Here is a 72,089-nt window from a genome sequence, read left to right as displayed (position 1 = left end):
TGTACCTGAAGATATATTTGATTTAAATTACTTTAGAATAATGGGTCAGAAAGAGCACTTAAATGCCTTCCTTGCTCAGCTGTCTCAGCTAGTTAATTGCAGCCAAGATTCCTGCAAGGAGGACAGATGCCTCACTTAAAAAGCAGGAAGACACTTCTGCAAGGGGTGCGGTGTGAATTACAGGCTGCAACAATAATCAGATCCAGTAAAAACTTATTCCATGTTCAAAGATATTTGGATCAAAGTGCTACTTTTCCCAGTGTTTCTGTCCAATCAATCATTGCTCTTGTGATGAAAAAAACCTATATGCCATCACGAAATTCTATGACATCTTTTTCCTCTGACATTCAGACCTCTTTTCCTAGAACTTACACTACACAGTGATCTTTCTTTGAAGACAAGAATGCTTCGCTTTGAACATATCCTAGTAGGTTTTCTTTTTGGTTTGAATTATGTTGGTTCTGTCTGTTTTGGGGTTTTTTTGGTTTTTTCCAGTGTAAAATCTGTACGAATGCAAGTGGGATGGGAACTACTGAGCAATGTACTGACTCTTCTCATATTCCTTCCAGTCAAACGTCAGTGTCACAACATTGTGTGTGTGCACACCATTTCCGCTGGATTCCATGTGTATCTTTTTATACCCTCAGTTATTGTGCTCTTCTGATGATCGTGGTTTATCCAGAGCTTAAGCAAATGTAGGACTAAGTAAGCAGTCAGTTTCAATTTTGCAGTCAGAGACCTGAGTATAAAGTTATTATTAGCTTATTCACACTTATTTTTAATAGATACTCATATTCACATTTTTAAATGAAAAAGAACAGATGAATAGTCATCTTCAGCTCCAGACTAAGTCTCTGGAGCTTCTTATATAATTTATATTCAAGGGTACTTTGTACTCCTTGAAGAACCAAGAAGCTTCCAAGTGCAGTTAAAGAGTCAGTGAAACACTGATTTTCTGCTGGATGTGTCCCTCAACTCTTAGCGCATCAAAAGCTTAGGAGCCTTTTACCCCATCTCTACTTTCTGCTTTTTTCTTGCCATGTATTCCTAGTTCTTCATTCTCCTAATGTTTCCACATTAATGTTCTCTACTTCTTTACCCAATCCTCCTGAAAATAAGCAACGTCTTGTTCCCTGTCTTTTTTTCTTTCAGAGTTATTCTAATTATGGTAAATCTGGACATTATTCAGACACTGAAAATTATATGATATTATACTGATGAATAGTTTTCAATATGGGCAAAAGAAAGATAAATCCTGGAAGACTTTTACCTTTGACAAATGCTATTTCAGGTAAGGAAGATGTTACATGAACCAACTATAGCATACTCCCAAGATAGCTTACTTGAGAAAATGTCACAACTGGGCAAAAAATGGAATCCCTGTCCTTTGGGAAACTTAACTGTTTGTTTTCCAACTAGCATATACCTCCTGGTTGGCAGCCAGAGACAAGACCACCCATTTAATATATTTGTAGAGTTGATGGGTCAAGATCATGAGAACAGGATATTACTTGATGCTACCAAGGAAGACAAGTATTTGGAGAATCACAATGCATTGATCCTAACTCCCCAAACCCTTTCCTTGGGATGCAACACTTGGGGTAGTGACAAAGCACTACTTCATTTTGCACAGAATGTAAAACTCTTTTAGTCCAGGTGGCAAGAGAGAAAAGCACAAAACATGATGCTCCTGCAGCAATTAGTAGTGGTCTCTAAGGTGCAAAGGAAGTCCAAGATTGCTTCTGTACCCAACAGCTGCAGTAAAAATAGGAACCCTAACCCTTTACCATGCTCTGCCCCATATTGTTTCTACTTTATCTTGTAAGTCAGAACTCATGCTCCCTTCCCCACTCTTTTGGGAACACCAAAAATTCAGTCTTTTCTCTGGGATCTCTACATGAATAACACAGAGCTAATTCAAGAACTTGTCCACATATCTGATGCTACTTTCCATGCACAGAAATATCAGAAGTGCAACCGAAGACAGAGAAGAAAAACTTTATGGCGTTGAAGGATGTTAATTGTCTATATAAGTATCGAAGAATCAGGTTTATTACTGGACACGTGAATGACTATATAGCTTATGAAGATTTAATTTTACATTTGTGTGAAGAGACTTGGTTGGACATTTATGTTTTCAGATCACACAACACTAAGGGACTAAAGCTAATCTCAAATGAATAAGTTCTGGTATGACAAATCTTTACTATCTTGTTGCTGTCATTACAAAAACCAATTGCAAGAGAACTGTTCACTCATCACCTGAGATTCCCTGTTTTCTGTTCAAAAAGTGTGCCAGGAGTTACTTCTATGGATGTAATATTCTATGCATGTAATATGGATCTAAATTTCTGCAAAATATAACTGATTAAAAAAGCATACCTAATTGAAAGAAATTTTTTAAACCCAGTGTCTATTTGATCATGCAATCCATTCTCTCCTGTGTCTATTTCGTTTCAAAGACAACATTGAAAAAAAGCCATAACTTTTTCAGTTTGTATAAGTTTGACTATTTTTTTCCATGTGAGTCACAAACTGATTCATCATAGAAACTTAAAGAAGGCTTTAGAAGCTTTTAAGAGGTGTGGTATTCCTAGAAACCAGTGTTCCAAAGATACTGAAACTGAGGAATCCTAGAACAAAACTTTCCATGAAACATTACAGACAGAACCATAGCCACATTGTAGAGCCAAGTCATTTCTTAAAGACAGGGATGTAGAGCAGTATGTAGGGATACTTAGGAGAAATGGAGTTAGAATCATGGAGTAGAAGGATGAAACCATCATTAAAATTAACATCTTAACAATTTGATTCAGCAGAACTGAAATGCAGAAAATATATTTTCCCTAACATAGGATAACAGTTTGTCTACAGGCTAGACTTTTTTTTTTAATGTACCTCCTGCCACTTAAGATGTCAACCACTTTGAAAGGTTGATAAAAATGTCAGGGGAGAGAGACAAATGACACATGGCTTGGCAAGTCAGCATGCTATTCTAAAAGCTAAAATGGGCAGGACAGATTAGTCGAGAAAGAAAGGGTGAGCACACCACAAAAAGTGTTAAAAAGGAATAAATTTGATTGTCCAAGAAATTGCAAAGTCAAAAATTGTAACTTTGGAGGAAAAGAAGAATTAAATTTTTAAAGCATGGCTTATTATCGAATTTCTGTCATTTGCTTTTTCAAAGCACTTACTCATGTTCTGGAGTTGCTCTCAAAAAAAAAATTAAATAGAGAAATTTATTTTAAAAAATTTAAAGCTGAGATTCACTCATTCTGTTTATTCCAGAAAATGGAGTTGATGGAAAGCAGAGCTGGCAGAAGGGATGGGCAAAAGTCCAGTAAAAGAAGGTAGAGATGCAAGGAAAAAATTCTATTGTTAATGCTAACGAATTTCATCTCTGCCTTTCTGGAGCTGGGTTGTCTGTGTTTTACAAGATTTGTTGGTTGTTTTTTTGGTTGATTGGTCAGTTGCAGTATTTTCAGGATGTTTTCATTTTTCTTGGGTGAGGGCTTACCTAGGCGCACGGGTAAAGAATTTTTTTCCTGTTCCTGCATTAAAGACTGTTTCAAATGGAGCAGATAAAAGATAGAAAGGACATTGTAAAAACAGTAATTGAAAGAAGACCAGAGTTTTACATAGGGCTACAAAACTAAGAGATTTCTGAGACAGCAGGCTGTAGAAAGGACACGCAAATTTTGCTTCAGCTACAGACGAATAGCAGATATGAAGTTTAACAAGGACAAGTGCTGGATTCTGCACATGGCATGGGCAGCCCTGGATGAACATACACACTGGGGAGTGAGACGCTGGAAAGCAGTGCTACAGAAAGGGACCTGGGAGTCCTGGCTGATGGCAAGTTGAGCATGAGCCAGCAGTGCCCTGGCAGCCAGGAGGGCAAAGTGTGTCCTGGGGGACATCAGGCACAGCATCACCAGGGAAGGGAGGGGATTGTCCCACTCTGCTCTGCACTGGGGCAGCCTCATCTCAAATCCTGTGTGAAGTTTTGGGTGCCACAATATAAAAAAGATATTAAACTGTTAGAGAGAACCCAAAGCAGGGCTATGAGGATGTTGAAGGGCCTTGAGATGAAGCCGAATGAGGAGCAGCTGAGGACGCTTAGTCTATTCTGCCTGGAGAAGAGGAGACTTAGGACAGACCTCATTGCAGTCTGCAACTTCCTCATAAGGGAAAGAGGTGGGGCAGACACTGATCTCTTCTCTGGTGATCAGTGACAGGATCCAAGGAAATGGCCTGAGGCTGAGACAGGGGATGGTTGGATTGGGTATTAGAAAAAGGTTTTTCACCCAGAGAGTGTTTGGGCACAGGAACCAGCTCTCTAGGGAAGTGGTCACAGCAGCAGCCTGACAGAGTTCAGAACACGTGGACAACAGTCACATGTGCATGGTGTGGCTCTTGGGAATAGTGCTGTGCAGGGCCAAAAGTAGGAATTTGATGATCTTTGTGGATCTCTTCCAACTTCTGTGATTCTGAGGGCTGTTTTGGGTCAATTGGTAGTAGAAGAAAGGGTCTATCTTTTAGGAGCTCATCAGAACTTTATTTTTCAGACTTTCAAGAGCTGGTTACCTTAAATCTGTTGTTCTGTCCTTTCTTCTGGCATTACATCTTCCTTGTAATATGAGCTAAGATATTTATGGTCTAAAAGTAAAATAAAATGGAATTACATAAATGTGATTTTATGTGTAACAATATTGAAATCTTCAAATCAGTCAGTTCAATGGCTAGCGTATATTTCTGAGGAAGACCTAAAGGAATGCATTTTACTTCCTACTTTGCATGCTACTTTCTGATCACTGGAGACCAATTGAATACTGAATTACTTTGGATCAAATAAAACATTTTATCTTTGACCTCTATACAAGCTAAAAAAAGACTTTACACAGTATCATGGAAGGATCTAGCTGGGAGATAAAGAACAAGTTTGCTCTTTTTTCCTAACTTTCACAGTATGGCACAAGAGCACAAAGAAGCAAATATTTTCATGGAGAGCCCACTAGAGTCCTTGGCAAGACTTCACCTCCAGAAAGTAGAAGCAGATGTGTTCACTCCATGATGCTATATAATTGCTCTGAAAGATACTATGAACAGAAAGCCTCCATATAAAATGTATTGTGGATAACCACCACCACAAAGTAGAAAAAGTAGTTTGCCTAGGGATAAAGAATAAAATTCATGGAGACACCCAAGTGATTTAGAAGCCCATGTTGGTCCCAAGTTCCAAAACTGAAATATGTTTTTAAGCTCAAATCATCAGGGGAATATTTGACTTAATACAAGATGCAATAAACTCAGTGGTGCCAAATCTAGATTGTTACCAGTACCTGAGCTAGTAAATTTAAAATTGGCTCATCTGTGATTGCAAGACTACCCCAAGGGATATTGATTCAAATGCCTAATTAATTTATGACCATGGGACTTGGGATTCTTAACTGGCTTAAACCCTTTGGAAACATATTGGATATGACTCAGCCTTACAAGGCCCAAAGAGTCTTTAACTACCATTGCCATCAGAGGAAAATGAACTATAAGAAGAAAACCAGCAAAACACAAATGTGAGAGTCAACAGAATTAGGAGAAAGAGGTTTTTGTTGTTTTGTTGTTTTGTTTTAATGTAGCAACTTCTGAACAATGTTTAATTTTCAATAAAAAACAAATTCATCATAAATTTATCTACAGGTGGACATGATCTTAAAGGTCTTTTTTAAGCTAAATGTTTCTATGATTTTTATGTCTCTATCTATAATCCCACAGTGATTATACATGGTGTTTATATATATTTCTACATATATTATATATGTCTGCATACATTATATATGTCTACATACATTATTGATACTGCTAAGTACAACATGACAAACCAAGTGGTTAACTAGGCATAAATCCAATGCACCTGTGCTAGGAAACATGCATATAATGATTAATGGACTGAATAAATACCACATATAGAGTAAGCTCCCTTCAGAATAGTCCCAATTACCCTAGAAAATTAATTGTAGATTCATCACATTTTACTGCATACTTTGTCAAGTAAAAGAGAAGGTTTCAAAACATGTATGTACTATCAAAATGTATCTGTTCTTTTACAGTAACCGGATATTGTTCAGTGTTGTCAATAACAGGGTCAGATCAGAGAAATGCAGTTGCTAATGAGAAAAAAAACCAAACCAGTATGTTCTGGTTGTCATGTTCTGAATACAGAAGTTTTTCAGAGATAAGAATACCTATAGTTTGCTCCAATATTAACCTGTAGTAATCATATACAAAGATTATGTTAAAAATGTTTCCATTTTTTCAATGGTGAATATTATATCCTGAAGTTACCTTATCAATGTATTGAAAGCATCACTTCAGGTTAATGATAAGAGTTTTCTGTGATAACAAGGCAAAGAACCATTCAAGAAAGTTAGCATCTTTTGGAATTTCTTGACAAGCTTTAGCAGATCACAAGTTTTGAGTGATACTTGGACCTATTTTTCTAATTTGTTTTACCACTTGTCCAACAAGTTTTTGTTTTCAGCTGTTCCATCCTATATACTCTCCCTCTGAAATCCTTTCACAATTTTTAGTGCAAAATATTTTCTTTTACTACTTGAATACTTGTAGAGTAACACTTTTCTAGAATTTGAATTAATTTCCTGATCCTTAAAGTTGCACTGGCTATATCAGTGAGGGACATAATAGTGCACTATTTGGAATGGTGACTTCACCACAGTAATGACTTCTGGTTTGCTTTTACCAAGGTAGGCACATATCTTTTCATTCTTGCATTTCAGTTAGATATCATTGAGACTAAAATATAGCTGCCTGGGCTCATTTAAGGTGAAGAGTCCCTTTAGTATTCACATTATTACTTTTGTCACTTTCTTATTTCTAATCCGTCTTGTAAGGATCTCATATATTAATTTCTCTTTCAGTTAAAATGGCACAAGTCTGATAGTGTCCTCATTACCCAAACTGTTATTTCTCCCTCTGGCCTCACAAACGGTACTAAATTATGTTTCTTTTGGGGGGGTCCAGCAATGACATTCTAAGTAATGCTTTAAACAATGGGTCTCAAACTGGATTTAATTTACATTTAGTAAGGCATGTATGGTATGGTAAATTAAATATTACTGACTGTTGAACATGAGTTTGAGAATTAATAGTTAAGGAATGAATAGTATGTTTATTATATTGAGGGTTGCAGAACATCAATTATATTTCTTTCCAGTAATGAAGTGCTATTTGTTTGACATAAGTTAATTATTTAGTCAGGTTTAAAAGAATAATTATCTAATCTCTGTAAACAGGCTCTGTTAATTACAACAAATAGATTGAAAGCTGCACACAAAACAATTGAATGGATTTTTTTTTAAACTACCTCTTTCTTCCCTAAATGTTTTACTACCAGAAATGTTGAGTTTCATGACTTCTGCAAGGAACTCCAAATTAAGTCATGGCATAATATATCTTTATCCATGAGTTTGTACTCAATCCACTATCAACAAGGGACAAATTAGATACCATATTTTCAAGATGCAGTTCTTTGCAAGGTGTAGGTTTTCACATTGGTTTTGTTTATTATTATTATATTCTTTTTGTATGTTTAGGTTTTTTTTGTTTGGTTGGTTTTTTTTTTTTTTTTTTGTTTTGGTTGCTTTTTGGTTTTTTTTTTTTATCTTTGGACTGAAATAAATCTGAATTAAACTAATAAACTAAAAGTTTTCCTTGTGTATGGTTTTTTAAAAAAAAATAAGTATACACTTCAGAGAAAGTTTGATTCCAAAGTTCTGGTAATTTAGTAATTTCAAAAGATGCACTGAAATACCTCATATTGGTTTGGTAATTTTGTTTGCAGATTTTTTTTTTTTTTAACAGTCTGACATTACAGTCCAAATTTTTATAGATAGATAATTTTGGTAGAAATTTACAATTTCCTGGATGGCCTTTATATCATCTCATTTTTTTACATGACAAGTCTTGCAAAAATATGTTAAAGTATTTCACATAGATATTTAATGAGTGTTTCAAATAGTGTTAGCTACTGGCAGAACAATGGACCTGATTGTTCATCATCTTGCTCCTTCTGCACTCATTGGCCTTGGCAAAGTGAGGGTGAGGAAATGTAAGCCATGGCAAAGTATTTTGTTAATCTTTGCCTTTTAATCTGTTCATGGGTGTAAGCAAATGCTTAAAGAGGAAGCAAAAGTGACCCCAGTCACTAAAGAATAGATGTCTTTTCTTCTATTCCCCCATTCATGGTTGGAAGGTTGATCACATGCACTGAATGTAATTTTAATTCTTGTAGTTCTGTCAGAAAAAAGATTTTTGTACTGTTTATATTATTGAACTGAGACAAGTGTATGGTATTAAATTGACCTCTCTGTTATTCTTTTGTTCTGATTGAGTTGCCAATACACTTTTTCTTCTATAAGCTACTATAATAAGGCTATAAACAATGCAGGAGTCAAGCGACCACCCAATCAAAGTATAAAATATTGAAAAGGTCAAAAGAGTGCAGCTCACTACTATGATTCATTGAATATAAATTAGACATTAAACTCCTGATATCTCATTCCCTTGACTGAGTAGTAATGAGAATGGAAAATGGCAGAAAATTAATCCTTTCTCATTAAAAAGCTTGTAATGAGAATGTGGAACTTAGTAGTAACATAACCTATTCTCATTACAGTCTTCAGGAAAGGGTCTTTGTGGTCTTCTTCAGATTGTCATAGCTGTGATCTTTTTCTCCTTAATAATATAGAGCAGTGGCTGTGGTTATATTGTATACTACTCCTTTGCATTGGCTTTCTGCACTGCACAACTGCCCTAAAGGGACATTACCTTTTTCATTCATTGACACTGGAATTTCTGTACCTACAACTTATATAAATGCAAACATACATCTGGGTCAGAGGTATTTTCAGTGCTGCCTAAACCAATTAAATGCCCACATCCTATTGAACTTCAGTGTAGCTTGCAGACTGAGGTTCCTCAGTGCATTTTGCAAAGTCTAGCTTGATAGAAAATTAATTACCCAGGAATGATTACCCAAATAAATATGGGTACACATTGTCATTGATTACAAATTATCAATGGGATAAATACCAGAAATGTGCTTACATACCTACACACAAACAAATTTCTGACAGAAAAGGAACCATGAATATCTATTTTCCATATTAAATTACTCTGTGCCCACAAACATATAATTTGTCACATGGAATTGTACTGTTTTCTGGACTTTGAAGTGCTTCCAGACTTCTCCCTAATGGTATTTAGACTGCGAGACCAGGAAAAGTAAAACCAAAGAAATTCAACTGGACAAAACTTTGTTTTCTGTGAAAAGGTAGGTATAAAATAACTTACTTTAATAGAAGTATATAAGTTAATGTTCATTTTTGTTCTCAGTAACTGAACACAAGGAAAAATGAGTACATTTGTTTTATATACTGAAAAATTCATGCCAGTGCATGCATTTTGTTTACAAAATAGGAGGAGGAAAAAAAATATATCACTTATTGTTCAATTAAGTTATCACAATGACCTGTTTCCTACTCCATAGAAGTAATGGGATGCATTTGTTCTCGCAAGGAGAGCAATCTCTGCACACAGGCTCTGAATAGGAGTGCATCCTGGCAGATGGCCTCACATCTCACATCTCCTGTCCTGGGACCCATGTAACAAGAGTGGTTATTTAGCCAGCAAGGCTTCTTTATTGTGAATTTTTCATGACCGCATTGGGAGTGAAACCAAGCACAGTGCTCCTCTGCAACCCATCAACTACCTAATGCCATGGGAAGGGGTTGTTATAAAATGTGGAAGGTTGCAAAGAACTAGAGAGGAAAGGTCTTCTGTGAGAGAAGAAATTCCCAACTCACTCATCTGCATACAGATACCCTTGCAAATTCACACACACTTTTCTAGGTCTATATAAACTCACATGCCAGCCAGAGGCAGCCAAACTGAAGGTCTTTCCATGCAAGCTTTGTACAGTGGGAAATGATGGCATGCAACTCTGTGGCTGCTCCCAATACCCTTGACAGCTGCAGGCTGCAGAACTACCCACAGGCAACCCAGGAAAAGCATCTGCAACAGCACAGCAACCTGGCCTGTCTAAATTGTGCTGGCAGCAGCTCTGGTTCTTGAAACACTCTGCAGCCTGCAAAGTAGAAAAAGGCTAATCTCTTCCACCTGATCTGTCTGTACAAGCATGTGAAATGACTTAGACTATCAACCTACCTATATTTTCTTGAAGTGGTTGGCGAGTATGTACAATTATACATATGCTCATGTAGACACACACCTTCTTAGGTATCCTCTCCAGGATTTCCAAATGGATTTGCTTTTCTTTGAAAGTGGTCATAAAACTGCCAATGTTTTATTTGACATTTTTTGCAATGTTATTGCTAACTCCTAAAAACAATATGGTCTTCCTGATTTTTAATGCCATTAATTTATTGAAATTTTCTATCAATTTCTTTAGCAATTCTTTCTATTAATTTCTTTTTAGGATAGGCCAGTTAATTTCATGTCATTATCTATGAAAAAAACCCCAAAACTTTGACATTTAAGTGTTACCTAGGATGACAGAATTGCACTGCAGATCCAAAAGGGACCAGGTGATTTCTGCTCACGCCAAGGGACCCTGGAAGGAATACTGTCACAATGAGGTCAAATTCTCCCCAGTGTCCTTGTGCAGCCTATGGGGACACACAGCTTAGGGCAGATCAATGTCACTAGCAAACAATCAACCTGGTAGAATCAGCATATTTGCCAATACCTAAGACCAATGCCACAGATACATTAGTATCTATAAAGTTCCTGAGACTTGCTGAAAAGACCTGCTTATTAAAGACACGCAAATTTTTATCTCTATACCAAAAAGTCACTAGCACAAAGATACCTGCTCAATATTTACCACTTTCTAATCCTGCAAAAACTTTACAGGTTTTGGTAAATATCTATGGAATATTTTCTCAATTTTTTTTTTTTTTTTGGTTTCCTGAGAATTAAACTGCAGATTTCACATTATCCTCTGGGTCCTCATGGGCCCAGGTGATTTCTCACCTTGTTTCTAAATACTCTCTTTCCAATACACATTTTGAGACAATTCTTATTTTATTCTGGTTTTCCTTATATAGAGTCTCTGAGAATTCATCTATAGAACCAAAATTTTCCACATAATTTAATATCAAAAGGTGCCTGCCAGAATGGACTGTTTTCTAGATATGCTTATCTGTGTAGTTAAGGCCTTGGTAGATGACATGTGAGAATAGCTCTTTCTATTATTTAATTTCTACTCCAGTAATCAACATTCACAAGTAATAGCCCTCCTCTGTCTTTGTAGTATCATACTAAAAAGGCATCATGAGGCATCTAATTTTCTGTTTTCTTCTGAATGACCCAATTCTTGGGATTTGAAGTTATCAAAATTTTGAGTGAACAATGGGGGCCATTAAAGGTTTTCCTACTCTGTGAAAGTTTAGCATTACAGTTGTGCTCTTCACCCATTAACCCACCTGTGCAAAATTGATTAAACATCCTTCCCTGGACTCATGTGGCCAACAGCTTCAAAAATTCTATTGTTTTTTGAAATACACAGATCCATAATTCAATGCCCTTTGCAACCATAGTTCCTGACCCAACTCTGTGAATTATTGATAGTGGTCAATAGAATTGCATTACTTTTGAGTAACAGCAAAGCTTTAGAGCCTCCCTCCTGAATTGCAAATGGACTGTTTTCAGTTTTAGTTTAGGAGAATTATTTTTAAGTACATTTACAATTCCAAAATTAATAGTTGAATATCAGATTAGAATCTATGAAATGGGAACAACTTCTGCAAACTTCAATGTTTTCAGAGATAGAACATACTTAAGACATACTGTGGATGTAAGCAATGCCCAAATGGCTGATACCATTGGGAGTGACTCAAAGAATACAGTGATGAAAAAATTCTTCCAGCTACTTGAGCTAGTGCTCCTTGGGAAGAGAAAAAAGAAAAGTTGGTAGACTGGATACTCTGTCACAAATTTCTTGATCACTTGTACTTACCCTGACTTTGACCATTGCACATTTCCATCCTTCCCCAGCAAGGCACACTTACCTCAGCAGACTGGACTGACTCAAATAGGATTTAAGCAGGAATTATGCTTGTGCTTATTAGTGGATAGAGAGTTAAAAACACCTTGTAAGCACTGGTAATTTTAAGAAAGAAAGTATTTTTTTTTTTAAATTTAAACACAAGAATGAGCAGAACATACCCAAAATGCAGAGTCCAAACTGCAGTACAATCTCTTTTGAATCTGTAGTAGAGCAAGGATGATGTCTGGATCTTCATCACCACCACCAAAGAAAACCTTTAAAAGACTTGATAAACAAAAATTTACCATGTGATTAAGTTACTCCATGTGCTTCTTCTGAAAAAAAAATCTTAAGCAAATGAACATTACTAAGTTGATCTTCAAGTCAAACCTTTAAAAAAATGCTGAAATTCTATTTTTGGGACTGGTGTAAACATATATTTATATCACTGTACGGTGAAATTTGGTTTCATGGAACTTTAAACTATTATCTCTTACAAATTAGTCTATGATGCAAAAACACAAAAGCTCGTATTGTTCTAAAAACCAATTACTACTTCAGGAAACTGACTTTGAGAAAACTACTTTCTCTCTTCTGTAAAAAAAAGTCAAGATTTAAGTGAACCTGGCATACAAAGGTGAGCAATTTGAAGAGAAGAAGAGGCAGTAGTAGAGGAAAAGGCAATTATGACTATCCCACTCCCCTACTTCTGATCATCCCTGGTTGCTGACTAGAAACTATCCTTAAAAAAGAGAATGGAAAGTTACTCTCCAGTCTCAAAACTGGGACCTTTAGTTGTGTAAATTGTTGTATAATACAGTTATATTTTACTAAATTATTTTTCCCTGTGACCATTAAATTGTTTTTGATTAAGTAAAACTTAGAATAAAGCATGTAATAAATGAAGATCCTTAGGCATTTGGCTAAAAACAACATTGGTTTCTCTCAGGCTACTAATTCTTACTGTGAAAAAGGTCAGTACAATGATATTAGTAAAACAGAGATATTTCTCAGCCTCCTATTTTGTCTGCGATGTATAAAATCAAGTAAATTGTACACTATTCTTTGGCCAGCAAAAGAGCATGACCTGTGAAGGAAAGCTGGGTTGGAAAGAAGGATTAAAATAATTGAAATTAATGAAAACAAAACCAACCAAACAAGCATAAATAAACTTCTGGACAATCTTGTTTTTATTCTCAGAGTCAGATAATTCTGTCCAGGAATTAACGAGTTGATATGAAGAAAAAGTCTGAGCACTTCATGGATGAGTTTGGATTCTGCATGTTGACAAAGTATCTCCTTTCTAGTCTCTAGGACCTGAGGTGTTGTCTTGTTTATTCACGGCCTACTTGTGGATCAAATGAAAAAGGTCACTTGCATTAGTCAAAAGGTCTGTAATGCTCTCAAGAGTCAGAAATTATCTGAAATTATATGCTAGTTCTTTATAAAACTACTCCTTAATAGGCAGCAACACACAGCAGGAGCAGAATATCATTTAGCTATTCCTACTTTACATGCTATGCACAGTTACAGTGCCCTACCCTGCCAAATGATTTGGAAATTCTTACTGTAATTCTTTGAATTACAATAAACTACATACCTTCATGAGTGTGTGGTACAAAGTCACTTGCCCTGAATATTTTAAAATGTACTACATAATTTTAACTCAGCTTTCAAGTAATACAGCTGTTCCAGCTGCACAAAGATCATTCTTTCAGAAACAGCTAATTTGAGCTATACTGACACTCAGGTATCCTTCACAGACACCTTACTAATAGCCCACTGACTTTTCTCTAAGCTCTAGCTCACAAGACATCAGAATAAACCAGATGCAGACCAGTGCTGTAGCTGGCCTGGTGACAGAGACTTCATATCTTTGGATTTTCAACCCCTTTAAAATTTTTCAAACAGCCTCAGCAAATACTACATTTGCAAGTTTCTCCCCGGCTGTAAGCAAGATGTGGGTGATAACTTTCTTTTTCCCATTTACTCTCCTTAAACTGAGAACAATTGTTGTGCATTGCCTGGTATGGGACAAGATGTGGGGTTATGGTCCCATCTGCTCCTCCACATGCACAAGAGCTGCCTGAAGGCCTGGGCAGTAGCCCAGAAGAGAATGCTAACACACTCCCTGTCACATTTCTGGTTGATGCTTGGTCTTTGTGTCTTTTATTTCCATTGACTGATGGAAAGGTACTTTACTAACCCTGCTTTGCTGGAAGGGCTGCATTATACACGTCAACCCAAGTATTAATCTTTTCTCTATATAAATAGAAACAATACATCTATATTGCCCCCACCCCGTAAGCATTTTCTGAGCAGAATTTGGAAATCTAGATTAAAGGAAAAAAGATGTCATATTAAAGAGCAAGCCTACAGCTAACAATCTTATCCTATGGCATGGGACTTTTTGAGACACAAAGTTCAGTGAAAATAGAGCACAGTGCTACAATACTTGCAGTTTCTTTAGAGGGTTACAGTACATGATGTGAATAGGTCGTCCAAAGAGAGATTTTCCACAGGAATTCTTTATTATTTCTATTATTATTGTTATTACTGTGAATCTGCAATGATTATTTTGCAGCTGTATATTTCCCACTCTGACTCCCAGGTACAGAAATGACAAAACACTTCAACAGATGATAGGCTGTCCTTAGAGTATTTCCTGCTCAGTAAGAAGTGGCAAGTACAAGACAACTCAGAAGAAAGCCTATCTTTTAGCAATTTATAGCTGTATTATGGACAGCCTGAGTCTTTTGAGCAGGATCTTTGGGCCACTCTCTTTTTGTCCACTCTATCGCCATGCTTGTTGTTCACTTTTGACTTTTTTTTTTTTCTCTTTACCTACTTTTTCCTTTAAACAAGGGTAGCTGCCGGCTGCTTTGCTAGTTTCACTAGTATTAGATCAGATCTGTGAACTCTCCTGTTATGTTAGAAACCATAAGACAAAACCTAAGTCACTTACAGCCCATGAGAATTTTTCCTTTGACTTCAACAGGACATGATAATATACAGATGCTTTGTGCAAAGATCCAGGAAAGCAAGAATTTATATTCCTCCACATTTAATTCTTTGGCAGTTGACTTTTTTGGTCTTTGAATATTTAACACCTTTAAAATAATAAAATCATATAACTCTACAGTGTAGACTTTCTCACATACGTTTATTAATCTGCTCTGCTGAAGGGGGTAAAGATCATTAGCTATATTTACCAACATTAAAACTAAATGAAAGAGACATTTATTTATGATCGTCATAGCGACTGCTAAAAGGAAAAAAAGCTAAGCTCAGGGCTTCTCATTTCAGGACCAGGATTTTATCCTAAGGAGCCAGAGTAGCAGCCTGAGAGAAATGTATTTACTCAGGGCTCTTTCCTTGTGTTAATTTAGTTAGTGAAAAAATAATTGCTGCTCTGAAATGAGAGCCAAACTACTACTTCTGTGTCCAATTCTCATAGAGTATATATCATATTGCAAGAATCAAAGACAAAACATATCTAAATTTCACTCAAATATCAACTTAACAATGGAACTCAACAGGTAATAACTAGTAATAATTTATCAAATGTATTTAATGAAGAAACCCCTTTAATGTTTAAGTTTCTGCATGGATCAGAAGTGGGTCCATGGCTCAATTAAACTGAGGTGCCTAAACATCACATGCTGTGATTAATCCTGTATCTAGAGGTAACTCATAATTTTGAAAACTGGGCCTTGCTACTGTAATGGACCCCCAAAAGTTGAATATCTGTAGATTCATCAACATCAGAAGTTCTGCAGGTGCTAGAACTGACTATGCACTAGCTAACCAGTACTGAAAGTTAATAAATATTTAAACGTGGTTCTGTAAATGCACTAAAACAGGAAGTACATCTTGCATCTTTCTGAGAGCAATGGGCAGCCTGTCTCTGCTTAGAGCTGCCTTGTACCATGTCAGCTTTCCACTTATCTGTCCTCTACTTTATGCTCTGTTTTAAAAATATATCAGTTGAAGATGCTCAAAGTTATGGTTTTCCAGTCCAGTACTGCAGAGCAAAAGGGGATATCACGGTTTAAATGCACACAGAAATTTGAGAGAATTTTGTTCCTTGTGGAGTTTTTGTGCCACTCCAGAAGGGCTTCAGGGGAAGGAAAAAAGGTAAGTATATTACTTCTGGTTTATTTTTTATATCCAGTAAATGATACCAGAACGTTTTTTCATTGGTTTCTATGAATTTTGTAGTAGAGAGAGCATAAGATAAGCATTGACAGAAGCTCAGAAGAGTATGTGACAGCACGGTTACAATGTTAAACACCGTAATTTACAGTATTGATCGACTGTTGCCATGACTCACCAGGGCTGTGCTGGACGCACAGTGTGCTGCTGCCAATATCACACTGTCTTAAGTTCCTGTGGGCACCCAGCTGTAATGTAATACTGTTCTGAGACATTAGGAAAAGAAAGGCAAGCACACATATATTAGGAATACGGATATGGATTTTACAGAAAGGGTGAGCTACTAGGTCAGATTTTGCCATTGGCTATTCACCTGTAACAACCACAGTGAGTGAAGAAACTGCACAGTTGAGGCTGTTGAATCTCATGTGAATCACGGTTTGGCATGCTTATCTGTACATAGCATTTTATATTGCTGCTACACTTTCAGCCTGCACATTTCCACCTATAAAAAATATGCCTGAGTACAAAAAGTTGATTTCTTAAATCCTCATCTGAACTGGTAAATGTGGATCCTGTTTTACATAACTGGGAAGGAAAAGCAGTCCTCACTCAACAAGACATTAGGATGCTTACTAAAAAAAAAAAAAAAAAAAAAAAAAAGCTGTGACAAACAACAACCTAGGAAGAAATACGGATATGTTCTTAGATGTAGTCATACAATCCCTCTACAAGGCTGAAGTTCCTCCTGGCTTGCCCTGTTGGATGATGACTTCATGTCCTCAAAATCATAAAATCATAAGACACAGCATGCCCACACAGTGGGCAGACTCTGCTATGCGGCATAAAAAAGAGTAAGGACAGACTAGGCATAACTCACAGTGCAGGCTTCTTTGCAATGCTACAGATTCCCTCTGGCTTTGGAGAAACCAAAATGAAGGAGCATGGCAGATGTGTATAAGTTCCCTACATTTCAGACACTGATGGAGGAAAACTGAAGGAGCACCTATGAGAGACTGGAATACTAAAATTCCTGTGCTTTAGTTAATAAACATATATTTACATTTGTTAGGTCTCCAAATTCTGTTTGAGTAAGATTAGTAAAAAAGATTGCAATCAAAAATTTTAATGGTTGATTGAACTTCAATTTCACATAGTGAAAGTCAAGATAAGTTGTAACATGAAACTGGTTTATTGACTCTGTAATGGACAAAGATCATATTGTCCATGCTGTAAGAATCATTAGGAAAACATTTCTGATGCTGTGGTTCTCCAAAGCAATAAAGAATTGCCTCCAGACTTTCAAGAGAACAAATTGTCTCACAACAACTAGTCATGATTCCTGCCTTCCTATTTTAAGAGACAACTCAGGGTGGGGTGGAAAAATGATACAGCTGTAAAACAAGTCCCTTGTGCAGATTTTTGCAGCTCTTCTTCAATAACAATCTTCAAACACCCTAATTCTATTAAAAAGTACATACTACTACTATAAATGTTATGTCCTTATGTTATGTGCATTTTTGCAGCTCAAGGGAAATAACCAAGGCTTATCCATGGTACATTCAGTGCAACCACAGTATATATCACGATGTCTTCTCTGAGCCTTCAACAGAACAATTCTTACTGCAGAAGGTGCTTGGCTGATTTTGATTAACCAGTAAGATGAAGCTGTTTTGGACTCAAGTATAAGAAATAAGGACAGGTATGTATCCTAGGCTCATGAAAAAATGAGAAGGAAACACTGAAAATATTAAGTAACTTCTTCAGTTTTGAAATCTCAAGATTATTTTTGCTTTACTTTAATGGGAAAGAGTTCTGCTTGTGTGTCTGACTGCAAAATCAGGTTTTTTAGTCCTACCACCAATGAAGGAATTGAGCATGACAGTAAATATTCAGAAGTGTAGAGGCAAAATGTCAAAACTGAGCACACTTTCTGAGTAGAACTTTTGTGCATTTCTAATGACAAGCAGTCATGATTTTTGTACACAAAGGTGGCAGGTTGGAGTATATGGTCTACATTGTAAAGACATCATAGTCACAGGGTTTTTAAAAATAATAATTAAACTCTTAAAGTAAATGGAATAAATTAGATGACAGAATGGAAAGTGTCAGCACCAGGTTATTTTGGAAGGGAACCAAACACTTGTTGGTATAAAATAAAATTTTAAAAAAAATCCCCAATTTGGAAATGTATTTATCTTTTGTTTGAACTTTGTGATGAAACCATCCCAAATGTTTTTGCTGGCCACTTAATGCCACTCTGAACCTAGACTTTTAGAAGTAAACAGAATTCTGATATCTGCCTCTTGAATAATCTCCTACACAGTCCTTTATGTCTGAGGGCGAATATTCTCAGGCTTTGTCTTATTCTCACAATGTGTAGAGCTTTGTGGAACAGCTTTTCAAGTAACATTTCAAAGAACAGAGCTCTAATGATTTCATTAACATAATGTCTGTTCACAGATTTAACTGTAACTGAGCCAAGGCATTGCCATTGCAGTGAGATTTAACAAAATTCATTAAACCTGTATGTGTTCATTTCCCTTAAATTTTAATGTAAGAAATGTGCAGGACAATAATTTACTTGCAAATATTACAGTTTTCATATGTAAACATTTTCAGAAGAATTGAATAAATTTATTTTTTTAGACAAACTGTCTTTACAGAGAATTGGTCAGCATTGCACATTCTTCATAATAACATATTAAAATCTAATGAAAATGGTGAAGATGATTGGTAAAATTACCTTTACTTTCTATATCAAGTCTGTAGAGTGAATAGCCAAGAATTATGCTGTCTTCTGTTTTATTAAAAAGTACAGTTTAGTAATTTATTTATTTTATGAATATTAACAGGGATGATTAAATTAAAAAAATTACTGAAGAAAAATCTATCATGTTTTAAAAAGAGCATCACATCTTTCTGACTCAAATTGGATTTCATTTGGGGTAGAAATCATACCAAATGTGGCAAAGAAACCCATTTCTATTACTGCATTTGTTCTAACTAGACAGTAGATAAGAACTTCAAATGAAGGCTTTAAATTGCTTCAGATGTTTTTTGCATTATAATTGACTACATAGGTGGCTGGTAGAAGCATCAGTCTAATTCTGTGCTTCATTTTTTACCCCTATACATTTCTAAATTGTACTTGTTTCTAGTAATTATTCCTCCACAAATACATCAAGATTTTTAGAAAAGCACTAAAAACCAACTTGAAGACATGAGAGGGTTGAGTAGCATGGTAGTTCAAGCTCCATGTTGCTTTCTTTCTGTAAAATCAAAATACGCTACCTGGCATCTGATTTACTGTGGCATAATGACATATCTTCCCAATTTTAATATTTTTAATAATTTCCTAAAGCCTTCCATTGAGTGTCACAATGGGGATTTTTTTTTTTTTTAGTTGGTTATGAGTGAAATCTTGACAATCATTCTCTGAATTTTACATTGTTCCAATGGCTCAGTGGACCCACCCATCGCTGCCAGCATCCTGCAGCGGCTGCTGTGTGTCAGCCTCCTTCAGCTGCTGGCTGTAATGCACTACCTCTTGCTGTGCAATATCCTTGCTGAGCAGGTCAGGAACATGCTAAAAGGGTCTTGTGTCCTTTTAATGATAGTGCACACTGCAGAAGTTCAATGGTTTTTTCCATCCTCTTACTATGCCCTCTCTTCATCCATAAATGTCCTCTCTAACTCTTTCCCTTCTGTAGTCATTTGGGACTCTTTTTTCCACAAAATCCTGTTCATGCAGATTTTGGGGGAAAAAAAAAGGGATCTCAAAAGAAATCTCCTTTGAATCAATCTCATTGAATCAATCTAGTTGGAATAGGTTCTTGAAAAAAATCTCATTTTCCCCTTTTTCATGAATCCTTTCTGAAGCTCACCTTACAATTGCCTGTCACAATAAAGTATTGTTTTTCTCTTTAGAGCTCGGAATCAATTTTTTTTCCCATTCATTCATGGGCTAGATCCATGTTTAAACTAGCTAAAGAACTTTTCAAGATTTCAACTGGTCTTATATTGAAATGTATCAATTTGGCCCCCACATTTCCCACATCTTTTCATCACACCTTTATAGGTTTGTTTTTTATGTCCCTTCATATTCAAGCTACTGGCAATAGTCATGGTGTCTTTTTTGCAGGGCAGGAAGGCTTAATGGAGCTAATACTGTTCAATCTGTGAAAAGAGAATCTCAGCAACTAGAGAAGAAAATAGAAATAACCATCACTTTCTCATAGTGTAATGTCTCATTGCAAGCTACTCAAACTCTTTATACAGTAGGAAAATCCACTTCTGAAATCCCAGATAGAATCTTGACATTCTCATTACTCTAAATGTCACAAATCCTAGTGGCTTACATAGAAAAATGTTCTCCTTCTAATGATTGTGGTCCTCCTACTATTGCCTCCACAAGTATTCTGGGAAGTCTTGCATGCTATAGCCAAGGAAAGCAGTTCTGCCATGTCCTTGAGCTCGCCACTGATGCTCAAAGTCCTCAGGGCTGAAATCCCTCAGGCATGCTTTGTCCAAACTTGGGTTTTGTTTCCTGGAGCTTTGTTTTGGCATATTTAGCTGCAACAGAAATTCTTCAATGACCCGGTAGATATGTCTAATTTTATTTCTTACTTTTCTATGGTATAACCATATTTTTTAATATATAAAGTAGTAACAAACAGCTATTCTGGGTAAACTAGATTATTAAAAACTTCAGGGTAATGATGCAACATAAACACAGACCTAGTACCAGAGCAAAGCTGTTGGAGTGGAGGACAAGGAATAGAATGCAGGAAAGAGCAGGCATGGGATGGTAAGAGAGGGGCTGGCATTGAAGACTTCAGAGTTAGAAACCGCTCACCGAAGGGCAGGCTAAGAAATACGACCATGGGAGCTGGGTAAAACAAATCAAAGGGTAACAAAAAGAATATCAAACAAGTACTGAGCATATCTAACCCACACTGTATACAGGAAATTTCAGTGTGACACAGACTCGCAGACCAAGGAAGGCATGGGTGTAAAGCACATTACCAATTAGCCCCATGTAGACTCTATAGTGAGGAAAAGGACACCATTGTCATTGATTTAACTTTTTTTCTGAGGAAAAAAATAATGATCATCACTGTCTTCCTGGTAAACAGTTTGGGACGCTGTCAGATCCTTTTAAATAAATCCCCCTTCCACCTCCAGTCAGAATGAAGTTGCTTACCTCAGGATTCAGTGGGTTTTGGATGGATAAGAATTAGAGCAGAGAAATTAAATAGGTACTAGAAAAAGTGCCTATAAATTTTTGAATTGTATTATAATTATTTATTTTTGTTAAACCTTTTTCTGTAATAGGTTATTTTCTTTGTCTTTTGTTTTTCATAAACTAATTAGATTTGTACAAACATTTATTTCATTAGGCTTTTAAGATTTCATTGACACTAGAGATAAATTCGTAGCTTTGCGTGTAAGGTAGGTTTCTGTTTTGCCAATACAATACTTTGAGTGTAATGGGCTATCTGATTACTGCAGAAATATTCAACCAGAAATCTATATCTGAACTACTCACCTTAAGCTTCCTTTGGAAGCAATAAAAAATCAGTCCATGATCAATGGAGTCAAAGAGATAATTCATCTTAAAGCAAATATTTAAATTATATTCTGTTTCTAGTGATTATAAAGGGATTTTCAATTTATAGCTGTGACAGAACATTTACACTGAGGTCTTATGAATTTAGAGATGAGTTTCATTGTGTTTAGTACATGAAAGTTAGCACAGTTTTTGTTTTTATATTGTGTCAGAAGCTTTTACTTCAGCGCACATTCAGCATAACAAAAAGAGTATAGCTTTGAAGTAACTAATACCATGTTGCAGGGATTGAAGCAATCACACTGCTTCAGTATTTTGATCACTAGCAACAAAAAATAACCCCAGTGAGCCTTTATCTGCCATATACATACACCACCACAGTCTTTGGAGATCGTGTACCCATATAAGTAAACCTGGGAAGGTTGCTCTTTTCCATGGTCCTGACGCCCTTTTTTCTCAAACTTCCCTGCAATTGTTTAATTCTTACATGTGTCAAAAAGTTAAATCATCAGATGTTGTAATCAGAGTATTGTTTGTTTGTTTGTTTGTTATAATGCTATGGGAATATTTACTAGAAAAGGGTCTGCTCTAATGCATAACATAATGCAACAGAAAAGGAAAACAGTCACTCAATCTGACATTATATTTCCTCTTTTCCAGCCTCCTTAGCAGCAGAGCTAAGAAGCAGTCTTAAAGTTTCCCCATTCACAAAACACACAAAAAATTATCATTCAATTGAGTGTGACACTGCTCATCTCTCATATTTTTACTTCAGTAAGGGACGCTTCCAAACCTCAAAGATAAATAACAAACAGCAATTTTGAAGTTAAAATTAAAGGTGTACTATACCAAATATTTACAAAAAGATAATTGGTAATTCTACTCAGCTCTCCCTTCAAGAAATAAATTAATCTGGATCCTGTATGTGCTAAAGCAATCAGCATCCTTTCCAAATAGGACCAACAAGAGAACACTGCAATTAGTAAGTGTGGGCACAGCCTTGATTTATAATGAACCATGAAATAAAATACTTTATATACATGAACAGAAAACACTTTGCATTCTTGCAGTGATTTGATCTTTAAATTTCAATTTTGTGCTTCTGTAAAAGTGACTCAAATCTTTGAAAAACTTTCCACAGGTGAAAGTTATGCTTACTTTCACAAGCTTGCTTTAAGTAATCAACAAGTTTTCCTTGCTTTCCATTAAAAAATAAAAGAAGAATATAAAAATATTGGTGAGAAGTGTATTTTGAAACCACTTATAATTTGGAAATACCTAGCCTTATTTGTATTTTATTATCAATTTATTGCACCAAGTTACAGAGAATGTTTTATTTTTACTGGTTAAATTAGATTCAAAATCTTCTTCGGGCAAAAGGAACATACCCAAGAATTATATTTTTAGCCTGATTAAATCTTAACACAATAACCACAAAATTATTATTACTGTCCTACCCATCTACCCTTCTCCGCCCTTCTTACCAAGTCATGTCCATACTTTTCTACAGAGCATTTTTACTCTAGATCATAGGTAGCTCCTTTGCACAGAATAAGTGCTTATTATTACAACCTCTGTGCTATATGCCCATAAATGTATATTAAAGATATGTATATTTTTGTATCTTAACAGCATATATACACCATAGAGCTGTACAAGAGTTTAAGATGTAAGAATCCCCCAGTAATTAGAGAATTGTTTTTAGATACACAAACTAAAACATGGCTCCAGAAAGACCCAGAGAAGTCCAAATATTGTCCAATAAACAGTGAAGGATGTGCAGTGTTCTTAATGTGGTCTGTTATTTTCAATGGCAACATCAAATTTACAGCCCTTCAAGGTTATGAAGTCTTCTAAACTAAAGATTATTCATGGGGATATAATTTTCTTTCAAGAATTTTCTTTCAAAAATTAAAAAAAAAAATCAATTTTTCTTGACCTCATATTGAGGCCATATTAGAAAGAAAGACCATTTATGGAATTATAAAACACAGATTTCCAGTAACAAAAAGAAGACTCATTCATTAAAAAATAAAGATCAATATTCTAAGCAAAGTCTCATTGATAAAAATTTCGGGCTTGTATGAGACAGGATGGAAAAGCATGAAATGTAGACACAGAACACTGGTACTTTCTGTTGATGAAGAGGATGGGGCAAACTCCTTCTTCATGCCACCAGGCACAGAACAAAACAAAGCAGACTTCATTAAAAGGAAGGAAGTAAAATGTAAATGTATTTATATTTATGTTTATGTTTATATTTATATATATATATGTGTGTAATCACATAAAATTTTCACAATAAAGAATTGGAAACAGAATAAACTGCCTGAGAATGTTGTACAATGCCTTTTCTGAATAGAGAAGCAGTCCAGAATAAGCTGGAAAAATAATTAGATACAACACATCACTATACTCCTTGGACATAATTGCTGGAGCTAGCAGTCTCTAGGAATCCTTCTAGTTTTTCTCTCAGATTTAGTAAAGAAAATAATTATATTCTCGGTGCCTACCAACATTCAATGCTTCACCGCAAGAAACTACTAAGACTTTGATTAGTATTGTTTCCTAGTCATATTAGTTAGTCATATTTCCTATGATATATTGACCTAAAGTTATGATGGCTCTTGCTGTTTTTAGAGTTGTGAAAGTTTAAGTAGTAACAGCACAAAAATGTTTTATCATTGTGGTTTTTCACTACAGCTCTGTGTAATCACCATATGCCCAGTTCTTACTTCACCAGCAGTGCTTTAGTTCTGCTAATAGGACTGATTCCAAAGCATATACTCTTGGCACCCTGTAAGCAGATCCTGTGATTTTAAGCATACATGGAGCTTCAGTGAAATAAAATTCACACAATTTTCCCAGGAATTTTTATAATTTTATTATTATGAAAACACGTTTTTGCAAAGCTTATTAAGGTGAACCATAGAGTCTCATCCATATAAAAGTATGAAGCAGGCATTTACTGGACAGAAATGTAAATGTCTTTTGTCTTTAGATGAATTCTTGAAAATATGTGGAGTGGAACAACATTTTCCAGAGAACTATTACATTCAAAACATAATTAGTCATAAATGCATACAAGGCTCATTTTTTTCATAAGAAATTGAAATGTATGTACCATACATACGTACACGCATGAACATCTGCTTATGCTAAGCAGGAGAAAATGTCAACTCTTCACTCTGAAGAATCAATCTAGAAAATCTAAGGCTAAAAATAGTAAGCTAAAGCATGTCATGTTACATATTAGAGTTATGACAAAATATGCTGAACCATAGTATGCTTCTAAACTGTGAGTAATTGAGGGGGATTATGTATGTAACATCATTAAAAAAATCAAATTTGTACTCTAACTATAGTTTCAAGTGCACCATTACTATATAAAACTCTCCTTCTTTCATAATCAATTGCTTTCTTAAGAAAAAGATAAGTGAAGTTCACTGGCAAGAAATGCTTACCCCAGGCAGAGGGTGGGTTGGTGGTTAGCTGCTGACGATGTTTGTTGAAGCACTTACTATATTACTTCAGGGTTGGAATGTGATCCTCTCCTTTATGGCAAAGCTAGGTGTGTAAATATACCCTGCAGTGATGTTAAAAGGTTTAAAGTGGTGATGCTGTCAAACTAGCTGTGTCACCACTTTCAAAGCTTTAAAGAACAGTTACAGCTTGAAAAATGTTTATAAAACCCCCATATTCATACCCAGTAGATCTATTCCCCATATGTACATGATGTATATCTGCCTATTTTACTAAATAAAATAAAGGTTTTGTAATATTAGCACTGCAAAACCAAGACAGTTCTCAAAGACTGCGTGGGATTTCACTCTGTTCATATATTGCCACCAAACTTGACAGATGAATTCCAGCTGAAGAATATTTATTACAGATGATGATGTAGAAGAGAAGAAGAGCAGAATCCAAATTTAATTAGGATTCTATAGGCAGTTATAAAAATCAATCTTTTGACTCTCTCTCTCACACACACACACAAACCTTAAACAAATCAAAGTAAAAAAACCTCCCAAAACCACAAAAACCAATCAGGGAATCATTGTGAGACAATGGAGAATATTTATACCACTAATTTTGCTTTTGAATGTCAGATTTATTCAGAAGAATAAAAGTGGGGAGCTCAAGCTCTTTGTCAGTCAGTGACAGATTCACAGAATCACACAGAATCACTAGGCTGGAAGAGACCTTCAAGATCATCGAGTCCAACCCAGCCCTAACGCCTCATCTAAACCATGGCACTGAGTGCCACATTCAGTCTTTTTTTTAACACATGCAGGGATGGTGACTCCACCACCTCCCTGGGCAGACCATTCCAGAACTTTATCACTCTTTTTTCTAATATCCAACCTATATTTCCTTTGGCCCAGCTTATGACTGTGTGCTCTGGTTCTGTCAGTCGCTGCCTGGAGAAAGAGACCAACCCCCACCTGACTACAATCACCTTTCAGGAAGTTGTAGAGAGTGATAAGGTCATCCCTGAGCCTCCTTTCCTACAGCTAAACACCCCCAGCTCCCCCAGTTGTTCCTTACAGGTCTTGTGTTCCAAGCCCCACATCAGCCTCATTGACCTCCTCTGAATGCACTCAAGCGTCTCAATGTCCTTCCCAAACTGAGGGCCCAGAACTGAACAAAAGGTAGTTGTCTGTCTCTGAGAAACAGGGAATGTGTGTGTATTGTAAATGCGAATTTCCAGTTAGATATTTATAAGAACCTAAAATGTGGGATGTGAATTCATACCAACGTTACTCTCCATCACTTCAACAGTCTTTTTGTGAATACCAACACTGTTATAAATATACACAGGGGAAATTTCTTAAGCATAACTTTCCTTACCAAGAGAACTCACACTTTTTCTGTGTACTTAATGATGTTAGTTTCTGAAGCTTTTTTTCCAGGCAGTAGCACATGTTATTTCAATAACTAACTATCTACTTTACCTACCTACCTACCTACCTACCTACCTACCTACCTACCTGTAATTTACAATTCCTTCTTAGAACTTCTATCAGACAAAAGCACTCTGCCATAATAGTTTTACTGGCGTTAAGACTGTTTATTACTTTTGCCTGTTTGCTCCTGCATGTTTGACACCATTGCCAGCTAAAGAGAGATAAAGGATATGGATGCTGTGCATGCCCATATGCAGCTATTTCTGAAACTCTGGACAACACTGTGCAATGCAAGTCTCAATACATGCTTGTGTAGGTTCCTCAAATTTGGGACCTCAGTGCACTGTACACTGGCTTTTTTTCGTTTTGAATTATGTCTCTGTACATTGAAAGAACCTTGATATATTTCATTGTCAAGAACCATGGCAAATCAGTAGCTCACAGTAGCCAAAAACCCTTAAGCTGTATGTATTTAGCCTGCTTTGCAGCCCTCCTTAATGTGATAAAGTGCATCAAATTTTCCTTGGATTGATGCAATCCACAGCTGAGACCAAAGGACTTTGTTCTTCCAGCTACTTGATTTCTAACCACTAATTGTGATATGAATGAGATTAGATAAGAAAGCTACATAAGACTAGGACTCTTCTCTTTATAGTCAAAAAAAGAGAGCAATTTCTCAGTATAAACTTCTCTCTTAAGAACTTGCAAGTCAAATTTCAAGCTCAGAAGGAATAAAACATACAAAAAAGCTGTAGACCACAAATGTTGGGAAGAAACCAATGTGTATCCTTAATCAGCATCAGTTGCTTAATCTCATACTGCTTCCATGAGGATGTAATTCCAGCATCTGGAATTCAGTCTGTTCCCAGTTTAAGGCAAATCTGCTGTTCTTTAGAGGGCTTTGTGAGATCAGATCTATTTCCCAGACATCAGTTCTCACAGTGACTGCAAGATCCCGGCAATAATGTTTTCTCACTAGAACCAATAAATTTGCTGTGCTGCAGGAAGGGGTTTGTGAATATGGATCACAGAATTTGCACAGGTGCTTGGCTGAGAAATGACCTTTTATTGCTTTCAGCACTAAATACAAAATTCATTTCTTTCAGCTGACACTAAATACAAAATTCATTTCTTTCAGCTGAGCTTTCTTCCATCAATTCTTCACACATGTAAATCTAATAACCCCTACCCCTTAGCTCCAAAAAGAATCAATCTTTCTCTCCCAAAGGATATAAAATAAAAAGGACTGTTCATTTCTGTTTTAAAATATTAGGAAGGTTTTACACAGATCAGAACTCAAAAAGCATGAAGATTAAAAGAAAAAAAAGACAGTGAAGCAAAGGCTAGAATCATCCACAAAATTTAGATGGAGCTGTATGTTTTCTTAATGAAAACCAGAAAAAATACATGGTTGATGACTATTCAGTGATTTTTATTTCTTCCTTTTCACTTTTTTCAGTAAGTATCTGACTTTTCTACTCCCATTCTATAGATAAAAAATACAATGTGATACATGAGGGAAATTAAGTGGTTTATATCTGATAACCTGTTAGCTCACACTTGACCAAAAGTCCAGTAAAATTAAACAAAACATATTCCAAAACGCAAAGCCTATTTCTCACTCTCTTAATTGGCTATTTCAGGACAATACAGAATCTTGTGGGTCTGAATATGTGCTAGACACACGAAAAAATCAGAAATAGTGTTCACACAATTCAATTTGGAAAAAAATATTAAAAATTTTTCCATCAAGATGACATAACTGGGAAATTTATCCTAAATTCCATGTACAAGCTACATCACACTTTTCTCTCTGAGGTCATTTTCCCTGGTTTTGATTCACTTTTTTTATGGCAGCATCCCTCGGATGAAAAGGCATGATTGTTTTGCTATGGGTGTCCTAATTCTCTTTTGAAGTACATTCTGAGGCTACAAAATGGCTTATCTAGAAAATATAAGGAAATCTGTAGAAAATATAAGGAGAAGATCCTCATTTGATAGTGGCTCTGAAACTAATGGAGTGCACCCATCAAAAATTTTTGACAGATGTCTGGTGATACCAGGTAACTCTGGGATTTTACCAACTCCTGCAGCCACCATATAGTTTGTCATTGCTAAAATTGACTGTTAGGAGCTTGACCCTTAATTTAAAAAAAATTATCTTGTCTTTGGATAGAATAAACAATTAAAAAAAGTAAGGTCACAATTTTTCATAAGTTTTTGAGAATAACAATAATTCAGAGCACAGTTAAATTCATTTTCATATTAGCTTGTATGCATATTCCCCACTTATGTCATGTTAAAAATACCCGCAGTGCCAGAAAATAAAAGCAGATGACAGACATGCAGAAAAAGTCACCTCTGCAGTGTTAATTCAGTGTTGTGTTTTTATTAATTGGTCAATCCTTACACATGACCCCAGTTTTCCTCTGTAAAAGAATGGATTATATTCAGGAAAGTAAAGAGGTGCTCAAATTTTTTTCTCTTCTTTTTCTGTAAAGTATGGCCTTAGGTCTTGTTTGCACTGCATTATTCAAACTCTCCTTTGTTTAGACTTCTCTGTGGTGCCCATGACTATATTTCATGAACAGCAATGCCTTTAGTTTTACAACTGCCTATAAAGTATGACTGCAATATTATCCTCATTTTATACTGGGTAGCTAAAGCACCAAGACTGAGAACCACTGTTTTGGGGAACTCACTGTCTGAGATGACTCTGACTTGTCCTGGCTGCTTACCTTTCTTGGATCTTACCTCCCAAAGGCTGCAGCCTCCATATCAGTCCATCAACACCAGCTGCTTTGCCATTTGGGGAGCTCCTACCACCAGGTATCAAAAGCAGGTCTTACAGAAACAGTAAAGGTCATTAGTCAGCTCTGTAAAAAATGTATTTTAAGCAGCTTGCCTAGCATCAGGCAAAAATTCTGCAGCAGTATCAGGGACAGAAATAAAAATCAGCTTTTCAATGAGCTCATCAGGAGGTAACCTTTGTAGCCTTGCCTCATGCATGGTACAAGTTCCAGCTTCTGTAAGACAGAGGCAGGGGGCCCTGAGGAAGTAGCCTCCCTCATGCTCCAAGGCATTTCATTCCCAATTTCCAGTCTGCCCTCTCTGAGATTGAAGTTGGGTCCTGTGGTATCAAAGAGTGCAGAGATGTGTCATTAAGTGCATAATGGGACCTATGCTGGAACAGACCAAAGGTCACTCAGTATCAAGTCTAACAATGGTTAATAGAGGTTACTTAGAGGTAAACTGTAAGAAAATGTTGAAATTTGGACTGACATAACTTTCTACCTTGCAAAAAAAAAAAGCTTAAGGTTTCTCTCACTCATACACTCTTTTTTTTCTTTTTTTCAATGCAGAAGTTGCGTCCACACTAGTGTATTTAACAGCCAAAAATGAACATTCATTAAATAGAGCTGCCTAATTAATTTATGAACAGTTTTGTTTCATGAACAATACATCTTACAACAAAAAAATTCATAACTAAAAAATATATTTATCCAAAATAGCCTACAGACCTGTTTAGCACATTGTCCTTGTGGAGCAGAACTGAACCCTTGAAACCCTTGGGTTCAGAAGAGAAATTATCCTGGATCCTGCACATTAAAGAATGAGTGCATTAACCCAAATGTGCAAATCAAGACAGTGATTGCCATGTGTAACCTAAGACAGTGAATGTGCCAGGTAAGCTGTTTGAATGTATAGATTGGCACTGCAACTGCTGTTACAAGGGGGAGTTTCTCTGATAAACACTGTCTACAGGAATAACTCTTGATTAATGTCTTTTACAGTTCCCAGAAAATACAAACACAAGTTGTTTACAAATGTTCAAGGGGCTTTATAGACTTGAAAGCGGACATCAAGAAAGCTTTGCTGATATTGTTTAATACGCCTGAATACCCAGTTCGAATAGTCCTGCCTACTTTCTCCCCTTGTACAGAAATTTCATGGACATTTTAATACTAAAGAATGAGTGATATTGTCTATGAAACAAAACTGGAAGATGTTAAAAATTATTTTTAAATAATATGAATTTTTTCAGTGTTCTCTGCAGATACACTAGATACCATTTCACCATATGATGAAATGTAGAGAGCTTAGCCTTAATTTTTTTTTATGGAGTCCATGGAGGTTGCTAAAACATCAAACTCCAAATAAATTAGGCATATTCAACTCATATGATTAGAGAGGTTCTACGTAACCTGGAAACAGTTATATCTTGCCAGTAGATCACAGTAGTAGCCATACACCAAAACCATACGGGTATCAATTAAATGAGCCACAAATCAAGGAAATTATGTCTGACCTTTGTCAGGTTGCCATAAAAAGGAAGAGCAATTCTACATCATCCCCAAAAGCTTTGTTTTAAAATTTCAGACACTGTTTGGTCCACTATAATTACCTTCACTTATAAGCAGTAAAATGATTAGTGGGACAACTTAGGGAATCAGAATCTATGAGAGAAATTATGCAGTTAAGGGAGAATTTCTCAAGTTATAATTTACTAAATACTGTTGTAGATTCCTTGTGTCAAGCTGCAATACAAGGAAGATGTTACTAAAATAATTTATACTGGTTTATTAACTCATAGATAATAACTAATTGTACTTTTATGCAATGCAAATCAAATATTTTAAGCCAGATACCTGAGGTTAGACATCCAAAGTCTCATAGTACCAGCTGTTGTGCAGATCTTTAGCTTATGCATGGACTTAAATGGCTGAAAGCAGACAGCCACATTTGAATACTGCTTTGTCACAACACTGCTGTACTGATTCAACAATTAATACAACCTGTTACTTCATTCTGATTGGCCCCGGTGTATCTGACATACTTGCTAAAATATTTGTTCCCTGAAAAATGAAAGAACGGATGAAAAATGAAAACTGGGCTGTATGTGGGTTATTATAAACACTGCCCAAGAGTAGAGGAACACAGTGAGTAGTTATTTATTTGAGTGGCACATATTTACTTGAGAGTGCTGGACGTTCTTCAATAATGCATATCACCTCGAGCTAGGAAAATGTGCCTAGCTAAAGGCAGGGATGCAAATGATGCTGTGTAAGCTTTTTCTTCCTTTCTTCAGTCCTTTATTTGCAATGGGGAGGGGGGCAGAGAGGTGGGTAGAAAGAATTTATAAGAAAAGGCTTGGTGTGCTACATTTGCCGTCTGGACTTGCTCCTACTGTTTGCCTTTAAAGTGGTCTTACATGGCTGTTGGTCTAAGAATAAATAAATAAAAATAAGTTAAAAAAGGCCACATTTTCAAAGCATTTGTTTTGTGAAAAGCCTTGACAGATTTTTAGAGCTACTATGGAAAAGCAGTAGGAAAAAAAATCACACCTGCGCCCCAGATTCAAAGAGAAGCCAAGCCAAATTATAGTTAATAGCTGAAAAGGTCAGTTTTACATTTTTTTTGGGCATCCATTTTCCTGTTCATTATCTTTCCAAAGTTTTGAAGAAAAAAGTTCCTGGTAAAAATATTTTTTTAAGTCCTGCAGGTAATTGTTTGTCCCAGTGCATTTTTAATAGTAAGACTCTACAAGATACAAACTGAAGCAACTCACTGAAGCTGACAGGCCTGAGGCTATCACTTAAGGTTTTTTCATGCTGTTCCTCTGACAAATGGCATTCCCAGAAAGGGCAGTACCATGCCAGAAAACCTCAGTTAGACCCTCACATTACATCACTCTCAGAGGAACTGGGCACAAGAAATAATGACACAGTGCTGCAGCAAGCAGGCCATTTTGGTGAGTGACCACTGACAAGTTACACGTTGGACCAATACATTAGCTTTCATCTGGGAATTCCAGAATCCTTTGGACAGAGTTAACATCTTTAACTCAATTCTGGATAAAAGACTTCTAATTCTATGCAGCAGTCCCAATGCAGGGAAAGTCAATGCCAGAACAAGGATCAGAGCTGAGCTCCTCTGAATTTATGCCTGATAGGATTTAACCAGCTGGCTAGACTGTAAGGTTTTGTCAAAACATTATAAAACTTAGCTTTGACATGTAGATAGTTCACTGGGGGGAAGAAATTCACATTCCTGGTTGGTTGGTGTTTCCTCATACTTGTTGGGCATTTTAGATCAATTTAGGAAAGGATAACACTGGGGCGGAAGCTGGCCCTTTATTTTCTTTGTTCTTCAGTGATAAATCAAAAAATCCGTATGATTGCACAAAAGCCTTCATTAGTCACAGTGTTAAAGTCACCCTGCTCTCTGCTCTCCATCCTTCCTGTGAGCTTCTGGTGGAAGGCATTTCTCTTTGTGGTTTTCCAGGAGAAGGATGGAGCCATCTTTTTCCGTAAAGCAAAGGTAGTTGCTGCTGCTGAGCAACTTTTAACTTCCTTATTGCTCTTCACAGTACCTGCAGAAGTGAGACCAGTGTGTTCAGAAGAAAAGTCCATCTTTCTTTATTTTGTGCTTTCACAGTCCTTTACAATTTACTAAATGCTCCCCAGGGGTCAACTTGTGTAGCAGCGCTGTGCATTATGTGGAAACTGCCGTGGCAGTACTTACACCAGCACTGGAGAGAATTACACCTGAAACGCTCTCTTTGGTTTTATAGTGCAGAGCAGTGCCCTCTGCAATGCCTCCAACTTTACAGTACAAAGAGCTAGAATGACTCACTGTCCTACTTCAGATTCAAGAGAAAGCAGACTTTTGCCTTGCTATAAAGGAAAGGAAAAAAAAAAAAAAAGCTTTTAGGCATCTCCTGTTCCAGCTGTAAAGATGTGGCAGGCAATGTAAATTGAGCATTCTTGGCAGGTAGCTTCTTCCTAATGTTTATGGGTCAGGTTGTCAGACATGAACAGCAGGGTCAGCCAACTTCTTTCCTACAATAAGTGACACACATTTTTACTTGTAGAGATCTAAGTGATTTTGTGCTCTGGCCACCTTTTCCCTGTTTTTGTTTACCAAGCAAAATTTTAAATGAACTTTTTAATGATATTTTAAATTCCCTTCAATCAGATGGGTGTCTAGATGCAAAAGACATTTTATTTTATTTTTTTCTGCTTGAAGTACTGTGACAATAATTCATATTTTCTTAGCATTACTTTGTAGCACAAACCAGCCACCACCAAATATATTGACTGCTTGTGTGTGTGATTGAAAACAATCAAAACAATTAAAAGCATTCAGTGGATGGGAGTTTCTGAGGAGCCTGTATAGAGGTGTGAAATCAAAGTTCATTTTTTTCCTCCAGCTAGAAACTTTTTCTTCAGTTTCTTCTGAAATTATAGAATCAGGCTATTAGGAGTGCAAGACACGCCTACAATTCATGGTGAAGCACCAATGATACGATATCTCTCCTGGCACCAGGAGGAAAAGGTTTTTAAAGTTTAAAGAGATAACTTTTCCATCCAAAACACTACCAAAATCTTCCTGAGGAAAAGAATTATTATTTTTTAATTTAAGAGAGCTATCAGGTAGTATCACTTGATTTCAGCAACAGAAGAATCATTTTCCCAAAGCTTTCCTCTGTTACCAAAGCTTAATATCATGCATTTTTGGAGAGATCCAACATTATTCTCAGAAAATATTATTTCCATAGGGATTTTTTTTTTATTTTTCATAGGTTTCTGTATCTGTCTTCCATCTTATGTTTTTTCATGTCTTTACGTGATTATATTAGTATAGATAAGTGTTAATGTCTTTCTCTTGGACATTTATTTTATGGAAGAATGGACAGGACCACAGAAATCTTATGAGTGCAATGGTTACCTAAGCATATGCGCCTTGTGCCTAAATGGCACCTTAGAATATCTTAACTCTTGTCCAGCTGCACTCTCAAGCAGATTTAGAATCATCCCCTCTGTCGTGAAACTGCCAACCTTATGCCAAGACCTGGAATACTCTAGGAAACCTAGTAAATTTAGGATATGCAGCTACATTGCTCTCCTGTTTCAAAGAAATTTTAAAGACCCAAGGACTGCCAGAAAAACATGACTTAAGAGTTGTTACTTTCATAACCCTTGTACATGGAGTGCAATGGCAGAAACAAGGATGAAGCTCAAAACACCTTCCTGTTGTCCTTTTAAAATCCATCTCACGTAGTCAGAGGAAAGCCCACTGCAACACAAGCTAGCTCCCAGAATTAGAGAATTATCTTGGACAGACATCTTTTCACTCTTCCAAATGCTGTATTAATTAAATTCTCTTGTAATCTCCTGGAGTGGCAGCAAAAAGCTGCTGTTGTGGCAACCCTAGAGCTGTCCCTCATGAACAGGATCATGCTGAAAAATTCAGTTTAGAATAGCTTCTTCTAATAACTTAGATACTTGGCTTTAACTGGTATTGCAGTTTTCAGAGTAATTGTAACATTCTATTTGTATGACTACAGAGAAAAATATAAATATTTCAACAGAGGGAAGGAGCCAGTTTCCATTTAGATCAACTAATATTCTCAGGTTATTCTTCTGAAATTTTACCAAGCCCTTAATAAATAAAATTTTATTTTACTTAAATGGAATATGGAATAGTAGTATTCTATAGAAGGTAAAAGTGGTCTTTTTTCGTTAAAATGCCTGTATCTGTCCTTTTATTCAGTTTTCAACAGATGCATTAGCTTCACATTTCTATTTTGTACTTAATGTCATAATATGATATTAAAAACTCCAACTCTGGTTTCTCATTTTGCTGAACTTTACTAGCAAAATTATTCTTCAGGCTTGTCTTAATTATATGCCCCACCATGAGTTACTTTTCAACGTCCTAAGTGGTACCACCTTACCACTAGGAATATTAAACAATGAAAGGCACACTCTTTTGTTTGGTTACACAGCATGCTGTGTCTGAATTCAGTCTCCTTTCATAAATCCCCTCTCCCATCTTCTGAATTATATCCTTTACAAGGTTTCAAAGAAGGGCACTTATAGTCATACTTGCTCTAAAATGTTAGGGTTAATGTGTGTTTTTTTGTATTTCCCATATCCCAGATATTCCCCAGTTTTTCAGAAATATATTTAGAAATTAAAAAAAAAAAAAAGGAAATAGAAGAATGAAAAAAAATTTGACTGTTCAGAAGTTTTATTGTTTTATTTCAGGTAATTTTTTTCTTACCCTCTCAAAATGACAAGCTAGTAATCAAGATGGAAAATAAAGCATTCAAAAAACTACTTATCTGCAAGTGGTATTTCTTAGATACATAATATTGTGTTTACCTTAAAGACTGGACATACTTAAGAATAAAACAAACAAACAAACAAGCCCCCAAAAACAAAAAACTGGAGTGATTAAAAAGATACCAAAGTTCTTGATCCAGTTAAATTGAATCACAGAATTACAGAATCAATTCGGTTGGAAAAGAGCTCTATGATCATTGAGTTTAATCTAAGAGCTGACACCTTCAAGTCAACTAAACCATGGAAGTGACATGTCCAGTCTTTTCTTAAACACCTCCAGTCCATCCAATTTTGGATGAGAGTTCTAATCAAGACTTTTACATCCCCAAAATTTTTTCATTATAATCCAAAACCACAGAACCTCCTGACCACACAAGTGTTACACACTGACAGTTTGACTAACCAACCCAGAAATGCTGTTTTTAAATAAGTGTGGTTTTTCCTGGGAGTAATTTTAAAGAGTTTTATTTTAAGAAACATATTGACAATGTCCAAGTAAGTGAGACAAATGGAATTTTTATATAGTCAACACTCTTCTATATCATCCAGAGAAGTTGTGAACCCTAGGCCACTGAAGTGAAAAAATGTCTCCCATTAGTTAAATCAGCTTTTTTGTCAAACTGAGAATGAGGAGATATTAGGAATGTCACAAAGACAGAAAGCTATTTTAATAGATTAGGCCAAATAAAGTTTATTTTGCTTTAGTTTGTGGTTTATTTTCTTTCACAATATTCCAAGTCATAATTCTAAAATATAACCTCTCAAAAAACAAACAAAAAAAGAAAACCAACCAACCAAAAAACAAAAGCTCAAATTAAATCTTATTGATAAATCATCCTGAAAAACAAAGTAACCTGTCAATCATTTCCAATCAAAAAATCCTAACATTTAATCACAAGCATATTCACACTTCAACATGGATCCACTTCTGTCTTTAAGCTTCTAATTAATAATTGTGTTGTCAAAATGCAGAATCATGAATAGTCCTTAAGGCTTTTCCTGTACAGAAGATGATGAATACTTGTACTTAGCCAATCAAAAGTTCATCTAGTTGTTAAAGAATATTTGTCTTTAAAGTAGAATCATTTAATTATAAAATTATTATGGTTGGAAAAAGCCTTTAAGATCATCGAGTCCAACCATTAATCCAGTCCTGCCAAGTCTACTAAACAATACCCCCAAGTAGGTTCAAGCATTCAAAACATTCATGGCTTTTTTGCCATTTTAAATATAATTTTGAAGGGTAAAGAAAGTGAATATCTAATTAATGATTATGGGAAACTTCTCTCTAGGCTGTGGACTACTGCTCCATGGGTATTAGTACAATGGATTTATTGTACCAGGGTGGATACCTTGGGGCAAATTATTTCACCCATAGTGATACTACATATCAAGGATGCATTTTTCTTAACAGAGAGTAGATGCATGAAAAAACAGTGGAACAAATTCTTACTGTTACGCTACATAATGAAGAGAGAGAGAGAGATAAAAAAGAGATTATTTCTAAGGTGAGTATGTCTAATACTGGACAGTTTCTTTCTGCTAAAGCTCAGATGAAAATTAGTCTTGGATGGGTTTCTGCTTACCAGCTATCTTTGAAAGAAAAGCTTTCCCATTTTGCAAGGATCTCTGGAACTTCCAGTTCCCTTTTGGCTTCTCTGTCCTGCATTGTGAAGGACCTCCCAGTTATCAAATTTACTTGAAAACTATTGTCTCCTAGGCAGACAAATGCAGTAAAATAATGCCTGAAGACAAATGCTGACACTTGCTTTTTGCCTCTCCAGAAAATTCCTTCTACGGGCTGAAACTGCTATGGTAGCTGTTTCATTGATCTATATAAAAATTAAAGCAAAGGAAATACCTGTAGTTAAAATTATGAAAGTGAATTTATTTACTGATAAGAATTAAATAATTTGGTATGCAATTTTCTGAGGTTTTGCCAGTGTTTTTCATCCTTTCCTCTCTGAAGATTTCCAATGTGTTGAAAAGGCATTATAGTAGGCATTTTGCATTGTCATTGACTTACCTCAAAGGGATATGCAATATCCATTGTTAACAAAAAAGCCTATTTTATTTTGAAATTCTTATATTTGCTCTCATCAGCAGCATAATGAAAGATTACAGTTTTATTAAACCAGATCTCTCTCACTTTTCAAGCTAAAGGTTCTTCACTACATTGGTTTATAAAGCATGCTTTTTTTTGTTTGCTGTTTTTAGAATTTAAAAAAATGCATAAAGGTATTAGGGAAATAGCTAAAAGGAATTTAATTCCTTGGCTGAAAAAAATTGTACATTCCTCATGTTTTCCTGGATAAATAATCAGGAATAGCGATCTTATCCGAGCTGATCACAGACAGATAATGATCAAATGATACTTTTCACAGACTGTCTTGCTTAGGAGTTGCACTGACTGCCTCAGTTTCCAGTTTCCCAGTTTGCTGGGAAAAGTTGCAGTTATCTCTTCCTATCCTCAGCTTTCTCCTTCCTTAAAGAACTGTCTACAAGAGGGCTAGGCATAGAGTAGACTAAAAACACAAAACAAAATTCCTTTAAAATTTAATGAAGACAGCAATGTCATCATTTAATCTTGATATGGACTGTGATTTTTCTGAAATGCAACACTCATAGTAGATAGAAATTCATTAGACTGTAATATGGTTAAATTTGTATAACTTGTGGATGATCGTAAAGCTTAACTGACAACTGAAAATTACAAAATGACCACAGAGCAGCATTTGTCATAAAGACTTATTTGACTAAGATTTTGTTCCAAAATCAAACACTCAGATAACAGATACTATGAAACAACAGAAGTATTTTCAGGTCTTAAATAAGGAGCTTGTCTTACATGAAAACAGTTTTTCCCTAAGGCTACTCTCTACCTTCATGACTTATTGTAAACCTTCAAAATTGGAAGAAAACAATAACAACAAACAAACAAACAAACAAAAAAACCCCAAAAAACTAAACAAAACAAAACGACCAAAAAAACCCCCCAAAAATCCCAAATAACCAACCAAAAAAAACAAAGCCACCAAAAAACCAATAACCCAAATGCAACATCTATTCTGCTTTCTTTGCTGCTTTTCAGTGTGCACCTATGCCCAACATGCCCATGCTAGTGAAGACAGGAGAAGAAAGGGAAATTAACAATGTGAAAAATATAAATCCACCAGGATTTATTCATTTGTTACTCCTTTAAGGAGACTAAATATGCTATTTGAGCCTTATCACAACACTTTTTCCTTCAACAAACTGACAGGTTGTCCTAGGGTGACTTTAAGACGGTTGTAAGTTTGTCATTTTTCAACAAATTAAAAACTTTGTAAATTGGTAAATTTCTTCCCAAATTTGCTCTAAACCATGACACAAGTCTTAAGGAATCAAGAAAAATTTGTAGCAAACTCTATACACAAAAGAAAATAGAATTCTTTCATGGACAGAATGTTGTTTGCTTTAGCACCGTTCAAAGAAGGGAATTAATTTTTCTATCTGGCCAGCATGATAGTTGTCTTCAGCCCTTCCCATTTTTTTGATCATGGTGAGCACATCCCTCACCAACAGCTCTCTAAATAGCATGGACAAAACAGCCTAGTCACTGTCCTGCTCTCCAATGTGCCTTCCTTTCAAGAAACACCCCAACTTCTATTTTATTTGGGATACACCCTCAGGGATACAAAGAGCTAAAAAAGGAGGAAATCAAGCTGAAATATCAGTGAAGGTTGAATTCAGAAAAAATGCAGTTAATACACATAATTCAGGCAGTATAACACCCTACCCTAACATTTCTGAATCTATTTTGGTTTTTTTGTTTGGTTTGCTAAAATGTTATACTCATATGATTCTAAACAACTTAGGAACTCCAGGTAACAGAAACATTCTTAAGTCAAAATGGATGCATCATACCACAAAGATACTTATACATTATTTTGGGTAATATACTGCCAGGAACCGACCTGGCAAAAAAGAAACAAAAAAAAAAAGTTTAAAAAAAAAGTAGGAGGTTCATAAGAAGAGTAATACAGCATCAAGGTTTTCTGTATAAAAAGCTTAGTTTCACATGTTTTCTATAAACTCAGGGTACAGACTATGCTTAAAACAGTTTTGTTTTGGTTTTTTTTTTTTTTTTTTTTGCTTTTCTCTTATAAAAGCTAAGAAAAACCAGGAAAAAGCATTTGGATTGATGCCTGAAGTCTCATTTTAAGGTTCTGTGAGCTTTTCTCCCAGCTGCCTAATGGTAGAGAGACAATGGTAGAGAGAGAGCTATAAAATGTTCTACTATACGCAAAAAGCTGTACTGAAAGATCATTTTTAAAGTTTCAAATCAAGTACTCAAGAGACAGCAAAGCAAGAATTAACTCTCTCCTATCATATCCAAAAGCAATGTAGTCTTTAAATATACCATGACACAGGGATTTTTTTCTACATCCTCCCCCCAACTCATTATGGGCATGTGAAAAATGGAATTAAATTAATCAGCAGGTCTTCAACATTTGACTTCTTTTTATTTTTCAGTGTGTGTCCCTAGGCCTCAACCAAGCACACCACTCAAACACTGAGCTGAAGACAGAATTATTCATTCCCTTCTGGGCTTCCCTATGGTGCTCATCATGCAAAGCTCTGAGAGCTTCCTGAAGGTTAATTTATCTTAACAAAACCTCTCTGAAGTGACAAGGTAATATATTCCACTTTACACACAGGCAGCACAGACACATAGACAACAGCTAGTGCTGAACTACCCAGGGCTCAAGTTTTGGGATTTTGTCACATTTTATGATAATATGCATCTTCAATCATGACATCCCTTCACTTTAATTGCAACTGTGACTGCTCAGTGCTTCTTCATCTGAGCCATCAGGGTCCTGAGGTGGGCATTCAGAAATGAGAAGCACAGTTATTGACCCTATGTGAAACATCTGATGTAAGGGACTGTGGAGAGTCTCTCAGGAACTCTGACGGTCAGAGACAGACTCTGCTTCTAGGCAGAACTTAACTGACCTGAAAGGAAGGCATTCATTCTCTTCCAACACATGTAGTTTAAGTACCACATATGACAGCATCCTTTACTTTACAGGCATAAGCAAAAATCCATTCTTAGACTAGCAGTATTTTGTCTAATGAGTGATGTTGAATCCAGGTTAAAAATAGGAGGGATTCACCTGAAGTAGATCATAATTGCCTGGAATGAAAGGAATGGATTATGATAATGGACAAAATTCATTATATTTTCTAACTCTCAACCCTTTCATTGATGCCTCATTTTGTTGTAGAATCTTTCTTTTCTCTTACCTTTCTCCCGTTTCTCCAGATACTAATTGCGGGGCGGGGGGGGTGGGGTGGTGGGGAAGGTTGTGCAGCTAGTTCCTTTGCACGTCTGTTCACTCTGTGAAAATATCATATATGCGCTAAGTCAGCATTCAAGGCTCTGAGGAATTTAGGCACCATGAATGGAGATTCTAAGGGATGTGTGCTGCTATTGAGCATATGCAATGCATTTTTATTTACCTTTTTGATAATGGCCAAATGTGCAGGAATTTTCACAAAAATGAAATGTCCAAATACAAATGATAACTCCGAAAAATATCGTGTTTCTGATTTGAGGAGGAAGAGTGTAAGAGTATTTAAAATAAAAGATCTTTAAAGTAAAATAGAACCAATTTCTAACATTTTTATAATCTTCTCCTCTTCCACTGCTTGTTTCACAGATAGTTGATATACATTTGAATAAGTGGAGAAAACAAAAGGGAACAATCACCACTTGAAACCTTGAAAGGCAAAGCTAGCATAGAAACATTACAACCCAAATGTATAGTTTCCCAAAGTATGGATCTCCAAACTATGAGTATGGCTTGTATTTATGCAGAACAGTAATAGGAACAAACAGTCACATGGAAGTAACAAAAAGCAGCACTTGGCAAGTGTTCCTCAAACAGGCAATTGTCTCAAATGCTACTAGTTTTGAAGGATTCTACATTCATTCTCAGTCATGAGTAAGGTTATGATGTTTCTTTCATCGTGAAATAGCAGTCAATTGTATTAAATTTCAGGGAACCCACAGTGGCATCATATACAAATATGAGAAATTCTTGTACCCAAAGAACCGATACAAAAATTTGTTTAGATTTTCTCCCTTTAAAAGAGAGAATTCTCTTTTAAAGATCACAAATTCTCCAAGAATAGACAAGGGTCTCATTGGATTTGGTACTAATAATTATATGTATGTGTTATCTCCTTTGACTGCATAAATATGCAATTGTGTAAGTCCTGATACTCTCAGGTTTGATAGTCAACCCTGCATAAGCTGTTTTCCAAATTATTGCCAAAATAATTACTACTGAGTTATGGTGCTACTTCCAATATATAATTACATATTGTTGAAAAGAAACAACAGTGACATGCTTGGAGTGCCTCATATGAGCACTTGGGTTAACAAAACCAAAGAGCAATCCCCAGTGAGGAGAACCAGCCTCCATTTCAACTTTTCTAAGTCACAAATTTCATCAGACAATAAAATATTTGCCTTGAAACTGTAAAGAAATCATTGAAGTAATGATGGAAGAGCTGAAAATATCAAATAGTCAACACAAAAATAATTTTAAAAACCCTTTTTTTGTTTTAATTTTTAATTTAGCTTGTTGGATAGCAACACAGTCATGGTCTGAAACATCAGCTGATCAGTTTCCTGCAGGGAAAAGCAGCCCATGTCAGTCCATGTCTTTATGGGACCAAAGCACTCCAGCCTTGTTGCTGATTAGCCAAACACTAACGTTCATGTCTAAGCTTTATTGATCTTGGAATCTCCACCTCCATAATCACTTTTTCCATAAGAGTTACAACAGATGCATAGACTTGGGATCTGTAAGCTGGGCAGAGTGACAAACATGCAGAGCCATTAATGATTTTGAAGGAGCATTTGATCTGGAACATGTATTGCAGCAGTAATAAGATACAGAAGAGATCTACATAATTCATCTTCAAGGCATCATAAATGGGTCTTCCATTTTTACATTTCATTCTCATGTTTGAAAAGTAATTCCACTGTGCATGGACATTTTTTTTCTGACCTGGGAGGATATCCCGTGATGTCTCCTCTGTTAGAATCACTGAGAGGGAGGAAAAAGGAATCAGGAAGTTCACAGGAACCATGTCATTCGTGTTATAAAGCACAACTGTACTTCTCACTTAAGTTAGACTACATTGAAAGTCTTTCTACAGCACAAAAGGCAGATATTTCACACAAGGTAGCTAGACAAATTCACTGCCCAGATTCATACAGCATGGTTGATTGTGGAGAAGTCACACCCATAAGGATGAATTTTAACATTGATAATTCGAGGTGGATTATTTCTGCTTTCTGTTTGAAGTATTTCATAGAATCATATGGCTTGTTGCAGCACATGAATAAAATAAAAATAATAAACATGTATCCAAGTTAAAGGATTCTTTTCATTAAATCCATTTCTTAATACCTCCTCTGTTCTGATATTTTAATAACCATATATATTATTTTGTATGTCCCTGGGACATTAATTTAAGATTTCATTAGTTCCATTGACTACAAGTTATTTTGGAGAATTATTCTTCTTTTTAAATTAAAAACTGATAAAATTAAATTTACCTATCAAGTGTCTTGAATTGGAAGAAGCAAATAAAAGAGAAAAAAGTGACCTGTTTTTGTTTTCTGCTTTCCTTCTAAACCAGGTGATACTGCTTAGATTCTTTTTCCTCCTGTCTAATTTACATTTAACTTGGCTGCTGATAATATGTCTCTAATTTGTAATTTCAACTGATTACTGATGACGTACATGGGTTTGAAGTGAATCCTATAATCAGCCTTCATTTTCAGGAGTGACTTAGGATTTTGGCTACCCATCTGAAAAGGAACTGAGTTCTTTTATAGAAATAATTGAAACATTCACCATCTGAACCTGTAAAGATCTCTACAGTGTATATTTAATCATTGAATAACTGACAAACCTTGACTATTTCAGATAATTTAGGTCTACCACCTTTAAAGACTGGTGCTGCTCTTTTGTTTAACAGACTTTCTTTGGTTTTGAATATAACCATCATGACCTCCTTTAAAGTAATTAAATCTCTGTGCTAATAGGAAATCTTTCAAGTAACATAATTTTTTCCCATTTGGGGGATCATTTTAATAATTTAAATTATATTTGATTTATTGTATTAATTTTTTACTCAGAATTATTGCTAAGCTTAAGTTATGACATGAGTGGAATAGGCTATTGCCATGGAGAAATGGCTCCCTTATTTTCATAAATAAAAATGGGAACTCACGCAATTATGAAAAAGAAAAAGCTAAAATTTAGACAAAAAGATTGTTCTCCAATCAGATATCATTATCCTGTGAAAGAGATCTCTGCAGCTATGTCAGATGTTTTGTATGCATGCAATAATTTGGCTAGTGCAGTGAGTAAGGTGAAAGTTGCATTTTGTGCCATTGTGCAACTGCTGCACTCCCATTGCCAGGAATGACAGAACCTGTCCTGTTCCAGAAAAACATACTGCCTGTGCAGATAAAATTCTCTTAATTTGGTACCATCGTGTAGCTTTTTTTAGTTTGTGATTAGCAGTTAACTTCAGCTATTTGGCTGTCTGAGTGATTATCAGGTGCTCTTTTCAGTTTCTATTTCATCTTTGTCTCAGCCTTCAGAAGGTATTTGGTGATTGCTTAGTGCAACAAGCACTTTCTAGATGGCTTCTTACTGCAAGCAGCAGGGCAATTTCAGCCAGAGAACTTCTCTCAGTGCAGATGTGTTTCAGGGTGTTTTGAATACCTAATACAGTCAAGGTTAGTCTCTTATCTGAATATTATTAATATACATAGGCAGAAAAGAGGAAGAAGGAAGAAAAGATTCACTGCAGGAGGAAGCATTCTTTAATATACTGTAAACACCTTCTCTGGTGTACATAAATGTATGTATTAATGTGAGTAATCTGTAAGATATGAAAATCCATTTTTATTTACTTAAATATTTTCTGTAGAAATGTGTATAAAGCAACCTAAGCACACTCTAAGTATCATCCTCTTTATCTGCCTTTGAAGACAAAATGAAGTAATTTTAATGTAAGATGCTAGAAGCATAGTTATTTGGAGCAGGCAACAGCAAGTGCGACAGGATTACTGAGTAACTATTTTCCCCTCAGATCCTGTAAGAGGGAAAGAAAAAGAAAACAGAAACAGCTTAACTCACCAAAAATCAAACCACTGCATTGCCCTCTTAGCCACTGAGTGTTTTGGGATGAAAGACTGAAGATTACATCAGTACAATAAAAGATCCCTCTGTCATAAACAGTACACTATTCAAAAAAAAAAAAAAAACCAAAAAACCAAAAAACCAAAAAACATAAAAACAAAAAACAAAACCCTAAAGAAACAAACAAAAAGACAAACCCACCAAACCCCCCCACAGATTTAGCCCAGTATCAGAGGCAGTAGAAGTTAGAACAGGTAGAGATGTAGAGTATGAGGAGGGAGAGGGAAGGGTTAAAAGCATTATCGCAGCCATTAGAAGGAAAAGTTGTAGCAATACAAGCACAGTAGACTTCTCTTTCCCCCTCTGCCCCCCTCCTTTTCTTTACCCTACTCCTCTCTTCCCAAGCTGGATCAGTGTGTAGGGAGGGCAGTCATCACGCCATCCTGAGCAGCAAGAGCTGACGTTGGACGAAGCTGCCAGGTAGCTGAAAAAAGGCACAGAAGGCAGCTGATACCCACTTTTCAACGGTTTGTGTTTTTTTTTAGTCTGTATCTGGACTTCAAGCAACACAGCGCCTGAGACAGCTCATCTGAACCACGCTGTATTGCAATACTCGCTCTTCTCAAAGAAAAAGACTCCACTGAGCAGCAGAATGCTGCCAGTGTCGCAGCCAGGTCTACAATACAGAGCCTTTTTGTAACATTGCACATTTCTTTCTGTTCAGATTTTTGAAATACATACATACACTTATATATCAGTTCTTTCTTTTCTGAGGACACCTTTGGCTTTTTTTTTCCCTGATGTGACTTCTTCATCTTGGAATGATGGGGATCTTTCTAGCTTATATTGGATTCATTTTCTTTTCAGTTATGTATATTCAACAAGGACTTTCTACCCAAGGTAAGATCACTTATTGTCAAATATGTGTGTGTCTGGTTTTTTATGCTAAAATAGACTGAGAGCAGGTTGGGGGGGGGGGGGGCGGGGGGGAGGAAGGAAGAAAGGGGAAAAGAAAGAAAACAATGAAAATGTGTACGAGATGAGGACACCGAGCATCAGGTTTACATTTAGTTTGTACAGACTAGATTGCCTGTAAATAGGAAAAGAAGTGAGAAGTTTCCCCAAAGTAGAAATAGGAAAGGCTTCCTTTACCCAAACGCAAAGAGGGAAATAGCAGGCACCTTGCAGAAGAGTGAAGGGGTGCTGGGGAATGGGCATGCATGTGTTTGAGTTGTGCATGTTGTTATAGAGGCATGTTTGCATACAATAAACACCTACCCGTGCATGCATAATTATTGCATTCAGACCAAGTACCGGCTGGCTAAACCTACTGGTTCTCTTAAAATATTGCAGTCTCCTTCTGTGCTGCTTTCCCTTTCCTCTCTTATTTTCCTGCAATCCTCAGAGTCAGACCTTCATTCCTATTCCGTGACTATATGCATTTCTACCACTCTCCCCCCACATAACAAAACAGAACCAAAAAAAAAAAAAAAAAAAAAAAAGAAAGAAAGAAAGAAAGGGAGAAAAAGACAAAATCGACTTCTTGGAATACCTCCCCCAACCCCGTCGCCTCCCTCCCTCCCTCTCCGCTGAAATGCGCGCCTTGCATTCCAAGCAGCCCCGGCGCTGCAGGAGCCGGTTGTTCGGGACCCCGAGGCTGCGGCGCCGCCGTCAGCACCACGGACAGATCGCGCCCGGCCCCCGCTGCCTCCGCCGGGTCCTGCGCCCGCCGCCCCCTCCCACCGCCTCTGCCCGCTGCCCCTGCTGCCCTCCCCTGCCCGCAGCTCCCTGCGGCTTCGCGCTTGGCGGTGCCGCCGGGGGGATGCCGGCAGTATTCCCCTCCGTGTCCCCACGCCGCTCACGCGTACTGACCAGGAGGGGAGAGAAGGAGCAAACCGAAAAGAAACCCCAAAACAAACTTACTAGCACCGAACACACAAAATGCACGGTCCTTTTGGCAGTTTAAGTCGGTGGCTAGCAATGGTTGGCTGGTGGGGGTGGGGGTCTGAAAAAGGGGCACCGTGCTAGCTTTCAAAGCTAGCATCTTTGAAAGTATTTGTTGCCAGGCACAGATGTGAGGGTAAAGAGAAGTAACACTGGTTTACCAAAATATCCCACCAATTCCAGGTTGGCTAGGAAGACTGTATATAGAGAGGGGAAGAGGGGAGGAGACAATGAGCAATATTTCTTTTGCATCACATTTCCTTCAGATCATAATGTCCTCTAGTCAATCCGTAGCAATTCATAGCAGAAAGCAACATTGCAGAGTCTTTCCAATTTTTCCTCTTCTTGAAACACTGCATTTATTCATTTGATTGTTTGTCTGCAGTCCCCCTCACTTGACTATCATGATTCATTGTGTTGCACAATTTTCAAGTGAGTTATAGGAAGGATGGGAAGGAAGTAAAGACTGAGACTTAAAGAATTACTGATGTCTTGGACAATGTCTATCAGCATTAGCTTTTATACCTAGCAGTGGTAAACTGAAATGGGCAGATCCTGTTGAAGGACTGAGATACAAATATGAAGGCTAGTTCTAGAAAGTGTCTGCTAGGACTGAGAAACAGAAGGTGAATTGACTTTTGGTCTGATTATGCAAGCAGAGGTTCTCAGAATACGAGTAACTAAGGTAAGACCATCAAAAAGGACATTTGATGAGTGATTGTAACACTTAGAAGAGTACCCTGTGCCAACAGCTGCTTCAGCTGGCTGTGGAACATTTAACAATTTACAGGTCTGCAGCTCAGCCCTACAAAATACAATAAATCAGTCTGATTTTTTTCCCTTTCCTAAAGTGGTCTTGTACAAAATCCCTCAGTGAGTCTGATGAAATACTGCATTCTGCCCAAGGGTATTTGGACCTAATTATGTGAAACTTCACCAGCTCATGGGAGCAAGCAGGGGGATCTATAGCATTTCCCATGAGCAGAATTGAGAGTGTAAAGAGGGTGGATTTGTGCATAAGGGAGGAAAAACATACCTGGGTGTGAGAAAAACAGGGGGAGATAATGTGTAGGACACTCGAGACATAAAAAATGAAAAGAGTGGGAATAGAAAAGAAAACAGAGAATTTAAAAGGGGGGAAGTGGAAGGAAACAATAAAAAAAAAAACGAAGACAAGAAGCAGAGCATAAATGATTAGAAGGTCGCAATATGTTGTGCATTTGTTTTACAGCAAAATTCACAGAGTTTCCCCGAAATGTCACGGCCACTGAAGGGCAGAACGTGGAGATGTCTTGTGCTTTCCAAAGTGGTTCTACTTCGGTGTACCTTGAAATCCAGTGGTGGTTTCTGCGGGCAGCTGAGGACCAAGAGGCTGGAGCTGAGGTGACAGGCACTCAGGTACTGATCCTCTGCCACGGGGTCTTCAAACCATCTGGAGAATGCTACAGAAAGGATGGGGAGGAGGAAAGAAGGGACAAGCAGAAGGAAGGAGAAGAGTGAGGTTCTGCATCTCCCTAGGGACTTAATTTTGACTATGAAATGACAGAGTAGGAACCTGCAGAGAAAAATGCCCACCTCAGGGGTTGGTGCCTTTGGTGCCTGTCACTTCCACGATTCAGCTAGGGCTGTTCACAAAACCATACAGGTTTTCCAAACTCTATTTTCTCATACCCCCTCACCCCTTTTTTATTATTATTATTATTATTATTATTATTATTATTATTATTATTATTGCTTTTCCCTATTTCATTTTCCCGTGGAAAGCAGCTGTTAAGATTGCTCCTCGTGAGAATTTTATATTTCCCATGTGACAAGAGCCTACACGTGCCTTCCGATTTCCAGATAGCGCAGTCGAGTTGGCAGCCCTAACTCCGTGAGCAGTTGCCACAGGAGGGCACACGCAGGAGGGGGAGGGGGAGGCAGAGGGGAACCAATGCTCCTAAAGAAGTAAAAACCCAAAAACAGTCAACAGCGTGATTTCATCCTTCTGAGTGGGACAGGATGGGCCATCTCCATTCACACTGCCATTCGGGGACGCTCCTCCCTATGGCCGCTGCTGTCTCCTCACCTGGGGCGGCAAAAGACGCCCATGCGAGGCGGGAGGGAGGAGGGTCTGCGGGTCCGCGTCCCTCGGCCACCCGGGCCGGCTGTTACCTGGCTGTCCCCGGCTGTCCCCGGCTGTTACCTGGCTGTCCCCGGTTGTTCCCGGCTGTCCCCGGCTGTTCCCCGGCTGTTCCCGGCGCGGCCCGCAGGTGGCAGGCGCGACGCGCCGCTGCACGGGCTCCGGGGCGGGAGCGGGAGCGGGAGCGGAGCGGGGCGAGGGCCGGAGACCCACGGCGGCGCTCCTTTCCCTGCAGGTGGAACTCCTGCCCGAGCGGGACCTGGACAGCGACGGCACGAAGATCAGCGTAAGTGTCGCCGCAGGGCGCGGGCAGTCCCCGCCGGCCGGGGGTCCCTTCCCCAGTCAGGGCCCACCCCGCCTCCGAGCGCCCAGTCTGCTCCTGCCCCTCACCCATCTGCTACCGCAGACTGCGGGTAGCTGGCAGCCCGCAGCTCAGCGGTTGGAATCAATTATTTTAGAGATCTTCTCCAACCTAAATAGTTGATTCTGTGATTCTGTGACTACTTCCTTGACGGTCCTGGCAGAGGGTGTCCGGGCAGCCTCTCCCCGTGCAGCCCCCACACCCTTGGACATGGAGACATCGACCAGCCTGGTCGAGGTAAATTCCTTTGGCAGACCCCGTTTGTACCCTGTGAAAAATTCAGCCTGCACCCATCCTTGCTTTTCTTGTTCTCATTTACCCTGGGCAACTGCTGAGTCTTCCTTAGCAGACCTCCAAAGTTGGTTTTAAGGCTGAAATTTGTCCATGAAGCTGCACTTTCCTTTAGTGGGGTGTGCAACTGCTTAAATGCATGTTCTCTCCGGTCCATACCCGCTGGCAAAAGGAGAGCTCAGAAAGGCTTTGGACAAAACTTCTCTATTGGGGGCAATCTCAACTCTTCGTTACAGAGACTCAGTTTAACAAAAGTGAAATTCTGACACCAGTTACCAATCTGCTGCTTGGAGATTAAACCAGAATCTTATCTCAACAGAATTATAAAGCAGCCTTGCTCTATTCCCCCTGCTGCTGTTCCCTGCAGGGAGAGGATGCCTTCCACAGCCAGCTCATGTCCTGAGTCAGGCACAGCCAGAAGGCTGCTTCTGACCTCAGAATAGGTCAGATCCTCCCTCAGCATCCCAAGAAATGTATGGTGGGGAGATGATGGTGTGGTGCTCACTGCAGTGGAAAGACACAGATACTAAGCAGATACTGCAGCATGAATATTCCCATTGAGCCCAGAGGGGTTTTCCCTTTCTCTGGCATAATCGCTTCAGAAGTGTTTTTTAGCTGCAGACAAGGCTTTAGTACCAGCAAAGCTTAAAACAGCAACAAATAAAGGGGATTCATTTCTGACAAATCCTTTACTCAGCTGTTTTTTGACGCCTACAAATAATAAACCAGATAATTACATCAGGTCAAAGTACACCTAAGTATAGCTGAAGGGCATTTATAAATGAGGGCTCAGGTTTGCTGTGTTCAATACAATACATATTCTAGCCATACTTACATTTTCTGTGATACTTCTCACCATCAACTAGAAACAATTTGTGTCATGGACCATATCTTCAGTTGCATTTGTAGACTGTCTTACAAATGAGGCTCAAATGTGGTCCTTGGATACTATTCTACTAGACACAGGACTAGCAGATAATTCATTCCTTATCAATACTGGCTCATATGAAATCCCTGAAGTAATCCATAAGAACTGAGACACAATATAGATGGTAAAGCTTGTCTCATCTTTGAAGTTACAAATATCTTTCATTATGTATAATAATAATTCATGAGAAGGTATTTACAGTGCTCCTATAAGCTTGCATAAAACATTTAATTTATATTTGTAATAAAAACAGTTAACATTATGCTGATGTCTAAATCTACTTTTTATCTACTTTTTACAAATATAGCCTTTTTTTTTAGAGGCATTCAGCTTCATTAGTACTAATATAAATTATCATAATGAAGAGAAAACTACAGTACATTTAATAAATATTTTTAAAATGATAGATGTGGGCTGAAATACACCATTTCTATCTGTTCTAAATGAGAAAGCAGCACAAACTGAAAACATGCATATGTGTTGCTTGCAAGAATTTCTAAATCTTAAATGCAAAAGTCAAAACCAATTCTGTTTTTCACCAGGGCTATGCAGCACTGTTAATTTTGTGGTCTTGCATAGGAGCAAATGAAATCACAATGTGACCTACCAATCCTCTTTCCATTCAAATGAATGTGCTTTAATCCTTTTGCTGAACATGAATTGTTCAGTAGAGATATATATTGTTATTGAATATGATTTAAATAACTATCCAACACTTTCTGTGCTATTAATATTGCATACATTATGCCTGTAAGTACATAATCTATACTTTCAACTCAGTTTGCCAAGTATAAATTCAGAGCTGGGTACAACACAACAGGCTATAAAGTCCTTCCAGTACTTTAAAGGAATGACATATTCACGAGTATTGCTCTTCAATTTATCAAGAAGGCATAATAGGTGCCTTGCCAACACTGGTTACTACAGTAGGCCAAGCTGTCAGAAGCAATATATTGCACAATCCCCAATAATGTGTCTAGCTTCAGTCTAGTGGTTCTCTGTTTTTGTGATCTACCATGTATTCATCATCTTGATGTCTCCTTATTGGCTGTCACTGATATGACGCAAAGCAATCTTTGCATCCGTGTTTATGCTACCGTGGAAGTAAACCAGGTTCAGAAGTTCTTCAAAGCTGAAGATTTATATCCCATGGAATACCTTTTAACTGGGTTCCTGTGGGGCAACAGATATTAATTCAGATAGAGAGTAATAGAAAATTAATTAAATATAAATTCTCTGAAGTGATGAACATACAGAAAGGAAGCTGTGTTAACTTTTCCCAGTGCATCTTAATGCCTATCACACATTTCTGGATGTTTTATTTACTCATGGGTGTTTTAATTATCAGAAATAAAAATACGTTAAGTTGCCCTCAGATATTAGAACTAATTAAAAATTAATCAGGAGTCTGTTTTTAGCTGATGACTTTTAAAACATTTCTGAATGTGTGCTTCTAATAAGTACACAGATAAGATTAAAAAAACCAAAACAACCTGACACAATATGTCTTGTTATCATTAACAGAAAAAAATACCAAAAATTTAGAAACACTTGAAAGAGACAAACTGAATGTAAAATATTGTTTCAATATAGTGAAGAGTACAAGCTAATCTAATAAATAGTTATTTACATAGTTTAAATCTTCATCTCCAACAAAATTGTTTATGCACTAGTTTAGAAACTGAGTTATTCAATAAGGCCAACTAACTTGGAAAGGTTTAACCAATAAAGTACATGGATACTAGGTTACATAAGAAAGCTCAATAAGAATGTTCATGATCTTAAGCAATTAATTGGAATGAACATGGTAGTTTGGGTTTTTTTTTCTGAGGCTAATTAAATTTCAGAGCAAACTATCTAAGCAGATTTGGAACGAAGATGTCAGCCATCCTCACAGTTACAATTAGCCATACTCCTCCTTGATGTAACTTCCCTGCAGTAAGCACAGTCATACCATTGAGTAAATTGGTGCTATGCCCATAAAGTTTTTCCTAAGAAAAAAGAATTCATGACAATGTTATTTTCTTTTTTTTTTTTTCCTGGAAAATTTGCAGACAGTGAAAGTCCAAGGGAATGACATCTCCCACAAGCTGCAGATTTCAAAAGTGAGGAAAAAGGATGAAGGCTTGTATGAGTGCAGGGTGACCGATGCCAACTATGGAGACCTTCAGGAATACAAGGCCCAGGCATTTCTCAAAGTCAATGCTAACAGCCACTCTCGGCGAATGCAAGCCTTTGAGGCATCCCCAATGTGGTTGCAAGACATGAAACCTCGTAAAAACATCTCAGCAGCTGTCCCAAGTAGCATCCACAATTCTGCCAATCAGCGTGTACGTGCCACCTCCAGCCCCGAAGCAGCAGCCAAAATCCCCAAACAAAGTCCACAATCAGGTATGGTAAAGCATTTTGAGCTTTCATTTGATTGCTTACCGGCATGTGAAAGGAGGCTAAATCAACAAGGTAACCAGGAATTGTGACTAGGAAGAGTGTGGTGCTCATTGTTCCTCCTTCTCTCTGGCTCTATTCTTCCTGCTATCTCTTTACTATTAAATTATAAGTTTCTGAACAGAAGAAGAAAAAAACCTTAAACTTCTATATGTGGATTTTTATCTCTACCAGTTTTACCCACCTAAGGCTAGCTCTCAAATCAAAGCTTAGTTTTCTCTGTAGTGTGTGTGGAGAGACAGGGGCATGTCAGTGAATGACTCATCTCATTTTAAGATGTCTGTGCATGATAAATTAAATAAAACACTCATCCAGATGTGTTTATTCCTAAGTTATTTTACACCAGTCACCTAACTTATATCTTCAACATTTGTTAAAATTAATCTACTTTCACTGACAATCCCATTTTCCTAAGGAACTTGACTTTTAAATCTAAGCAGACCTCAGAGATGCCAGATAGTTTCTTGGTTGTGTAGGCTTTAGAAGGACCATGGGTGTATCAGAGAGTGTGTGTTTGTCATCTTCAAGTGCTTGATCATTGGCTTTGAATCAAGGATTAAAAAGGCAGTGCCTCCATTGTCTGTCATGTAGAAAGTAACATTTTATACATTTTGTTGGGGGGATTTTGTTCACCACTGCATAGATAACCTATAATCAATATCAGTCTTTATTTTCTACATTGATACCATAAAATTCGCAGTGATGCAGAAGTACATGAATGTACAGGAGGTGCTGTTCTATATGATGGCAACAGAGAAATGGACAAGATAAAGAACTAAGATGATGTAAATGATTAAATATCCTCTGGAAAACAAACTGAGCAAGTTTAAGTGTTTCTGAGTTACTTCTGTTTAAATTGAGGGCCAATGTAAGGCACAAAATCACAGAGTACCTTAAAATATGTAATGAAATCTAATTAACTCTGATACATCATTTTTCTGCTAATATGTTGTTAAATCAAAAACTGTGAATACAGCAAATTTTACAGCACACCTATTGTGAAATCATTTCAAAATTACAGGCAAGAAAAGTTAGACTTTTTTATGAGGAAAATGCATTTCCTTACAGATTGGATCAATATGATTCCTACAAAAATTCCTATTGCTATTAAAAAAGGTGATGCACATACTATCAATATTTTACCTCTGTATACACTTTTTAAAATTTATATAACTTGCATTCAGTTTTCTTTCCCTGAAATGGAGCCACTACATTTTCAAGCTCTTCCAAAAATATCTAAGCTCACTACATTTTCAAGCTCTTCCAAAAATATCTAAGCTCTTAGAAGAAAATAAATATTTCACTTGATTTAAAACCACCATTCTACCATAGCTTTCCTTTCAGATAAACTTCTTATTTTCTATTGGAGTCATAAACTTCAAAGCAGCAGACTTTTCCATAAAGGGAAAACTCTGCTTTCTATTCCATCTTATGTGAAATTAATTTAAAAAATCAGAGGTTTATGAAATATGTAGCAACAGACTATACTGCATTGCGGCCGAAGTGTGCACAAAACAGCTAATCCACTAAATCATTCTGGATGTATAAGTTGCTCTATAGTATTATGTCCTTAGTCCCAGCCCGAGACTTTTTAGGTTATTACATGAAAAGGTCCCTGTTTGAGGAAAAAAAAAAACCTTTAGTTTTTTACTTCAGCAAAGATTAATGCAGATCAAGTACAGACAATCCTAATAAAAAAAAAAATTAAAAATTGGACAGATAAAATATAATTTAGTTTATTAGTTCATTTTTTATGACAAAGCACAGACAAATGCTAAATTCATCAGAGGTGTAGCTTATCTACTGAAGAAATAAAAGGAATTCTATCAGGAATCACTCATATGCCTAATTTCAATTTAATGGTCACTTGCTACACAAATGATTTGTGATATTTTTGACATCAGATTTTAAGCATCAGTAAAACTGTTGAGAACCAAGATTTGCTTTCCTTTACTTGAGAATATCTTGGCTTAGCTCTTCCAGCTGTGGTGAGATTTGGATTTTCATTCCATTTTACAGCTGTTCTACAGTAATAGAAATACCCACAGGAGCACAAGGAAGTGGGGAGTTTTAGCTTTATCTAACTCAGAGGAGCAACTTCAGCTGAGGGAGGGGATATGTCAGTTGTGAGACCTCAAAGCAGAAATGAGGATTCATAGATGTTAATAGTCTTTATGATACAGAATCAGCACAACCTCCTCACTTTATCAGAGTCTTCTTCTCTTTAACATCATGCTAAGCATATTTATGCATGCACAAGACTGCTGTGTGATTACATTATATGTAAGCAATGTATTCATCCAGCCTAGAACTTTGAAACACGCTTGAATACAAATGTGTCATAATTAGGTACATATTTGTACTTGAAAGATGTACGGGTTGTGATGTGTGTTCATGTTGAGTAAAACATTGACTTCAGCACCACTGCTTGAAGAGAAAAGTACTACTAACCCTAGGTAACTGCATCAAATATTCTCCAGTATAAAGAGCTGGTATGTAGCTATTGGCAAGCAATAAATTTTACTGGCATGCTCACAGATTATTGTGAAATACATTTACAACAATGGGAAACATGACACTATGGAATTATTGGTAATTCTGTATTCAGCTACTGCTGAAGAACTCGGCTACTAATATATGAAAAATTGACTGATTATATGACTATTTTGTCCCTAAAAATTATTTTTGAAAGGTAGATAACACTCTACTTGGCTTCTTCTATCCTGAAGTACACTGCAGAATTTTGCTTATTTCTTAACAATAGATATTTATTATGCAGCTCTGTAAAAACATTTTACAGTCACTACCATTTTAAAACATCAGCACTTCCCAACTGAACAGTTATTTCTGCTATTCTCTTACACTGTTCAAAAGTAAGAATATCAGTGATAACTGTCAGGGAGCTATACAGCCACAGCTGACAAATTAAACTGCTACGAGGCCCATTCAGTATTTTGCATTGCTCTGAAAAATATTATGTGATTCTAAAAAAAAATTTATATTTTTATTACTGTAAGCATAATGGAGAGTCCATACAGGAAGAAATAGTAATGAGAACATCTCCCACGGAGTCTTCATGAAATATACTAAGAAGCACCAAATCAAAAAAGTCAGGAAATCAGAAGACAAAGCCAACACATCTTGACCCTGTCATTTCATAATTATGGGCTGCAGCAAATAAAGTAACCCATCCCAGCTTAATAGGAATCTGAGTAATTTGACAGAGTAATCTTCATACGTCCAAAAAATGTCCTATGCAGGTGGAGTGACAGACATATTTTTTCCTGAATTCTTCATAACAATCTATCTTAGTCCAAAGGTAAAAGTACAGAGTTATGACAAAGCTTTGCAATTCTAAGGAATTAAATGGGGTCCAAGAGCTAAAATGAATTCGGATGAAAGGAAGCTAAATAATCTCCAAGCTGCAGCAATTGTCATTGTTTCATGGATACAAATCTAAACTAACTCTGCTGTCTGCATTCAAATCACTCAACATTTATAGAAAAAAAACAGCTGAAGAATTTTTTGTGCTGAGAATGAGTATATCCCCCAAGCTCTTCCTGTTCTGCCAATGCTCTGTTAAAGCACTCAAAGCCATTAGTTGCTTTTCAGACTCAAGAAGATCAGTTTCAGAGTATTACAAATGAAGAAGTGACAATTAAGTCAATTTTCTGCTTGCTTATATGCAGACTCTGCACATTTCTAGCAACTTCTTGTTCTTTCATGAAGTAACAAATTCGTCTATTAAGCTATCTACATGCCAAAACTTCCTGTGATGATGGCAGAGTTCCAACAAATTACTTGAAAAGTAACTCAAAGGAGAAGGTGGGTGGTACTTACCTAGGCAGAATAACCTGGATTCTTGGCATCTTAAATCACACTGGGAAGCTTATCATCAGGAATTAAAGAAAAAATAAGAGGATAAAATTTTTTTCTTCAGTCTGTTCATACTGATAAACTGAGGACATTACTTCCTGTCTCCATTTTTATCTAGAGAATCTAGGAAACATTTGTCATCCACTTGTTTTAAGCACTCACTTTATGTCCAGTTTTAGGATATAAACCAGTTTCCATGTTGGGGTTTTTCTATTCTTTTTAATTTCTGTTCCATCTCCTCTCAAAGCAAAGGAACAAAATGTCTGCTCTAGCCTCTACCAATGTGACAGCCACCATTACTGCTTTCTTCCCTAAAAGAATCTTTGGCTTTCATAGTTAGTGTTTTAGAAACTGAGTACCCATAAGTCTGGGAGGCACCAACCATTACTGTGATTGTTACATAGCAAGAAGTCATGTCTCTGTTTCTTTGGGACTTCATCAAAGCAAAACCCAATACGGTTTTGTTCTTCTTGTTCTGAACCTTATTCAGCTGTTCTCAGAAATGCTTGAAAAACATTATTCCAATTTACACCTGTATACACTGCAACCTCTGTTTTTACTTGAAATATACACTTTGATTCCCTCTTCATGAGAAGATGCTGCTCTACTTCTTTTAGCTTCTCAAAATAATGGAATCAGTTCAAACCATGTTAGTTGATGTAGCCCTAATAACTAGTTAGCTCTTGACCTTGAAACTGTAAACATCTTTTGAGAAGTGCTAATGTGCTCGGAATAAATTAATTGACAAAGCAACACCTTTACAGCAGCTAACCCTCCACCTTTTGGTTTTTTTTAAGGCTAGAATTTCCAGTGCAAAATCAACTCAATGCCTTATGTTTATTTTAAAAATCCCACATCTTAACTTCTAATATGTGTACCTATTGACAGAACAAAATGCATACAAGTACTTAAAATCGTGTTCCTAGTCCTTAGTTCACCTAGACCCAAATGCAAACTCTTCCTGGTGTATCTGCAGTTCTACCTCCTGTCACAGGTCTAAGATTATCAGCTTTTTGTAACCATCCCTCATTGCCTTTGCCAATCATTGATAGTATACCACTGTCAATTTCTATTCATTTCTATCCCTCTTATAAAAACACACATTTGGGAATGAAGAAGACAGAGCAATCACCAGCCACTACTTGGAACAAGGAAAATTCCTTTTCCTACAAGTTTGAGCAGTTGTGCAATCCTACATGCCCTTACCAAACTGAATACTTGGGTACTTGGGTATGCTTCATTACAAACATACTCTTTTTGAAATCAGAGATATTATTTTCAACCTTAGTTATGCCCATGTTTAAACACTAGTAATGAATCACAAGAGAAAATAATGATTTCTGAAATTTCTTGAGACAATATTTGGGATTTGCTGTTAAATATATGACAGCATCACTGTAACTCATATTTCTGTAAAAATGATGGTATTTGGCTGCTGAATTAGTTATTTTTTCCTTATGAAGCTGTTCATGAAGACAGTTGAAACTAAATGTACAACGTCTAAGAAAATAATTTTGCCCTTTACCCATCTACATTGTAGTTTATATAATGCACATATACTGAGATCTTTCCTGTTCTTTTAGTAACATTACCAGTGTGTTTCACTGTCTGTCATTGCTACATATGCACTTAATCATATCTCTTCCTTTCTTTTAGCTGCTTAAAAATAAACCTTTCAGACTAACCTCATGTTTAAAACAAAATTCACATACAAAGATTTGGTGAGAGACCACTCAAGAGCTCCCAGATTAGCAGAATCACAGTAGTTCTGTTCTACATGCCGGGTACAGCTTTCTTTGGTAAATACTACTAGCAAGATTGCAGGTGGGCACATATTCAGTAAACAAAGAGAAGAAAATAAAGGAAGAGGAGAAAAAAAAAGGGCGGGGGGGAAGCTGTGTATGATTTGTTTGTCAGCTCACTCAAATTGCTTTTCATTGCTTCACAATCAGACAGATTGCACTGGGTCATCAGAGATTGCAGCATATGTGACAGGGACTGCTCTTGAAATAACTGATGGGATTTCCTTGCTTCAGAACACAACCCATTTCTTACATGACAGATATACAGCAAAGCAGAGGATATTTTTGCTTTTTTCAGAGGAGAAGCAGGAAGTTTCCCTTCTATGGTGTCCTACTTCATTATGAAATTCCTTGACATCACATAAAATGGAAAAGAATGGGTGCAATTATCTACTGGCTGGAACGGATACAACTCTGCTGCAGTCTAAAGGATGTCATTCATCTAAAATAGCAAAAAATTTGGCTAAAGGATGAGGATGAAGATGAATTCTCCTCTACTCATAATGTGGGAGTGAATTACAAGAAGAATTGAAGCTTTGCTCTGCTTGTACCACCTGATAAAGTTTAGGACAGTGAAGGCTTCTGGGAACTGAATGAAGGGGAGGAAAACACCTGGAAACTGCTCTTTTCAGCTCTTTTCAGATTCAGGGGGAGAGGGTATTCTTGGTGGTGGGTTTTGTTGCTTCAGTTTTTTTCTGTGTGCTTTTTTCTTCACCTTTGATCAACTTTTTTCTAGTGTTTCTCTTTGAAACCTTAGCTTAGACTAGCTAGAAAGCTTAATAATATCAGTATCTTCTTATTCCCTAGAGATAAATTTCATATTTTATTAAATAATTTTAAAGCTTCAAAGATAGTCCAGAGATTGTTACTCTATTTATGCTAGAGTAATAATCAATTCTTCTTTCTTGATGATAAAGCTGGATGGTATTTGAAGAGAAGCTAATGATCTTGCTGCCTTCCTTGAGAAGACTACTCCAAACTCCATTTTACTCTATCATAAGGAAGTTGCCACTGTACTTTTTGGCAGTGCAAATTGTTATCTTGCCTGTGTGTGGGTGTTCTAGTCAGATCCATCTCACTGAAGTTTGATCCCCCACCTACTCACAAATGCTACTATCTTGGAAAAAAGCTGCCTAATTTTCTGTGAATAGAAATGTGAAATTTATTTGCACAGCCCCATTTACAGTGCTTCAAACATTCAATCTGTGTGTTCATCAACCAACAAAAATACGAAGAAAAAATCTGGATGCTACTTCTGCTGACATTCCTATTTTTACTACTGTTATTACCTCAGCTGCTGTTGTTTCCTGTGACAGTGACTGAGGATTTTGGCTACCAAATCACAGCCACGGGGCAATAAGGATTATAAAAATGACTTCAACAAGGCTACAGAAGACACCATATCCATCTCCAGTTCATTCTGTGCCACTGAAAGAAAAAGTTGAAAAGACAAGATATTTAGTCAAGGAGCAACAATAAACCAATCATGAAGCCAAGAACTAGTAGTAGGTCTCACAGGCAGCTATATATTCAGAGGGTTCATGGCCCTTTAGTAGAATTATAATGTTAGATAATATGACTACATAGGTTTGTGCCTGTCTGAAATGCTGACAAAATAACAGGTCAATTACTTATCTTGTACTTTTCTGAATTATTACCACACATTCAGTATTTACTATTCAGTTACCATCTTTTACGTGAAGGGTCTTTGAATATTGATTAATGACATTTCATGGTTAGGATATTGATCCCATGTCTCAGATGTATTTGGCCAAATACTTTGAGCTTCATTCTCACAGTCCTTAATTTTCAAACTGGTGTACTGTGGTTGTAGGGGCGATTTTTTTTTATTATTTGTATTTGCTTTTTTTTTTTTTTTTTAATTTGCAAAACAGAAATACGAAGGGTGAAGGCTTTGGATTGTGAACACTGATTTAGCTCTAGCAGTATAAAATGTTGCCAGAAAAAGTATTTGTCTTGCTCCAATCAGAAGTTATTGCCCCGAATTGCTGTGGTAGGAGGAAATAGGTGTCCACTGCTCAGCTTTCCTTGTTCACAGTGTCAAGCCTTTATATTGTCATAAAGGTATCAATGACAGCTGATAAACTAAAACAGGGCTCTTAAATTGAGATAGGTGAAGAGATGGCATGGGGTTTGCTTGTATCACTTTTACTGTTGGGGATTTAATTTCCATAAGAGGGGGAGGCAGAGAGATGGAGGCACTATCATCTTAAACTGCTCCAGCTAAACCCATTAAAAACTTATGAGTCATAGCTCTTAGACAGAGGCACCTTCTGTTAGTCAGAGACATTGTTCTAATCTCTGTAACAGCTGCATTATTCACCAGGCAAACACAGGATCAGAGGTATGGTCCTTGCCTCAAAACACTTGCTATCTAGGAATCAGACAGAGGAAAACACACTCGTGCAGTGGAAACATAGCTGAATTTCATGAAAATAGTTCTTATGTAAATGATATAAACAGAAGGAGGCCGGGTTGACTGTATGTCAAATATAAGCCTAAGTGTTAGGTGTGAAAAATGAGAAAAGAGGAACTGCATGTCACATATTGAAATACTGACAAAAAAATCAGAATTTTTATTCTGTCTCTGTTACAATACCTTCTTTGCATATGTTTTTCATGACAGTGCTGTTGAAGATGAGAGTGCAATATTAAGTATCAACCACTTAAATTTTCTTTCCAATAGATGAAAAAATTTAAAAGATACAAAAAGCAAAGGGGAAAAAGGACAAGTGCAATTTCTTTTTCTTCAAATAAAAGTCCTTTTGTAACTTAATGGTGTCATTCAAGAATGGCTCCATTTACTGTTTAATTAAATGTGCTGTATATCAAATATACATAAATTTATATACACATTTAAAAAATGCTGAGCAGTTTGTGTTGGAGGCATGTTTAGTTGCAACAGGACAAGCTGGCTACTAACAAAATGAGTCAATTTAAGCATTTTTGTTAACAGCCTAAATTCCACCTTCATTCAGTAGAGGGCATAGATATGAAAGTACAGTAACAATATAAAAGTATGAGGATGAGTTAGCACAGAACAGCCACAAAAAACAGCGCTTACTTTAAAATCAGCCATTTCTTACAGATAAATACAAATGCGCCAGTTTATATTTTTTCTGTCACACTTAAAAAAAGGTCTAAGATATTTTTTATCCATGGCTTTGAGAGATAGGATGAAAGAGAAGAGTGAGAGGGAAAAGTGCCCAGTGCTGATAAGAGCAGTCAAAAAAACTACTGCCAGTTGTTCTGAAACAATAACAATTATCAATTGCATTTGGTTAAGCTTGCAGCTCTCCCCCTCAGCTTTGAACTTGTGCAATAGGCATTGTTTCCTGGACTGCTTTTCACACTTATTTAAATAGCTATCACTGATATTTCACAGACTATATGCAAACACTTCTTTCAGCAACCATTTTCCCAAAAAGTACTCTCTCACTGAAATAGAAACAGCTGAAGTCAATGCTTTACTTGCACATGTGAAAAGATTTTAAAACTTTTCAAGCCCAAACACCAGCTAAAGGAGGGAAGGGAGGGAGGGAGGGAGGGAGGGAAGGAAGGAAGGAAGGAAGGAAGGAAGGAAGGAAGGGAAATAGGATGTCTGCTGCAAATGGCTGATGTTTGGACATTTGTGACTGTAGGCAGAATGTAATTTTCCTGAGAAGGTCAAGGAAGGCGGAGATATTGGCTAAGTCAAGTACACTATCCATTTAATCTTTCTGAAAAGCTGTGTTCAAACTCAACAGTCACTTTTGGCTATTTTCATCAGAAAAGTAAAAACACCTATAAATGTTGATGAACTGCCCATTTTAATTATATGTTTAAGGATCTTGCCCCTCCCTCCTGTCTGTTCAAGGCAAAAGGATGACAGGGTTGAATCATCTTGGTGATCTCATTTTCATCCTTGAGAAAGACATTAGAGATTCTCTTAGCTTCTTCATAGTACATGATGGCCCAATTAGGAAGCCTGGGTCTACTCATGAGACTTAAAAATGAGATATGAACAAGAGCACTTTTTAAGAATTAAACAGGGAATGATGAGTCTCAGGTAGAAAGACAAAAATTACAAGAGTTAAATATTCCTCTAGGTATGAGTTAATATCAGGAATGATGTAGAAAGTAATCTGAATGTAAAATTCCAGTTTATTTCACACTAGTATACCCTTTATTCTACTTCTGTCCATCTTGGCATTGTGAAAATGAAGAAGTCATTCAAAGTGCCACTCCTCTTTCCTTCTCCTTTCATTCTGCTATCTGTTGTCCTTTCATAGTTTTGCTATGACTTGTTCTGGACCGCTGCCTGAAGCCAAGTATAATTTTTCCTACATGCTACCAATATTTGAAGTCTCCTCTAGTTTTTTCTCTTCCAAATATTTTCATCGCACGTTTGCATTAGAACATGACCTGAGGTGTAGCTGGCAGCAAGGTAAAGTCTGTGACCTGCCTTAGCCCACAAAGGGCTCCAGAAGATATCATGGCTCAGATTTCTGGAAGAACTCTCTCCTTTGTTTAGGGTTGGAAAGCTGTAACATTTTTTTTTGGCCCATTACAAGACTGAACACCTCTGGGTGCCTTAAAAGCTAAGAATTAAGCATCCATCTAGATTCCCTTTTCTCTTTCTCATCTTCTCTTCTGGGCATTGCTAACAGAAAAGGAATAGACATCAAATAAACATAACTACATGCTGAATGCAAAGTCTAAGTAGACCAGGGAAATTCAATATGCAACCTGTTCTAAATTTCTTCTGGTGTGTGAGACAAATTAATTTGCCCTCTGCAGTATGTGATGAACAAATCACATTATTTTAAGCTGATTACTGTACAGCCAATGGAGAAAGATGTAATAAAAGTCTAAAAAAAAGGACCTCCATTGAATATGAATGATACTTACTGCTCATCTTCATTCAGTCATTCAGTTCCCCAAAATTAAACACATAACTGAGCCCTAAAATACAGTTGAGAAGTCATTCCCCCAAGAGGGAAAGGGGATTTTACATTTGTGAAGAAGAAAATTTCTTCCTGGATGTATTTATCCCATCACTATAGAAGAGATATACACAATTGCGATTTATGCAATTCAGAGGAATAAGAATGATAGCAATTGGTAGGCCAGAGGGGAAGAATCTATTTATTGAAAACCTGTGTGAGACATATTCAAATAAAATTTCAAATAAAATCAGTCATACTTGGTTTTACCTGTCTTTATGGAAATAAAACTGCACATATCCAAGTAATCTTATGGTTCATTTATGTCCCCTGTAAAATTAGGGTAGGTATCACATGAACTTTTACTTACTCTTCCTGGAAATAATGCAAAATTATGATTTTGTCTGGGTTCAACTGGGTTCAATTTCAAATCTAATAGTATAAAGCAAAGCTAAATGTTGCAAAACCAGACATTTAAAGATGGAAAACCTCAACACAAATTCCTGAAAAATGAAGGTTCCAAGGTTTCAACAGCTCTATGATTTCAGAGAACTCAGTAGAGCAACAAAATTAATTCATACTCAGGACAACCCAAATAGACGTCTCTGAAACATATGTGTTGATATTTTGGCCTAATGTAATCTTTACAGAGATTCTGGGATGAACTTTAGTGTGACTGGCTGTATTTCTCCTTTACTGGTCAGCACAAAGCCAGGACTCTAATAAGGCATTACTCTTAGTAAAGTAGTGATCAGTGGGTTACTACTTAAAGGAAACTCAGGGATACCCTAACTAAACCTATCTGTTTAGTAAAGTACTAAAGAAATGCTGTTGAATTTTCAGATTCCTTCCGTTATTTCTATGAGAATACACTGTGCATTGTACACACAACTGTAAGGAGAATTTTCAGAGGCTCTGACAGCTATTGAGGCTCAGAATGCTGGGTGCTATTACATCCCAGAGAAATCCTAAACTTCACGAAGCACAAGGAATGCCCAATGTGCTAAACTTCCATTCTGGCAGATGCAAACTGTTTGAGACCCAGGGTTGGTTGCCATGTAAGGTATTCTTACAAATAGAAGATGCTAAAATTTTTGTTCCTGAGGCACCTGCTTTTTTCACAATTCAGTGTTTCATCCAGTTGTGAAAATAAATGGGCAAAATTATTCAACCATCCCTGCTTGCATCCCCAAATCCCATGCATCATACACAAATTTTGTCTGATCAATATCTTAGTGAAGGCAAGGGATCATTCTTGTTTGAATTCAGGAATAGAAGGAGGAACTACCTTTTTAATCAGTTGCATTTTACTAAGAATTTACAGCTTCTGATGGCTTTATTTTTATAATTAGATGCCCTAAAATTCATTTCATTAACACAGCAAAATTGATGTTTAGCTGTGGGGTTCATACACCATAAGCCTTGAAATACAAGCATTTGTGACAGAGACTTTTTTTAATTTTAAACATTAGGGTCACAATTATTTATCACTACTTTTTTTTCCTTTGTGTTCTTAACATTTAAGTAAATCATAAATTCAAATAAAACACAGTTTCAAACACTTTAATGTCATGAACTAATCTTTCATGCTCTTGCACAAAAACTCATCATCACATGCCTTTGGCAATATAACATTTATTTACAGGAGAAAGCTAAGTATTTTGGGGACATTTGCCCTTTTGGATATAAGTTAGGAGCAGGAAATAAAAGCAAACTAATGGGGCTTTACATATCACAAGAAGAATTTAACTGGATCCCCATGGCTGACAGGTGAAACTGTGAGAGTGGTGAGAATGTCTGACCCGCACATGAAGCAGAGTTTAACTAATAATGTAGAAATAATACACACATACATTACATGACAGTTCTTCTGAGTGAACGTCTTTGAGGATTACATAATTGCAGTTCAGCTTTACCCACTGTTGTTGACCTGCAATAAAATTTCTTTTAGCTCTCATTATGTTAATTAGAAAATAATGCTTGAAATGGTGGGATAATGAGTAATCAGTTTATCAAATCCACAGTCATATAGACAGCTTTTAACTTACATTAACATGCTCACAGTTCAGGTGTTACTATTCAAGTCCTAGTCAGAATGGTAGTCTAAAACCACACCTGCATGGAAGCCTAAATTTGGATACAGTGGAATTGAGCCTGTGATTTAACCATGACTTCTAGCTTCTAAGTCAAAATGGAAATTTATGAATAATTTTTGCCACTTTTTTTTTTCAAGATGAAAAACAAAATAACAAAATATGAGCAAAAATGACAGGAATAGGAAAAGGAAAAAATATGAAAAAGCTGCTTTCAGTTTTGCTGTGTTCTTGTTCTACCATTGCAGCTTTGACTCTTGCAAAATCTAAACAAATACTTAGGATCATGAAAGAAAAAATACAATTCTTCTTCCCTGGAAAAGAAAAATGAAATCTGAGTATATTTAAACTTCAATTTTATTTCATAAAACATCACTAAAAAGGTGAGAGCACACCTAATGGCCATATATATCACTGTATATTTCAAGTCAATTTTGTGTGGGCTGATATATGACCAAAAATTTCTCTGTTCGGATTAAACAGCATCTCAGAAGCTGTTAAATCAGATTAAAACCTAATAACCAGTTCCCAAAACCTTGCAGAAGATGCTATTACAGTTTTTTTCCAATAATCCTAATAGCCTCTTTTTCATATAGAAACTGAAATTGTTTCAGTTGATATTTCCCCTGTTTTTTTCCAATATGTAGAACTGTTTTAGCTTGCACCTACTGCATGTACTCTAGTCTAAATCCCCTGCAAAATAAATAAACTTGCTGCTTAGAGAAGAAAATGGATGTAGAACATGTGAAATTAATTGGAGGGATGTCAGGATTTATTCAGAAACTGAACATTTTAAATTAAAAGGTTATGTGTATGCATTATATATTACCTCCTAATTTTGGGATCTACACATTGCCTTATTCAAAAAAGCAAAATGAAAACAGAAGTCAGAGAATATTTGGTCTGCAAATATGTTGCTGCTTTTCCCCCTGTGACATAGTTTAAGTTAAACTTACTTTATCTTATACCTTTTGTCTTTTGCACGGCTTTAAAATTCTCAAATCATAACATCGTTAATTGTTATAAAAACTCTTTCAAAATACATTCATGAGATTCTTTCAAGTTCAATTATATGTATTTTGTGCAGACAAAATGTATCTCTAAAGACTTCTTTAGAATTGTATTGAGACATAGAATTGTATTGTACATTTCCTTACTTCAATCAAAAGAAAAAATGTTAAATGGAATAAACCAAGTAAGAATAATTCAATGCATCAGGAAATGATCTAACACTAACAAAGATTCTAACTCAGTTTTGCTAACGTTGTTAGGGAAAGAAAAGCCTTCATAAAAATTTTTCAACTGCCAGCTTTTGCAGAAAGAGAGAACAAAGTCATGCTGCAGAAAAACCAAAACCAGAAATTGAACTCTTGGGTTCAAGATCATAAATAATATCTGTGTGAGAACAACACACAGCAAAAAGTTGCAGCAAATTTGCTTGTGCATCTGCTTGTTTGTAATACAGAACAAGTGTCCTGAGAAGCACAGCAAACTATGGCAGTGTACTACGAGTAATGTTATCGGACAGGCAAGGGACCACTAGGGCTTCCCACTCATGTCTTCTTTCAGTAGAAACTAAGCTCAAAGTTCCCTTGAACTTCTCTTGGAAAAATTTTATTAATGTCTTTGAGACAAGTTTTCATTTAAAAGTTCATATGTATTTAGCAATTCAGTTCACACATGTAAAATTGAAATATCACTATTGCTTAGAAGTTCTTGTGTATGTGACAGAGGACTATGCGTGTTTTATGGAAACTGCTATATATGTAACATCTCACACCATAGATTTTAGATAAACACTGTTTGCTTTACTAAATATGTGATTTAGTTTAATCCCCATTTCAAAAAGGAAAAAATTACTAAAGACAGGAACATAAATACTTCTTGCTTCACTTATAGTTAGCAGATACATAGAACAATGTTACATCTGAAAACTATAAAAAAATGAGCACTTGCCTGCATTTCTTTTTGCTTTCATTGTGTATATTCTTTATGATAAGATAAATGTGCTTTTGGGGGCTGCAATGAAATACATAATTTAGTTTAATATTAAGTCCTTTACAAAAATATCTTATACATGATTAATAGATTAAAAAGAATTAATAGATTAAAAATAATGTATTACAAGTCTATCATTATGGATTGCTTATAACAGCATTGTTACCCTGTTATAGGACTGATGCCTTTAACCATCAATAATATTTATCCTTCTCAAATACACAACACAGATATAAAATCTATTAATCATGCATCAACCTGTTATAAGCTGAACTTCTACTTACAGTGCTACCAAATTACATTTATAGTTTTGACCTCAAGTAATTAGTTTCATATTCTGAATGTAATTCCAAATGATACAGGGAGTTATCAAGCACTGAGACTTGGCATGTAAGACAACTAAATGCTCATGGCCTTGGTGTGTGAACATTTCCGTTTAATCTGGTTTTATTCTGCTAGCATACTAAAGTCATGGATTTAGAAGTAATTATACAGACCATTGTTTTCGTAGCTTTTTAAAAAGAAAACAAAGTCTGGGATAATATAATTTCTCAAAAAATAAATAGTTCAAACCTTTTGGCAGTCTGTTTCCCCCTTGTAAACTGCACAGTCATTTGCCTGTATCTCCTCCGGTTTACAAGAAAACACTCTTTAGCCACTAGATGATTTTTCTGTTAGCAGTCAATGATGTGATGCTGCAAATGGTTTTGTAAAGAACACTCTGAGGTGGAAGGCATTTGGTTTTGTTCTTCTTGGTTTATGGTTTCATTGGGTATTGTTGTTTAAAAAGGCAGAAAAGAAAAAAAAAGAAACAAATCAAAACAAAACAAAAAAAAACCTCCCTGGGACTGAAATACTTTGTATGTGTTGTTGTTTGCAGTGCATGCCAAGACATTCATGGGCACCAGAGCCAACCTGGCGAGCTAATTAAATAAATAAATGTATATGTTTAAAACAGCCTTATAAGGAGCATTGGAAATCTGCAAGATGAGCGAATATCTTATAACTTCTTCCGCAGGTGCGAGGATAGCTACAAGCCATGGACTTTCTGTCCTGCTTCTTGTTTGTGGCTTTGTGAAGGGTGCTTTGCTTTAATCTAAAAGTGCTGACTTTTTCCAATATCACTTTCTCTTCTTAAAGCAAAGAGCAAATCGCCTGTAAAATCCACGGAGCGGACAGCAAAGTTGACCCTAACCTCCAACCACCACTCTGCACCCAATGTACTCTAAATCTCTACACAAGGAGCACCTTCTTCAGGAAGTACAAACAAAATTACTAAATAAATAAAATAAAATAAATATTATAAAAAAGAAGAGGATACCACATGTTTTCTTGATATATCTTATTTTCTTTGGCGTATCACTGATATTTTATTTGAAGAGAACTGGTGTGATGTAATCAAACGTTTTGTAACAGCAAGACCTAGTTTCCTTTTATTTCGGCAAGGAGAAGCCTCATCCTTGACTTCTCAGGGGTTGGCCTGCGAGTCCTCAGTATTACAGAATTAACCATGGATGACATTTGGTTTCCTACGCTGAAAGAACGGTTCCAGCCTGGAAGGAAAAAGAGGCCAAATAATGAAACAAAAAATAGTAATTTAACATAAATAGAATACACACAAACTTTATCAAAAAGTCTTTTTTTTTTTTTTTTTTTTTTTAATGAGTAATAGGAATATTCTACTAAGCAGCTCAGCAGACTAGGGGACATTTCTAAAAACATATGAGGATTTTTTTCTTTTGATTTTTTTTCTTTTTGCTATCCAATATATTATTCTTTTCCCCCTTTGATATTTTATTCCTGTCTTTCTGTTTGTTTCTTGTTCAATGATGGCAAGTACCAACTTAGGCCAACCCCTGATGACTATGTGGAGGTTTATATATATACATCCCTTTTTTTGTGTGTGTGCGTTCTATATTTCAGTGTGTTTTCTCTAATTTTGCAACTCCTGTATATGCAAAACCAACCTAAATTCTGTAAATTGCTTACAGTCTGTGTGATATAACTTCAGAGTAGACATACTTTGGTCCTCATGCAAGCCAGTTTTTAATATTATCTATATGTCGTGCCACCAAGAAACATCTTTATTTCCTTTTTTGACAAAACACCACTTTTTAGTTTTTAATTCAGTAATGTGTGGATTTTGTAATGCATATCTTCACTTTGACTGGTTTGACTCCCTTCAGCCCGCTGTTTACTCTGTAAATGCACATTAAAATTTGTTATGGTCTCTAGACAATGAATTATTTTAGTTTGTATGTTGTGTTGGAGTTCAGATGCTGAAAGCTCTTTGAACTTGTGATGTTTATAGAAGATGAAGTGATTCAATCACTAGAGACTGTAAAATGCAGGTTTGCAGTCAAATACTGCACATAAAGGAAGGTTAGAAACAGAAAACAGACAAATAAACCAGAACATGTCTTTAAGGATGTTCTTTTGGTAATGAGTTTTAGGAAAGTGAATTTCTTACACTGATAAAATATATTTGCATCACAGCTCCTTCTACATGGCCAAAGAAGTGTCTTTCTTTGCTTTTTCTGAAAGTGGATTGTCATTACTCATTGATATTCTTAATTAAAATACTTTTTGTCTGTGAACTGAATGTGAGAATTTTGCTGTTGAATGATGTAATATGTGTTACATGAATTACATTCATTAATGCAGGAAGCAAAAATTGCTTCCATTTGCAGCTGCAATCAGGAAGGTTTTTTGCTTTTTCCCATCTTTCCACTGATGCGGAAAAATTCACACCCTTTCATTTATCAGCACAGACAATCACATACACCACATGCTTATTATGATCTATTTATATCAGCATTAAGTAGCTGCAGTGTGGTCAGCTGTGTGATTTCTCCTCATTTTGTAAGTACTACAGAAGAAATTTTAAAAGTGTGTTTATTATCTCACCAGTCTGTGGTCTACAGGCCTAACATTTTATTTCAGTGCTCAGAAATCTGATGTCTTTCCCCATTACTTTCAAAGGGTAAAGAACAAATAAATGCATAGAATCAACATTTTGTTAACCTAATGCTTTGGAACAGCATAATATATTTGTGCAGATCTAATTTTCCATAAATTCTGTAGTATAAGCTTGACTGGGAATAGTCAGTGTTTCTTCAGTTGTAGACAACCCTTAGCAGTAATAAAGGGATCAGAAGTTCGGCATAATACAAACAAATCATGTGTAGCCCTCAGGAAAAATAAAATTTCTTTTATTTCAGCATAAAATTTATGACCCACTTAGAAGGTTGAGAAAGTTTTTTCCATAGTTATAACAGTTTATCAGGCTACTGACAAAGAAATTAAATATTGTCCCCATTAAAATGTTCTGAATCAAAGCCAATATTGGGGATCACAGAGAACACAGAGGAAGGAAAAAGTCAAGGGTCAGAGCTTTTTTGAAGTCTCACTTTCTGAACATAATATCCATGGAATCAGACTTTGAGAGTTCTGGAGAAAAATCTCCATTTTCTGTCTGAAGCAGATATCTGTGACCGGACAATGTGAGAATCTCCTGCTTGGAGCTTGGAAACTTCAGTTTCCATTGGTCTTAACTGGAACCAAATGTTTAATGTCACATGTGTTTCACTTGTTTACTGTATCCATATATCTTGTATGAATATTCCATGTATGCACATAGAGACTACCCATCATGGCATATGGAATTTGACAGCACAGTTTAGCCTCACATTGCTTAAGTTGTTACTGTGTTAAACTGATACTGTGTTTTGCTTTATGCTGTTAGCTGCTTGCATATAAATTACCATGTACTAGGAATTCAGATTAAAGAACGAGCTGAAATTAAAAGCAGAATTCTAGACCACTTGGATTAGTGTGATGCAAGCCTAAAGGCATTCCCATGTTGTGATCTGCTATTCTACAAATGTGTCAGCAAAAAAAAAAAAAGGACAAAAGAAATCTATAGGACTTTTGAAAAGCCTTTAAGTTTTCCATGAGATGCTAAGAGGACACGTAAATTGTCCTCCTTTTCCTCTCGAAACAACATACTCAAAGTCTTCAGATGAGGCTGATTGAGCCCTTCTGGTTGCAGATCTAGAGCGCAGCTTTCGTTTCTGCCAATCTGTGTGGATGCCGCAGTAACAGGAGAAGGTATTACATTTCTAAATTTTAAACTGTGTCTTAACAGCTATTCTTCAAATCTTCAGAATCCACCTGGAGCTCTTAAAATTTCTCAAAATGGAAGTTAAGATGCAG

At 36.5% G+C, this 72,089-nt stretch overlaps 1 protein-coding gene across 2 annotated transcripts; it reads left to right on the top strand.

Annotated features, from left to right (window-relative positions):
* Window positions 1-45,889: 45,889 nt before the first annotated feature.
* On the top strand, window positions 45,890-69,103 carry VSTM2A (V-set and transmembrane domain containing 2A; the record flags this gene model as incomplete). 2 transcript variants are annotated; one of them, XM_084223169.1, is made up of 5 exons in its annotated part: window positions 45,890-45,968; window positions 48,244-48,410; window positions 49,370-49,420; window positions 52,769-53,105; window positions 69,015-69,103. In XM_084223169.1, the coding sequence occupies 5 exons, from the start codon at window positions 45,890-45,892 to the stop codon at window positions 69,101-69,103; spliced, it is 723 nt and encodes a 240-aa protein (XP_084079295.1). The 2 variants fall into 2 exon arrangements, with proteins under 2 accessions (XP_084079295.1, XP_084079296.1); XM_084223170.1 differs by lacking the exon at window positions 69,015-69,103 and adding an exon at window positions 68,893-68,969.
* Window positions 69,104-72,089: the final 2,986 nt, after the last annotated feature.

This window comes from Fringilla coelebs (assembly GCF_963513975.1).
Source record: "Fringilla coelebs genome assembly, chromosome: 1".
NCBI lineage: Eukaryota > Metazoa > Chordata > Aves > Passeriformes > Fringillidae > Fringilla > Fringilla coelebs.
This window is presented reverse-complemented; position numbering and strand designations above follow the sequence as displayed.